General features: G+C 42.3%; 2 protein-coding genes and 1 long non-coding RNA gene across 8 annotated transcripts; 1 reads left to right on the top strand and 2 right to left on the bottom strand.

Moving 5' to 3' along the window:
• Positions 1 to 32,930: 32,930 nt before the first annotated feature.
• Positions 32,931 to 53,779, bottom strand: LHX9 (LIM homeobox 9). Of its 6 annotated transcripts, XM_084636435.1 has the most exons (7): positions 53,756 to 53,779; positions 53,408 to 53,524; positions 47,330 to 47,448; positions 45,408 to 45,610; positions 43,952 to 44,307; positions 37,949 to 38,151; positions 35,174 to 36,689 (listed from the first exon to the last, which is right to left on the bottom strand). In XM_084636435.1, the coding sequence occupies exons 3-7, from the start codon at positions 47,444 to 47,446 to the stop codon at positions 36,432 to 36,434; spliced, it is 1,137 nt and encodes a 378-aa protein (XP_084492561.1). In that variant the 5' UTR covers positions 47,447 to 47,448; positions 53,408 to 53,524; positions 53,756 to 53,779; the 3' UTR covers positions 35,174 to 36,431. The 6 variants fall into 6 exon arrangements, with proteins under 6 accessions (XP_084492562.1, XP_084492560.1, XP_084492561.1 ...); XM_084636432.1 differs by lacking the exon at positions 53,756 to 53,779 and having other exon boundaries at positions 35,175 to 36,689; positions 47,330 to 47,614; positions 53,408 to 53,538; XM_084636433.1 differs by lacking the exons at positions 53,408 to 53,524; positions 53,756 to 53,779 and adding an exon at positions 48,950 to 49,071 and having other exon boundaries at positions 35,175 to 36,689; positions 47,330 to 47,614.
• Positions 49,146 to 58,101, top strand: LOC311524861. Its single transcript, XR_014712630.1, has 3 exons — positions 49,146 to 49,366; positions 50,404 to 51,206; positions 57,322 to 58,101. It is a non-coding gene; the product is annotated as an uncharacterized lncRNA (long non-coding RNA).
• A 115-nt stretch (positions 58,102 to 58,216) lies between these two features.
• LOC311524860 (uncharacterized protein C1orf53) lies at positions 58,217 to 64,347 on the bottom strand. The gene is made up of 3 exons (XM_084636437.1): positions 63,011 to 64,347; positions 59,834 to 59,935; positions 58,217 to 58,443 (listed from the first exon to the last, which is right to left on the bottom strand). Exons 1-3 carry the CDS (start codon positions 63,287 to 63,289, stop codon positions 58,372 to 58,374), a joined length of 453 nt encoding a protein of 150 aa, XP_084492563.1. The 5' UTR covers positions 63,290 to 64,347; the 3' UTR covers positions 58,217 to 58,371.
• Positions 64,348 to 66,629: the final 2,282 nt, after the last annotated feature.

Here is a 66,629-nt window from a genome sequence, read left to right as displayed (position 1 = left end):
ATCCTCTTTGGAACCCCCCTTCAGGTAATTGAAGGCTGCTATCAAACCCCGAGGATGGGGAAAAAAGGTGACTTGAAGCCATCTTTGGCCCTCTTCTCCTGGACTGTGCCTCAGCTTGGAACAAAAAATTCTTCCAATTATGATAGTTTAGTCATGAAGTTCTCTGCAAGGTCTAGAACTCTTGTTTAGTTGCCGAGTTTCCCTTCCAAATCAGTAGTATACATGGTGGAAAGGAAGGAGAAAATAGAGTGTGAAACACCCACTAACATTGTTTATTCATTGCTGTCAAAGTATAGGGGGCTCTGTCAGGATGCCCTCAGCCAAAACTCCCACTTCTAAGCCAGTGGCATATTGTATTATAGCACTGTCATAGCAAATTGTGTTGGACCAAATTGGTAAGAGATGATCTAAAAAACAATGGGTGAACAGAACGAATGAGCCCATTAAGTTCCAGGAATTCCCAAATCACTGGGCAACACCTGAAAAGACAGTTAAGAGTTAAGGTGAAAGGCATAAGAATGCACTTCCAAATTAGTCCCTTTAACTAACCAGAATGGATAAGCTGGTACTTTGACCTTGGTTTAATTGAGATTGAAAAGTTTTAAACAAAAAACCCCAAACTTTATTCTATCTCATGGTATCCCTGTAAAGCAGTGAGCGAGTTAGACATAGATAGTATACTGACAGGTTTCAGAGTAACAGCCGTGTTAGTCTGTATTCGCAAAAAGAAAAGGAGTACTTGTGGCACCTTAGAGACTAACCAATTTATTTGAGCATGAGCTTTCGTGAGCTACAGCTCACTTCATCGGATGCATCCCCTGAAGTGAGCTGTAGCTCACGAAAGCTCATGCTCAAATAAATTGGTTAGTCTCTAAGGTGCCACAAGTACTCCTTTTCTTTTTATAGATAGTATAGTGACTGCATAGGCAAACAAGAGCCATTATACTCTCAGTAAGAATTCACACACAGTCTAAGACATTAGGGCCTATCATGCAGAGAGAAGGAATGTTAATCAGGGCATAACCTTGGTGCCCTATCCATACTGGGATCTTTAATTCACACCAAAGGCAGATAGAAAACCTAGTCTTATCTGAAGAATGGCACTTTTAATGAGGTAGCATCCCCTACCTTCCACATCAGCAATGGAAAGGTGCCTAGTAAGAGAGCTGAACCCATAACCTTTGGCCAAGAGGTGAGCATGCTACAAATAGATCCATGCTGATAACATATGGTCATGTTCTGACCCTTTGAATGCAGAACATGGTTTTACTTCTTTTAAGGCTCTCCATGACCTTGCTTCTATCTGCTTAACATCTTTCTGTAGATTCTTCTAGGCTTATTAGTCCTGTCCTCACAGCTATTATTTAGGCTTCTCTTTTGTTTGGGGTCCTTTGTGGTTTTTTTTAAACTTTCTGTTCTTTTTCTTTTAAATTTATCTACTTACAATGTTAGCCAAGTCATTTTCCTATCCTAGTCCACTTGCCTTATAGAGTTTAAGATAAAAACACCTTAGGTTTGACTACAGTTAACTGAATGCTCATTTTCTACTTTATGGCCTCCTCCATGAATGTTTTGACACTTGTATATAAATTAAATGTCTTTATGAACTTGAAAACAAAACTGAAATAGGGAAAAAATAATTATGGTGGTGGTATAAACTATGAGTAGTGAATTCCTAAAGCAGATCAAAAGGTTATGAAATCAAGCATTATAAAAAAGGCAGTGATAAGTATAGGTAACCAATGGAGAATTAGACTGAAAAGCTGATAATCCTGTTTAAGTCATTTGGAACAAAAGCTGAGAGAATTGCAATTAATGAGTAAAACAGAATTGAGATGGGAATGGCAATAAAAGTCGTGTAAAATGAGCTTGTCACTTCCTCCAGGGAATGATGGCGACCCAGACAAAAAGTAAGTTAGGTTTCATCTGTTTTGCTGAACGGTTTCGTTTGAAAACTAGAAACAGAAATCCTGCTGACAGATTCAGGACACACCTTCCAGCAGTGAAAAGTGGTGATTGCTCCCCTACTATTCTTTCGCAATTTGCTCTATGCAGTTATGATTTCCATGACCTCGCTGTCTGCACCTTCCAAAAAGATTCCAGGACACCTGGCACAGGAAAAACAGTCCAAACCAAAACACTTATTACGTCCCACTCCTAAATAACAGATCTACTAAACTTTCAGTGCCTCTCTTTTATTGCTTCTTTGTTTTTTCCCCCAACCCAAGCCTGGTTTTGCTCATTTTTCCTTCCTTTTTAGGCGAGAGAGGAGAAAAAAAAAAAACCTAAAAATAGTTGCAACATCTTTGTTGGTTCCACTATTCTCCCTACCATTTATAAATCTGTTAAATGGGGCCTGATCCAAAGGCCATTGAAGTAAAAGAGAAGATTACCATGGACTTCAGTGGGCCTTGGATTAAGCCCATTGTGTGCAATATCTTTGGCTTCTTACATTCCAAATTTTTTTTAAAAGGCAGAAAAGGTTAAGGAAAACATTGCATGCCAATTAAGATGTGGGTAACTTCATAATACCTCCACGTTTCCTAACTCTACTCAGTCCCTTACCTGTATGGCAGTCCCACAATCTTTATTTCAATATTAGTTACTATCCAAATAAGTCACTTCAATATCACTGAATTTTTTTAAAAATATCTACATTGTTAACAGTTGGGTACATATGGAGACCATTTCACGGCATCCCACAACCCTGACACAAAACTCTGATTTGACTCAAATGTTTTCATTTCTTCTTAAGCCCAGGGGATGTCCAGCTTGTAAAACAGAGGCTATTTACTAAAGTATGTAAATAAATCTATAAATGATTCATAAATCAAGCCAAGCAGACTGAGTGGTTATTTTATCCCTACTGCCTTTAGGTTTTCCCCTATGTTTTAATATTTGGGAGGGAATCAATACCTCCTCCCCACAAAACAGTTATTTAATGAACAAAACTGTCAAAAATCCATGTAGGTAACACTCCCTTCCCTTGAGTGTTATTAAAGTAGAATGCATCCCCATTCAGAGGCCAGTCCTGTAACGTGTCTTTTCCCCAGTCCAGCAAGAAGGGGATACTGTTTATACTGTCTGGGAATTGACAGTGCTCAGCACCTCCCAGAAGATGCTCATCTTCTCACAGGATCAGCCCTAGACAACTGAAGAATCAGAATACCTACCCTACTGTGAGACCATTAGTCATGTCCTCAAATGACCTACTGAGCCCCTGCAGCAAACAGAGGGAAGGGAAGACAGGATATGTTGACTATAAAAAGCAACCGATTTATTTTTTATTTCCAGTCTTTTCACAGCATAAAGCAGCAGCATGTTTTGCTCCTCATCTGCACCATTAAGTAGTTCTTACTTACTGAACAGCTGGTTATCTGCATACTAAGTTACTGTATTCTCCCTTGAGGAGGGTTGTCATAAATATAAAGGGAAGGGTAAACCCCTTTGAAATCCCTCCTGGCCAGGGGAAAGCTCCTCTCACCTGTAAAGGGTTAAGAAGCTAAAGGTAACCTCGCTGGCACCTGACCAAAATGACCAATGAGGAGACAAGATACTTTCAAAAGCTGGGAGGAGGGAGAGAAACAAAGGGTCTCTGTCTGTCTGTAGTCGTCTTGGCCGGGGACAGAACAGGAATGGAGTCTTAGAACTTTTAGTAAGTAATCTAGCTAGGTATGTGTTAGATTATGATTTCTTTAAATGGCTGAGAAAAGAATTGTGCTGAATAGAATAACTATTTCTGTCTGTGTATCTTTTTTGTAACTTAAGGTTTTGCCTAGAGGGGTTCTCTATGTTTTTGAATCTAATTACCCTGTAAGATATCTACCATCCTGATTTTACAGGGGGGATTTCTTTATTTCTATTTACTTCTATTTTTATTAAAAGTCTTCTTGTAAAACACTGAATGCTTTTTCATTGTTCTCAGATCCAAGGGTTTGGGTTTGTGGTCACCTATGCAAATTGGTGAGGCTTTTTATCCAACATTTCCCAGGAAAGGGGGGGTGCAAGTGTTGGGAGGATTGTTCATTGTTCTTAAGACCCAAGGGTCTGGGTCTGTCGTCACCTAGGCAAATTGGTGAGGCTTTTTACCAAACCTTGTCCAGGAAGTGGGGTGCAAGGTTTTGGGAAGTATTTTGGGGGGAAGGACGCGTCCAAACAGCTCTTCCCCAGTAACCAGTATTAGTTTGGTGGTGGTAGCGGCCAGTCTAAGGATAACGGGGGTAATATTTTGTACCTTGGGGAAGTTTTGACCTAAGCTGGTAAAGATAAGCTTAGGAGGTTTTTCATGCAGGTCCCCACATCTGTACCCTAGAGTTCAGAGTGGGGGAGGAACCTTTACAAGGGTGTTATTGAATTACATGAAAGAAAGGCTTCTTCTGAATGGCAGAATTCATATTCTTGTCTGAAAACATATATAAACTGGTAAGTCTTCCATGTATCTGTTTCGTGTGAAGCTGCTGGACAGAAGGCCTCTTCCTCGCTCAACCTTGGATGTTCCCCTCTCACCATAGTGGAATGTACATCTTTCCCTTACATGATTAACGCTAGTTTCAGGTTAGGGTCCCAGCAAGATTCTTTCAAAACCTGCTGCTGTTTCCCTAGCATTATACTGGCCAGAACTTCACGCATCTAGCTTCTGTTTACCTAACAGTATAATAGCCCAGACTCCTGCTACCATGTTCCTTTGCAGTATATCATGCCAGAATGTCTTAGTCTACTAAAGTTCTCACCTGTAATATTGCAGGCCTTACTAGCTTTCTTGCAGTGACTGAGGAGATGAAGCTGGCTGATTACTTGATTATGAAAAATATGGTCATATTGTCATCATATAAAAGCAAGAATTGTGTTACCTTGTCAAAATCCCCTAGGCTACTATCCAGAGACTTCTTGGTGAGACGGTCAAGTTAAAATAGTACTGCCCTGTTTTTCAAGTTGGCTATTAGCATAAACTGTTTTTTAAATGATGAATGGTATTAATTCAGAATATAAAATCCTGTTGTCAGGGGTTGTCTTCTGTGTTCTATGTAGTATGTTCACTTTATTAAAGCGAACAAAAAAACCTACAAAAATAATAATAAGAGAGCTAGAGATAGCAAACTTTATTCACATGGGTGGCCAATGGGACTACTCACATGAATGAAGACTGCAGGATCAGGGCCATAATTTTTTATACTACAGAGTTGATCAGGAATCATGGAGAGGTGGGTTTTGAAGTTTCATTTTTTCCCATTCATTAGTTAATGGCTACAGAGTACCTTGAGCATGGACAGTGGTGCCATTGCTAAGTGTTATTCTTAAGATTTTCCTCTATACAGCAAGAACCATGCAATGAAGAGTAATATTAATTTTTAATAATTGAGATTAAATCATAATGGCCACTAGAACATCCATGGTTAAATATGGGGGCTGAGGGGAAAAAAAATCATACTGAGTGTTTATAATACAAGCTTTAGAATGAGAGCGAGAAGTACTTTTGGTCTCAACCAGATGACGCTTATGTGTCCACAAAGCTGCCCCTGGTAACATTTAGATTTTTTTTTCTGGTATATGCTAACTAGTAACCATATATAGTAAAATGAAGGCATGGGAGCTAATAAGTTAAACTGTCTGTAGGAAAATTCATGCTGTTTTGCACAACTATCATGGCTTCTGCTTTCATGAATGAACATATCATTAACATTTTATAGAACTATCCCAAAATGAGGCAGTGCTAGCTTTTCTTAGATCTCTGAGGCGAGGTCCTCAATGGAGCTATATGCCACTTTACACCAGCTGAGGTTCTGGCCTTTAAACTTAGTGAGTCCTTCACACACTCACCAAAGGTATTCTGAGTGTTATATTTGCTCCTTTCTCTGTGTTCCTAATTGTATTTTCTTCCAGCTGTGTGTGTCTGCTCATCTCTATTCAGATTGAATCTGTGCATCTGTCCCAAATACAGCAACTAATTTCAGTCATGACATCCCCCTTCTTTGCATACTGCAATTTCTTTGGAGACAAAACTATCAACGTATTTATTAGACATTGCAATATTAAACCTTTAATAAATAATCTATGAGAAAGTACATTCATAAATATAGTATCTAGTTTCAACTAATCAAACTCTTATATTGCATGCTGGCCATAACTAACTATTTATATTATTACAGGTCCCTTAGTATACAGATGCCTTCCCAAAGCCATTCTACTTAGTAAACATTACCTGTACAAAACTGATATGGATTATTTTGTCACTCAGCACACAAGAACTATGCTTTCTGCTTCTACTGAAATGTCTTACAATGCTAGGGAGCAGGGTTTGGTTTGGTCTTCCTGCACCATGAAACTAACATCCTGTAGTACAGGTTCAATGCAAGTTACAATATTGAATAAATTTTTATTCACATTTAAGGGCCTGATTCTTCACCGTGTGAAACCATTTATGCCGGTGCAAAGTGGGTGTAAGACAGGAATATGCTGATGTGGTAATGTTTTAAATCCACTTCGCACAAGTACAAATGGCTACCTAAGGTGCAGGACAGTGGAGAATCAGGCCCTTGTAAGTACTACAAATGTAATTATTAAATCCTGATGTGTTTTAGCATGAGTAGCACCAGAAATATACACAAATGGATATATCTGGAGTACCATATTTGGATAGAGCTATCTCTAGAGATCTGCAACTCAAAAAAGTGGAAAATCAAAATATATGGTCTGTCCTTTGCATGAAATATGGGGTACATGTTCACATGAATTAGCAAATATACAAGAGTGCTATGGCAAAATTGACTTTGGACCAAGTTGTCCCCTCTGGACCTGGAAGAGATGAGGGTTTCTTCTTATTTCAACCACACAGTAGCTGTGCTGGGAGCTGGATCGGTGGACAGGGAAAGGAGGTGGAACATCAGCGGAAAGAAGCAGGATTGTCTGTTGGGACTTATTCTCACGCCTCACTCATGAGCCAATGGCTTCACTAGAGAGCTTACAACTGCGCAGCTACATCGATGTAGCTGTGCCACTGTAAGCTCTTTAGTGTAGCCGCCCTAAGATGATAGGAGAGAGCTCTCCCATTGACTTAATTAATCCACCCCCAACGAGCAGCAGTAGCTGTCCTTGACATAGCGCTGTCCATGCTGGCACTTAGGTCGGTGTAACTTTATGTCGCTTGTAGGGAGGTGGCTTATTCACACCCCTAAGCGACATAAAAGTTATATCAACATAAGTGGTAATGTAGACATAGCTTAAAACATATGAAGTGCTTCTAATCTGGATCTCACTTACACCACTGAAACCTTGTTGACATAACCAAGATTGTCTAGCCTAACTGAAAATACTGTTTCTGATTTAGTTGACAGAAAAAGCATGATCTGGTTGACATATCTGTATCCCAATATATCTGATAAAAATAAAAACTTTTTTGGAGTCTTGTGTCTTTCAGTTCTTTAACATTACCTTCTGCTTTCCCAGCTTTCTCTGATCGCCTCTGATTTCTTAGACATTTCTTAGCTGCTGGTTAGATGTTATTACTGTGTGACATGTTCAACCTTTAAAACAAATAATTTATTTTGAAAGTTGGGTACTATATAATGTTTCATAAGACGGATGCACTCAGGTTATTTCAAGGATTGGATCTTCATACCTGAAAATACCATATCCTCAAAACACATTTATATCTGTAATAAAATTGTTAACCTCTTTTGAAAATCTCAGATAAAAAAGGGGCGGGTTCTTTTTGGTTGCTTGCTCAGTATTATATTAGCCTGTCTGGAGATGCCACTGATATGAAAAATGCGACTTTTAGCTTTTATCTGACAGCCACATCTGAACTAGGCAAGAGATCTACCCATGCCACTGCTAGCTGCCATTCCCACTCATGTTTCTGTGGAAATGGATGTCAGATCAGCTAAAGCTGGAGGCCAAGCAGAGGGACACAAAGGAGCATGAAAAGGGTAAGATAAGTCCCAAACCCAGAACTGGGGAGCATCAGATAAGCAACAAGCTCCTTCCACTCCCAGTGAGCCCGAGGAAGAACCCTGCATGAACATTGCAGGGACACGTTGAGCTAGAAGGAGAGCAGAGCCTGGGAGCTGCTGCGCTTTGGGATGTTCCCTGGCTAGCCTGCAGAAATGCCACCAGAAAACAGAGACGCAGCTTTAACTTCTGCTATTCCCTTTGGTGGAGCTGGGAGTTAGTGTATAAGGATGGCAGGGCACCACAAAGGCTTCATGGCTCAAGAGTCATCCCACCAATAAGAATATGGCTGGTCCAGTGTTTAAAGTACAAACCTGGAACTCCAAAGATCTGGGTTCAATTCCTATCTCAGACCTTCTTCCTGCCACAGGCTTCCTATTTTTACCTTGGGACTTAATCTCTGTGCCTCAGAGTTCTCCATCAGTAAATTGGGGATAATAGTATTTCCTACCTCACAGGGGCATTGAGAGAATATGTATGCTAAAGATTGTGAAGTGCTCGTATAGCGTTATTTATATTGCTCCTGATGGAGAGGTAGCAGGAAGTCAATGGGAACTTTGCTACTGGCTTCAACAAAATCAGTTAAGCTCTGTGGTCCTGATTCTTCTCACTTGCGTCAGTTTTACCTGGTATATGGCCATAAGGCTAGAGCCTCAGCTACTGCAAATCAGCATAAAGCCTTTGAAGCTGATGGAGCTATCAATTTACGTTGTTCCTATTGGTTTCAATGAAGCTACACCTGACTTACACAAATAAGTGAGGAGACTCAGGTAATTGAATCCGAGAGCCACAGAGTTAAAAGGAACTATAAGGGTTATCTAGTCCAACCCCCCTGCCAATCTGAGGGTCCTATATGTATAAGCCACAGCATAAACTATGGTGCTGTATAAGTGATTAGTATCATTAAATTACTGGACTTCGCAGCATTTCAAAACCATATTCCCATCCTTCTCTGTGAAACCACATACCTTTTGTCCCTCAGGGAACAAGGACAGCCATGCGAAGTGTGAGCTTGTTCGGTTTGGGCTCTACAATATGGGAATATAAAGAGCAGCCTTCCCTCAGATTGGAGGGAGGCCTGTATAGTAAACGGAAACATGGAGTGGGACTCTCCATCTGGAAGGCAGATTACACGTAGTCAGAATACAGAAGGACCCCAGAGAGAATCAAAGAAAGCAGTTGTGGGCAAAAGAAACACAGTGGTTTGAGATGAGAATAGTGTTAGCTTTCTGTTCTGGGACTTATAACAGGTTTCCAGAAAAGGAGGGAGAAAACCCCATGCAACTACAGAAGGAAGATGAGGGCAGATTCCAGGAGTAAGGAATATTGAGCTGTTTAACTTGGAGAAGGCAAGCCGCTATTGGCATCACTCATTTCTGCATCAACAAGGTGAAGGCTGAGTGCCAAAGACACTAAAGATGTATTGTGTGTTTAGACCTTTGTTTACCTTAGGTTGAGAAGTTTTATAGTTTGCCTGGTGGGCTAAGTCATACAACCCCCAAAAGCAATGGGAAACTGAGGCAATTGAGTGGAAGAAAATGAGGTAGGGAAGCCTCAGGCATGGTCATGTCCTGACACCAGAAAGGCAATGCACATTACAAGCACTGCTGCTTTTTTCCTTTACCTACATCCATTTTCAGCAAGTGGACTGGTGACTTCCTTGATCTCTTCCACCACTGATCATTTTGATTCCATGAAATGCCAACAGCAAAGTTCTTAGACGCAGACATTAAAAACCACAAGTGGGGTTCTTAGGAATTTCCCCTGTAAATTCAGACCATTGCTCTTGATTAAGACTTGAAGGGGCCCCTCTTTCAAGCAGCATTTGCGGGCTCATCCAACCCCACTGAAATCAGTGGGAGTCTTTCCACTGGACATCTATGAGTTTTGGATCAGGCCCTGACATGTTAGGGATCAATAGGGAGCTAAAATCTGTAATATTTATATTTAGAAGGAAAAAGAAACAAAAATTATAGCAGGAAAACCAGATGTTATTTCCCTTTTTGTAGGCACTGTTTTACTTCCATAAGGGAAAGTTTTACTTTGCTTTAAGGCCTGATACTGGGTGCCTTACATTTCCATAGAAATCAGTGGGTGATTCAGATGCTCAGCACCTTGTAGAATCACACTCTCCATGGGTCTCACCACTGTACATGAGCACAGACAGCAGGGTACTTGGATGGGCTTACACCACTCCCCCCAAAACAATTAGAGGTTTCATTAATAAGAGAAATCCTTGAATTTGGAACAGCTCATTCATCTTACTTGACTAAATTTGTCCATTTTATTACGAGTACAAGTCTACTCAAAGCAATATTCAACATTTAAATTTTTAATTCTAGACACAAAAAAGAAGTTGTCTGTGCCCCGTGCCAATTTAAAAAGCACATTGAAATTCTTTTGTACACGTTGAGCAGTTTATGTGAGATCTGAAATGGGAAAATATTTCAGCATTGTTCAGTCTGTGTACAGCAGCTGTGATTAACAAAAGATTGAGAAAGTTATGGATGAAAGGCCTGGGTCATTTTGGGGGTGTGAGGAATGCTCCATAGGGCCCTCACATGCCTTTTAATGAAAATGGGGGTGGTAAGCATTGCCTCAAACTATAAATGCTCTATTGCTCCTTTGGTATTTAGGACACTACAGAAAAGAACCCATAGAAAGGGGCCAGAGATTTTTAGTGTCAGCACAAGGGAATGTCATTTGTTTCTTTTCAGCGGAAAGCCTCAAATGAGTAAGGGGACAAGAGAAACAAATCTAGAGTTATTTTTAGAAATGCAGAAACCATTGCTCACATGGTGTGTTTCACTGAATTTCTACAAATACTGTACTGTACTAGGAGTATAAATAAATGGATTTATAAACCAATAAGAACTGGGTGGGTTTTTATTAAGGATCAATTCTGGTTAATACGCTTAAGTCCCACTGACTTTAATGGGACTACTCATATGCATAGTCAAAACCTATTTAAGGATGGAATTCTTCAGAGGGCTTACCAATAAGAAACAAAGGAAGAAATTGCTTGATGTTACAGTACCGTTTGGGATTGGATTTGTTTTAAATCACGAAAACATAATTCCTCTAAAACCAACCTATTGTTTTCTACAACCCCTCTTTTGTAAAATCTAGCTTTTATCAATTGAAAATGTGAATAGCATTTTCTTTGTGGGTTATGGAAGTCTTGAGAAATATCTTCTAAGAGCCTCCTTAGGACATCAAAACATTACTTATTTATGAAGTGTTTAGTCAAGAAACATAAGACAAGCTGGTTTCCATGAGGATGAAGATAAGTTAATAGATATGAAAGGGTTTTCTGCTATAGCTTCAAAATCTAAAGACACAATACAACTGTTTGAATATACAGAACAGAAGTGATAAAAGGTTTGGAAAATGAGGAAAGGTGAGGAGAACTGAGCCTGTTCATCCTAGAGAAAGGCCTGAGAGACATAAGCCTCTGCAAATATGTAATGAGACTACATAAGAGAAGAAACAGCTGTTTTCATTTGTCCACAAGAGGTAATGAGTGAGCTGCAGCAGGGAAATTTTGGTTAAATAATAGGAAAATGTTATAGCTGCATGAAGAGTTATGAAGTAGAACAAGCTACCAAGGGAAGGTTGTGTGGAATCACTAGCACTGGGGATAATCATTATCCACTTATCAGGTGTTGAATAGTGCAAGGGGGGACCCTTTAACCTAGATGGTTCTGTGATTCATAAAGAATTCATTCTTATCAGGAGCAGATGATGGACATAAATTCAAGATCTGAAATCAGAATTTTGTTTTTATTGTACTTCCCACAGAGACTTTGGGGTGGCAAACTCATATCTGAAAAGGAAACTGAGTAACTGTCTACATTCCAGTACATTAAGCTGTGTTCATCTGCAGTGCATATTATTTCCTTATTCCCTTACAGCTTCCGACGTTGCAAATGCAAATTGAAGATTCTTGCAATATTTGTTAGCCCTTTGTGTTTAGGGAAGAGGGAATGGCATACAAACACCCAGGATAATGTGTGATCTTCTGACTCACTCACAAGCTAATATACAGTGGTGCAAAATATGTGTTCTCCCTGGGACTGACTCAGTAGTCTGTATGTGCTCAAGGGTTTATTGTTCTGTAGTTGTTTCACCCTCTAGTGGCAGAGAAGCCTTAACTCTCATGGATAATGAAGCGATAGAGGCCTGTGGTTTTTATAGTCAAACAGGCTGTGCTGGCATGTTTGCAGCTAGCTGCTAATGACTAATTTTGGTGTATTTATTATGTTGATTTGTGGCAATATATCTTCTAAACACATACGCATTACTTGTCATAGAGCAATGCAATGTATACTATTCTATACTAGAAGCATTAAAGTGATTAAGATGCTAATGAAGGGCAATAGTGTGCTAAGATAAGTAGTCATAACTCTGCAGATAGTGACAACCACTGTTGTAAAAAAAACTTGGTCCCCTCTTCCCCAATTCCAAGCCACCTGATTTAGTAGCAGTAGTATTGTAGTAGTGCCCAAAGATCCCAGCATTGTACAATGCTTAGCATAATGCAGCTCCAAACTCACATCCCATATTGAATTGTCATTTAAAGAACTGAAACGCAAAACAGCTGCCACCTTCTTCAAAACCTTCTCACCTTGATCTCTAAAGTAAAAGCCTTTATCAACTAAATTTCAAAGTATTATAGAAATAGGACACTTACATTTTATATATTTCCTATAATCGGGCTCAGTTCTGCAAGGTGCTGAGTATCCTTCACTGTGACCGTCCAGCACTTTGCAGGATTAGGCCCTTTATGCAGAACATGCCCAATCCGGTTTATTTAAATCAGTGACAGCTTTGCCATTGATTTAAGTGGAAACAAGGTTAGGCTCTTAAGAGTAGAAAAGGCTCATCCTCTTACCACATATGTGGTTCTGCAAGACTGTCTTGCATGTAAGTGAATGAATGCAGAGATGTGAAAGACCACAGTTTAGCAGGAAAGTAGAGTTCCAAATTCTGACAAATTTTTCTGTTAAATAGCACGGCCTTTGGACAATTTCTTAAAAGGAGAATGTGTAAAGTACTACATCCCCAGGGGAGCAATAGTGGACTCACCAACAAGCCATGTGGTTTAACACATCCAGTTATGGTACTATAAAAAAATCCATAAATATAATCACCCATTCAGTAAGTGGGGCATATGCTGTGCCTAAGTTCAGCAACTGCCTTTAGAAGAGTTCTAATATGTCATGTGAATTTGTGTATTTTAGAATGTCTCTCACAATAAAAATCTTGCAGTATAACCAATGGCTAGTATTTTATAGGTGGCACTACCTACTTATTATGAAGGCTGTACAACACTTCCCACTATAAGAGCCTATATCCATTGGGGCAAAAAAAAAAAAAAAAAAAAAGTATGCCATGTGTGTGTCTCAGGTTGAATGTTACTGGAAAATTCCAACCAAAGCTATTAGAGATTTTGAGAATGCGGCTAAGGGGGAAAAAAGACATTGTTCTGCTCATGTTAGAAATTCTAGTGACCTTTTCTTTGAAGAGTTCTAGCACCCCCATATTTTGGAACAAGGACAGGAAATGTGGGTTTAGACATTGGGCAACGGGAGGACCTAGTTGGGTCAACAGACAGATCCAATTAGAGGGTGCGGAGGGACTGGGACTGGGTGGGCAAGGAGACTGGAGGCAAGGAATTGTGGGGAGGAAGCTAGATATGGATGGACAAGATGACCAAGATGGGGCATCTTAAAAAGGTATAAGACTAGGAGACTGGGGCATGAAACCTGGGACAAGCTAGGTGAAGAGAATGTGACTGGGATGAGGAGTCAGAGGTGAAGCTGATACAGGATTGGGACAGATTATAGGGGATGGGACAGAAGGAGTCACGCTTGGAGGAACAGGCAGGTGAATCTGTGTCCACTGGATCACATTCCTCTCCTGAGTTTGGAATTAAACCCCAGATTCCTGAATCTCACCTTTCCTCTATCAGCAAATATCTGTGAAACCCAGTGTCAAAGTGTAACCCCATCCTCCTCTAGCGCTGCTCCACATAGGCAGACAATGACAACCTACCCACTGCTATCCTGGATCAGAGTTTTGAAATCTGGCAGGCAGTGGCAAGGGTTTACTCCATTAGTTCAAGTGCCAGAGGTCTATGTGGGGGAATCTAAGGATTCCAGAGTGGCTGATGAACTATGGGTATGTCAATATGATGTCACTTTTGGTTTTTTTAAGTTGACTTTGTTAAACAATGAGAAAGTTACACACTCAAAAATATCTGATGTTAAAAGAACATTAAGGTTATGAAGTCAAGCACTCAAAAGTTAGGAAATGCCAGAATTAAGGTCACATGTGCAACCTTAATTCATCCTCCTTATACATATGCATTTGGATACAGTCTTTAATTGCATGATCACATACTATTTTTCCACAGGATTCCTTATTCATTCAGTGCACAGCATGGACCTACTCTGGAAAAGAATCAAGGATGTGTAGTGAAAAAGGACCCCTGCCTCATTTATTGAGAAAGGTGGAAGATGTGTAGTGAATGAGGTAGGGGATTATAGGAAGAGAAAGGATGGTCTCATGGTTAAGGCAGTTGAATGCTGCCCTGGAGACTTGAATTGTATCCCTGCCTGGGCCAGAGTTCTTATATGATGCTGGGCAAGACATTTAAACCAAATATTTCACAGGTGGTCTCTAGAAGGATGTTCCTCATTTTCTGGGTGTCCAACTTGAGACCCTGGGGTCTGATTTGCATAAGCACACACAGCTGCAGTCAATGAGATATGGGGTTTGAACTTATAAAGTGCTATATAATGCTAAGTTCTCCAAAGTATCAAGTCCTATGCATCTCAGATTTGGCACCCAAAATTAGTGAATATTTTTTACCTTAATCTCTCTGTGCCTCAGCTCCCCATCTGTGAAATGGGGATAATACCCCCTCTTGTCCTGGGGTGGTGAAAATAAAATTATGAAGTACTCAGATGATATAGTGACGATCACCATAGTTTAATTTTGTCATGTGCTTTTCTGTCTTCAGGAGGGGGTTTAAATAGTATGCCATAAATAAGGCCTAGGGCCACAGGTTAAACTATGAGCAGAAAACAAAACATTGAATTGTTGCTCACTCTGTGTACTGTTCCCTCTGTGCACTGACCTTACTACCTGCCATAGTAAAAATGGTTCAGCATTGCCATTTTAAGATCATCCCATAAAAATACTCTAATGAATTGTTCAGGTCCTTTAGAGGACTAAATTTAGCTCAGTTTTTTAATTTCTGTGTAGAAAAGTGTTAGAACTAAGGTCTGATTTTTGAGTACTCAAAATAATAATGTTGAAGTTGCTCGAGCAAAGATAGGACTTCCCTTGTGTGTTAAAATTTCTTCTTTAATTGTATAATTACATGCAAATTCTCAAATAATCTAAAAAGTAGCTTTAGAAAATTCTTAAGTCCTTAGGGGACAGGAACTCCATCCACCTTTATGTTTGTACAGCTCCTACTACAATTGGGCTCCAGTCCTATCTGCGATCTCTGGGCATTACCAATTAGACTAAGCATTCTGTACCATTTACATTTGTTGTATATTTACACTAATTTTGTTGAGATTTACCATTTGACTTAAGGACAAATCCTGGGAAGTACTGACCATTCCTAGCTCTGACTGAAGCTGTACAGCACATTACACAACAGTGAGGGGAGAGGAAACTTGTAAGAGTAGCATTTTACAAAATGCAGTCCAGGCTCTGAATGTCAATGAAGCCAATAATGCTTCAGGTCTAAATCCTGGTCTGAAAAATCCACATGGTAAATTGCATGGAACAATGTGTCCCTGCTTTGTAGATTAAGGTCTGAGTCAGCCCTGCCTATGTTTAAAACAGCAGCTGCAGAAAAAGTAAATCTCAGATCGCATTTTTAGAGCGCTGAACCACCTCATTCAACAGAGCACGAAAGCTTCATTGCACCCATGTGGACTCTCTCTTTCAGGTCAGCTTTTCTCTGTGGAAGATGTTTGGGCCAAATATTTCCCCATTCCACTCCCTTCTCTACTTAACTATCTTGAGAAGCTCTCCCTCTCTGGACTCTGAAAGGAAGATCTAGGACAGAGGGAGGCTTGCTTGTTCTTTGCCACACAAGGTTCATTGCAATTCCAAGCAGGAGGCAAATAATTTCAAACTGTGCAAGCATTCCTTATTAATCTTTTAAGTCACCAATGAGGTAGATAAGCCTCCATATCCGCATTTTACAGATGGAAAAAACAAAAAGAGTAAATGAGTTCTCAGGTAATTCACACCAAATAAATGTCAGACTCAAGAGTGAACCCGCTTCCTTTGACTTGCAAGTTAGGCTCAATGACTAGTGGGTTAGGCTCTATCTCCATTTTTCTAGCTGGTTTTCAGAGATGCCTAATAAGAATATGTTGCAAGCACATAGTATTTGTTCATCTGTAGGTCTCAAAAAAATAGACAATGGCAAGCATTTGATAATGGTAAGTATGAGCAACCCATTTTACCGACAGTATAACAAATACAGTTTGAAGGAGCTGCTGGCAGAGACACAGCAGTCTTTTGAGTGAGACCAGGCTTTAACCAGCACAGCCATCAGTGATAAAGAAGGCTTATTGAGGGCGCAGGAACAAACCATCCCAAAGTGCAGAAAGAATAGCAAATATGGCAGGTGATCAGCTTGGCTTCACAATGAAGTCTTCAATGAGCTTAAACTCAAAAAGAAAGCTTAAAAGAAGAAATTTGGACAGATGACTATGAGGAGTATACAAATATTGCTAGAATAGAGCATGCAGGGGTGTAATCATGAAGGCCAAGGCACAGTTGGAGTTGCAGCTAGCAAGGGATGTGAAGGGTAACAAGAAGGGTGTCTACAGGTACATTAGCAACACAAGAAGGTCAGGGAAATTGTGGGACCCTTACTGAATGGGGGAGGCAACATAGTGACAGATTATGTGGAAAAAGCTGAAGTACTCGATATGAAGACCAAGGCAAAAAAAGCAGACAAGGTCAGCTCTCAGACTGCTGCACTGGGCAACACAGTATGGGGAGGAGGTGAGCAGCCCTCAGTTGTGAAGGAACAGGTTACGGACTATTTAGAAGAGCTGGATGTGCACAAATCCATGGGTTCAGATATAATGCATCCAAGGGTGCTGAGGGAGCTGGGTGATGTGATTGCAGAGCCATTTGCCATTATCTTTTGAAAATTTGTGGTGATCAGGGGAGGTCCCGGACAACTGGAAAAACACAAATATAGTGCCCATATTTAAAAAAGGGAAGAAAGAGAGCCCGGAGAACTACAGCCCGGTCAGCCTCACTTCAGTCCCCAGCAAAATCATGGAGCAGGTCCTCAAGAAATCCATTTTGAAGCAGTTGGAGGAGAGGAAGGTGCTCAGGAACAGTCAACACGGATTCACCAAGGGCAAGTCATGCCTGACCAACCTGATTGCCTTCTATGATGAGATAACTGGCTCTGTGGCTATTGGGAAAGTGGTGGATGTGATATATCTTGACTTTAGCAAAGCTTTTGATACGGTCTCCAACAGTATTCTTGCCAGCAAGTTAAAAAAGTATGGATTAGATGAATGGACTATAAGGTGGAAAGAAAGCTGGCTAGATCGTCAGGCTCAATGGGTAGCGATCAACGGCTCAACGTCTAGTTGGTAGCCGGTATCAAGCGGAGTGCCCCAGGGGTTGGTCCTGGGGCTGGTTTTGTTCAACATCTTTATCAATTATCTGGACGATGGGATTAATTGCACCCTTAGCAAGTTCACAGATGACACTAAACTGTGCGTAGAGGTAGATACGCTGGAGGGTAGGGATAGGGTCCAGAGTGACCTAGACAAATTGGAGGATTGGGCCAAAAGAAATCTGATGAGGTTCAACCAGGACAAGTGCAGAGTTCTGCACTTAGGAAGAAAGAATCCTATGCACCACTATAGGCTGGGGACCGACTGGCTAGGCAGCAGTTCTGCAGAAAAGGACCTGGGGATTACAGTGGACAAGAAGCTGGATATAAGTCAGCAGTGTGCCCTCGTTGCCAAGGCCAACGGCCTTAGTAGGAGCATTGACCAGCAGATCGAGGGAAGTGATTATTCCCCTCTATTTGGTACTGGAATATTGCGTCCAGTTTTGGCCCCCCCACTACAAAAGGGATGTGGACAAATTGGAGAGAGTCCAGCGGAGGGCAATGAAAATGATTTAGGGGGCTGGGGCACATGACTTACGAGGAGAGGCTGAGGGAACAGGGGTTATTTAGTCTGCAGAAGAAAAGAGTGAGGGGAATTTGATAGCAGCCTTCAACTACTGTATCTGAAGGGGGGGTTCCAAAGTGGATGGAGCTCGGCTGTTCTCAGTGGTGGCAGATGACAGAACAAGGAGCAGTGGTCTCAAGTTGCAGTGGGGGAGGTCTGGGTTGGATATTAGGAAACACTATTTCAGTAGGAGGGTGGTGAAGCACTGGAATGGGTTACCTAGGGAGGTGGTGGAATCTCCATCCTTAGAGGTTTTTAAGGTCTGGCTTGACAAAGCCTTGGCTGGGACAATTTAGGTGGTGTTGGTCCCACTTTGAGCAGGGGATTGGAGTAGATGACCTCCTGAGATGTCTTTCAACCCGAATATTCTATGATAAGATGTACAGACAAGGGAGTTTCAGAGTGGTAGCCATGTTAGTCTGGATCAGCAAAAAAAATGAGGAGTTGTGACAATGGAGTTGGGAGAGGACAGGAATCAAAGACTGTTGCAAATATCATAGCCTTGGTAGGCAAGTTAGTCTGAATTAAGGCCAGCACTAATAGACACCGTGGCAGGCTGAAGTTCCATGTATGTCAGCCTGCCAACCTTTTTCCATAGATAAGCCACATTCATCGTGAATATTCCAGTCAGGTAACTAGATTACAATACAGCCATACAAATGCCAGCACTAGGAACAGTAAGCCCTATAGTATTCTACTTCTGTTTTTACTGATGGTTGTGTTAAGGAATCATGAAACAAAAATTCAGAAGCTTCCTCCCCTAAAAAATATAAAAATGAAGATTCCCTCTGTCCCAGTGCCAATATACCAGCATTTCACCCTTACAGATGCCATACTAATGCTTAATATATGTTATAACTAAAGCTAAACTAATAGCCACATGGAGGGAAGAGTCCTGAAAGGCTTCTTGGCAACACATGGACACTGTCTGCTTTTAAAGGGCCATGCATAGGTGTTGTGTTAGCACCCACTGTAACCCTTTTAACAGGCTGTGGATCATGAGGGCTGCTACAAGCTATATCGATTTAATTCCATTCATTCCCTGAATGTGGCCAAGAGTATACAGATTTCTCTCTCCTGTGATCCTATTCTTTCCTCCCCCCAAATAAGCCACACGCAATCAGGGGTCAAACAAAAGGAAGGACTGTAGGAAGAAAGATCTCAGTTTTGAGTCTGCAAGCCTGATTTTCTTGAAACTCACATAAATGTAATGGAGACACTTGATTGAAGCCAAATGAAGTAATATCGGTGTGAATGAGATCACAAGCTGGAATCAGTTGACAGTTTCCATAATAGGAGACTTACACACTCTGCTCTAAGAGCTGTGCACATGGGCTCTCGTCACCCTGGGTTATGCCCCAGGGTATAGGTGTCTCTACAGTGCTTCTGCATATGGAATTTCCTTTTTCGGAACACGTGGAGGTTTTTATTTCCTTGTTTGTGGCTGTCACAGGGTAACTGATCCCTTCAAGAAAGAGAGCAGGATCCAGTGCACCTTGTGACATACTTTCCCACCCCTCTTGAGCCTTCCTATGCCCAAATGTATGCTCGGTGGCCATCTTTTGTTCAAGCTCTCCAGTCATATAGGCACTCCTGCTTTCTCTGACACCAAAAGGGCTAGCGATTCTTTGTCGATAGCCTTTGTTTTGCCACTCAGAAACTGTGCGATAAAAGCCAGGCCAGCACTATGTCCAATGAACTTTATATAACTCATGTAATCCCCCAGAGTTCTTGGCATGCCATAATTTATAACAGAGTCCTTGGGCTATCTTCCAAGCCATCTACAAGATCAAGCTGTGATCCTGGTTAAGTTTGTATAAAGCTAGGGTTGTCCTGGAGTCTCCAAGAATTAAGTATGATTTTTTAATTAAAGATGCCATGTGATGAAACCTTCAGGAATATGTCCAACCAAAATTGGCAACCCTAAAGCTGTTTCACAATTCTGAGGAAGTGCCTTCTCAGTGCACCCACTTTAGCACTGAGAATGTCAGTGACAATATCCATCTTCTTCTTAGGGTTTCCAATGACTCTGGCCTGCATACCCTTATCTGGCTTTCCTTTAACTGAACCCACTTCTGTTCTTCTTCCACCCACATTGTTATGGGAGTAATATCTCCCTCCATAGACCTGCTGTGTCCTTTCATACTTTTCTCCACAGCCAGAACATACTACCCGGGGGCATTTGTTTTTCTCCATCCAAACTGGGTCCCCACCATAGGAGCTGGAACTAGGTGCTGGCAGTGTGGCAGCACCCCCTGACTGGAAGTGGTTTCCATTATATAAAAGGTTTGCAATTTGGTTCAATGGCTCTCTGCACCCCCACTATACAAATTGTTCCAGCACCCTAGTCCCCACAGTCCTTCATTTCAATCCCATAATAGTCAAGGCCCCCCATCACCCTGTAACACAGTGTCTTTAACAGTCTGGGCCTCCCCAAGTTTTCATAGGGTCTTGTGCAATGGGCCAAACCTCATAATGTGGATTAGGTAGTAGAAAAAAAACCCCACCACACAAACCTTTCATGTCCTTATTGCCCACAATCCATCCATACTGTTGGGTGGGGCCATATCTCTTTCCCTTTCTGCCTTTGGGGCAGCTAATCTCTTCCTGCCAGTGGATCCCCTCAAAATGTTGCCATGGAAGCCTGGAACTCCTATGGTCATTGGTTCTGCTCTACCTGCTAACCTTGGAGGGTGGCTAATGCACCCACCCAGGAAAGACAATGTCAACAGCTTTCTCTTCTCCTTTCCCTCCTTGATTTAATGGTGGGGAGGGAGGGTGTCCATCTCACAATCTTGCAAACACCACCATATGTTAAAGGCATACCTGCCTGGTAGCACCTCAGTGTCTCCTTAACTCAGGCTCCCTTAAAAAAGGGGCAAACATTCCCTCTTCTGGAGTCCAATTTATTACATTCAACAAGAAGTCTTTGAAAAGTAAACTTCAAATCTTTGAAGTCTTCATCCCACTTTCAGCTGGGCCCAGCCCCTCCTCCCACACATCCTATCTTCCCTTCAGCGTTCAAATACCCTTCTGCTTCAGTCCCAAGAGGGGCACGGCTCCCTCCCTGAAGGGCTGTTTTCTTGCTCTCCTAATACCTCTTGCCTGGAGTTCAGGCTTCTCCAATGGATTGCTGGAAATGATTGGGATATATCTGCAAACACTGCAGGGAGTATGGTGGTTCCTGTAGGTCTCTGAGCTGGCAGAGGAAGCTGTCATTTAAAAAAAAAAAAAAAGAAGAAGAAAGAAAGAAAGAAAGAAAGAAAGAAAGAAAGAAAGAAAGAAAGAAAGAAAGAAAGAAAGAAAGGAAGGCCTAGGTGCCTTTCCTTAGGCCCAGTTGGGCAGAAGCTAATCAGTCCAGGTGCAGTGGACACTGCTCCCTTCCTTTCAGGGCCAGTCACTCTGTGACAGGAGCCCTGTTGCTCTTATCTGCTGTGACACTTAATCACAAAGGGTTGAATTCACCTGTGCAGAAAGCCATTCTAGTCTTTATACACCACTTACCAAGGGCTTAAGTGGAGTTTAAGTTGGTGCATAAGCCTTGTGCTGTTTCTCCCCACAGAAGTGAATATCACCCATATAGACCACAGTCAACACAGAATAATATCAAGAAACAACACTTGTAACACCGGAAATGGTCAGCAATCCACAGGTGGCTTTACTCTGTAATCAATGGGGGAAAGTGACAGAACCTTCAGAGGATCTGAAGAAGCTCTCTCTGAACAGGACTGTCATTAGCACTACAGGTGAAAAACCACCCCAGGACACACTCTCCTATTAGCCAGAGAGGAAATGGTAGCCTGCATTCTGACACATGTCGGCATCAAGGTTGAGCAGAAAAGCAGTGATGCACATACCAGCATGTGTACTAGCGGTGTGATTATCCTCACTGCATTTTATATTTGGAATCAATTGACAATCACCACAACAGGGGATTTATGCACTGGGCAAATGGTTATCCTGCTGAGGTGACGTGTAAAAGGGTGGAATTGTTTGTTTTGAATGTTACTGTCACGCTTGTGAGTGGATTATGAGATTCTGCTCCCCTTTAGAAACATTGGCTTGCCTGTGTGTCGCTACGTAAATGGAAGGGGCACGAAGCCGCTTTCACCTTTTGCTACCAAGAAATGTATGTATCTAAAAAAAAAAAGAAGATATTTAGATAGGCTTTTCCACCCGTCCCTCTTCCCTAGTCTGAAAATCATCTAGATTGCCTCTCTCCCACCCACTCAGAAATTGTAACCCTTCTTCGAGGCTCAGACCTTAAAATCCAAAACCCTCCACCCTCTGTGGATAAAGATATTAATGACTAGCAAATTCATCTTCACTTACTGTATAGCTACATATCTGTAGCTCTCTCATATATGGAGGAGTAGAGGAATCACCATGTCAGTAATAACCTGAAATGCCAGAAGTATGTATTTCCATGCTGTGCCAGCTTCCCAAAGAACAGAGTATATACAAAGAATGTTTCCACATATGGTGGAGACATCCATATAATAAATACCATTTATCTTTGCACTTCTTGACCATTTTCACTCTACTCGCCCACTAATCCATCTGCCCCCCAAACTTCTGAGCATCGTCAAACAGCTGCCATTTAAAAAACAAAAAACAAATGAAGACATTTCTCTGGCAGGTTGTGTTATGTTTCACCAGTGCTGTACTAATGATGTGTGAAGTGCTTTTGGATCCTTTAGAATGAAAGAGCTATTAATGAGCTAAGAAATTAGGCCCCAATTCTGCAAGGGCTTACACACATGCTTACCTTCACCACTGATGGTAGAAAACTAACTGAAATGGTCTGTAGGAGACTACCATAATAGTGAAGCTAAGCATGTGAATAAGTGTTTGCAGGATCAGGGCCTTAGTGATCTTGTGTGTGAGAAAGAGAGCTGGTATTTGAGCTGACTTCTTTTCTCATATTTCACCCTACTGTATTATAGGCTATGTTATGAAACTGTCTATAAGAGGCAAGCACTTTTCTGAGACTCCTGCATTATTCAATCACAACAGGAGAAATTAAGGATAAAAAGATAAGCTTCACTTCAGAATTTTCTTGCTTTTGTCAGTTAAGGTTATGGCCTTAATAGTATTTCAAACTTTTTTTTAACATATTCTGGGCTTGGGCTATCTTACGCCTGACTGACATTTAGAAAACAACATGTCAGTCGTCTTTTAGAGAGAACATGCTTGCAGCATGCAGCGCAGAAAATGTTAGCATAGCAAAGAATGCTGTGAGCAACAGAACATGTCAAGGTCCTTCCTAAATCAGTTGAAAATATTTTCCTGTGAGGAGGAGGATCGGATAACTCTAAAGCAGGAGTAAAGCTAGTTAAACTATTTATTGCAAATAATCTTAATTGCTGATTATTCTGCTTGCAAATTATTTAATTTTACAAATTATTTGTTGTTTTTAAATATTCATCAGATTTTATTTGGCTGCATTTCAGTTGCTGGTTTGTTCACTTCAATTATAGAGTTAACCATTCACAGTGTGTGATTTGTCACCTGAGTCACATGGTGTTGTTACTGCTCCCTGACTGGATGGCTGAAACTTTTTAAAATAAGATAATGAACGTGGCAGATGGTGGTCACCACAAGTTTTGGACAAAAAATAATTTGAAGAGGTTTTGCATTGGCAAACATTTGTAAATACCCTGTATACTCATAATAATTAATATGATACTGTGAATAACAAACTGAACTCATCACCTGTCTGAATTTACTTCATATGATACCTGACCAGCTCTAGCCAGAACTGATGGTCAGTAAGATAACAAGAAACTTCAATTAATGTCATAACCATTACAGATAGGCCCAACATGCAAAGTTCAAGTCTGGAGATAAACTTTCACAAAGATCAGAGAGATGATCCGTTCAGATCCAAACTCTTAAAGATCAGGGTGTTCAGAACTGGCATTTTGGTGTAGCTCACGAAAGCTCATGCTCAAATAAATTGGTTAGTCTCTAAGGTGCCACAAGTACTCCTTTTCTTTTTGTGAATACAGACTAACACGGCTGTTACTCTGAAACCTGGTGTAGGTATGTCACTATTGTTTATTTCCCCCCTTTGCAATTAACTCACCTTTCTTTTTGACTGCCTGGTGTCTACTAAACCTTCCCGCTGCAGGTTTGCCCTCATATAGGAACTTTTCCCTACCATGCTTTTCTAGGGGCTGGCTGGCCCTTTGACTACTGAAGAGAAACACTCCTGCAGCCTTAAAGTGGCCATTTTGCCACAGCTTGCTCTTTGTTGCTATTCCTGCTTCCTGAGCTGGTAAGAATTCTTACTTTTCCATAGTTTTTCCTTTCTTCCTCCTCACAAGGAGACACATTCTCATAGCTCCAATGACCATTCTGGTAACTGATCCCTAAAAGTAGTTCATCCTTCTCTTTGAAGGAGTTACTGAGGAATTATGTATACATTGTAGCTATACAAACATACTTATTGGGGAAGAAACCTGAATTTGTGGGTCATTTTCATCTCTATGGTGCTTCTGAGCACGGTATTTCCTCATGGGGTGAACATGTGGACATTCTTATTTACCTGTTTGTTGCCCAGTTGCTCTTGTCTGCTAAGAAACTTAATCATGTAGGGTCAAATTCACCTGTGCAGAGAACCAGCATAAGAATGATTTAAAAAAAAATCATTTTTGTCATCTCCTTTACAAGTGTATGAAGGTGAAGGAAATCTTACTCATGAGGGAAGTGTGACATGTACTATGGAGCAACATGATGAAAACCTTCAGGGTCTGGTTTACAAGTCACCTGTATTTTCCTGTTCTATTGCTGGTGAATCCTGAACATACCTGCTCCTTTTAAGAGCCCATAAGGATAATTTGCAGGCAGATCACAGCTCTACATTGGGAAAATCAAAGATGGAAAAGAAGCCAGCAGGTCTCCATCTCCAACTGTGGAAAGGGGAAGTGCCAATAAACAAGCATGGATCCTAAGATGGAGCGGGGCGATATGACAGGTTCCTGGCTGAAGCCTGTAGCATTTCCCATGGCCCTCTGAAGAGGGGAGCAAGGAACTAGAGGGCAGTGTCCTTTGTGGCATAGTATGAGGTAATCACCACCTTCCTGATCTCAGTGAGCTAGGTCTTCACAGAGCTGGCTAGAAAATAATCCCACAATAATGGATGAGCTTCTTCTAAATTCCCAAAACAAAACAAAAAAGTAATAGAAAAAAACTAGGTAAAGGTTTCTTATGGTGGTAATAATACTTAGCATTTATGTAGCTCTTCTCACATTCAACTCATTTTATAAACATTGTGGAGAATCCTGCCTGCCTTATCACCTTTGTACAGTACTTAGAACTCTGGTTAAGCAGTTTTTAAAAGATATGTTGAATGCTATTTATACATAAGGCATCCAGAATTACACCTATTATTTAATGACTCCTTTCAGCAATCCTTTGAGCTAGGTACAGTTAGTATTATTTCCATTTCACAGAAGGGAAAAATTGAGACAGAAGGGATAAATAACTTGTTCAAGGCCACAGAGGGAGTCAATGTCATAGCTAGAACTTGAACTCAGCAGTTCTTAGTTCTTCGGAATATATTCACAACAGTATACCTCTTTCCTTTTCTTAGAAGGGAGGATTAAGGGAGAAATGAGGACTAACAAACTGAACACAAGTTCACCAAACAAAGCAGCTGAGAAGAAAGTCTGTTCAGTTCTGGGAGGTGTTCTTGCTGAGGGATCGTTCTTACCAATGCAATATAGCTTCGCTTGTAAGACTACACCTGAGATACTATGCACAGCTTGGGTCTCCACATTTTAAAAAGATGTGGAGAAAACAAAAAATGTTCAAAGAAACTGAAATAAGCAATAAAAGGGAATCAGATAATTTGATTTAGCTGCAGTGAAAAGTAAAGGGAAATGAATTCATTTAGCCTTATGGCACAATGCTTAGGGGGATAGATGTGAACTTTGTGTAAATTAGCTATCAGCGAACCTGTTTTTAAAAAAGAAAAGAAAAAGAAAGATAGGCTGTCCCAGCCCATCCTACTATCATCTCAAACCTTTGCCCCTTTCTAGCACTGACCTGAACTTACCCTATTTGAAGGATCTGAAACATTTGATTCGCTATTTATCACATAGCCCCTCACTTCTGGGTTTTGTTCAGGACCAGAAAGGCCAAAATACCATAAAAAGGCAGTTCTTGTGTTTCAGGCCAGACCCCAGGACTTTGTAATGGGACTGTAGTTGCAACCTGAAATCCCAGAAATCAGGGTCAGGGAGCTCCTGCTCTCATCAAGTTTCCCAAGTACAGTCTGTAGATATACTAAGGTCAGACAGTTTGGATAAATTCAGACAAACAGTTCTTCTCCAGATGAACCTTTTTGAGATTTTCCCATTGCTATTATAAATACTCAATGCAATGGAGCAAAAAGAACTATTGATCTGATCGTCAGCTGTAAGGGCCTGCTCCTTCGAGTCCGCTAGTCTCTGAACTCCCATTGACTTTAGTGGCAGTACCTCAAACAATGAGCTTGTAGGTTTAGGTCCAAAATGAGAAGCAGTGGTTTTAAAGTAATTAATGTTTGTGAGGTACTCAGCTATCCTAGTGATGCTTGCCACATAATTACCTCGATAAAGATTAAATTGCAGAAGAGATTAGTTTATTTGATGTGGAGAATGTGGGAATGTTTGTAATATTTTTGTGAAGAATAAGTGTGACTCAGTTTACCCACTCATTTTGTATTGCTAAGCACTGGACATGAAGGAGTTAATTTCCTCCTCTGAGACAGGGGAAGAAAAACTGGTGGATGTCATATACACCAGACTCAGCTGGGCCTATCAAGAACCAAATGGAATGCACATGTGAGTGGAGGGTCCTGCACAAATAATGGAAACCTCAGTGCCTGACAACCAAGGAAGAAGAACAGGTGGCCACAGAGTGGTTGCTTCTGAAGACAAAAGGAACCAGTTTTGAGGAGAGTTTGCTGCTATGCTCAGACAGGGACACAGATCCAAAGAGAGACTAAGCTGGATACCAGCCAGCGAACCATGGACAAACAGGGCAGTTGCTTCTGCCAATATAGACTTAATGTTAAGCTGGGCTTTTCCCATGCTGACCTAAGAACTCTCAAAGACGGTATACCAGTTGACTAATAATTGCTAGTTTGTTTCAAAAAGGCTTCCCTGTCATTGCAGCTACTCACTGGTTGCATTGCTCCCTGAAATGATTAAAGTCTATAAAGAGGGATCTGAACTCGTTGGGACTTGCTTCTTCTTAGCATATGCGCAACATGCCTCAGGTGCCACGTGACCAGGATTCATCAACAAATTTGGTCCACTGGTTGGATCATTAGCTTCCCCAGGTTGGGCCAAGTACTGACGGGGAGCGACGTGAATGCTGATCCATGCCCTCCTTTGGGACTTGCTGTAGAGCCAGCTGTAGTGAAAAACAGGGTACTGGTATCTGAAGGCATAGTCTGAGTTTTAGACCTTTAGGCTCATCCTTGTGAAAAACTGAGCTTCGAGATTGGTAAATAATTGGGGTACTTCCAGAAGAGAGTGTAAAGGCTCAGGCATCAAACCCCTGACACTTCACTATTGGAAAAAACTTGGACTAATGGGACAAAGAAAGAGTGGAACAATTTGTCTAGCTGAGGCAGTTAAGGTTGATTCAATATAGATACATAAGTCAAGACTAAATATGTGAAAAGAACAGAATAACTAGTTTGCTTGATGCAGTAGACCCTAACCCAGATAATCTGATTCTTCATTGCAGAGCATGAAAATAGCATCATTAAGGTTAAGATTTTGTCACAGTTCTTTTCAGTAAAAGTCACAGACAGGTCGCAGTCAATAAACAAAAATTCACAGAAGCCCATGACCTGTCTGTGACTTTTACTAAATGTAATGGTGGGGGGCTGATGTGGGGATGACTGAAACCTTAGCAGGGTGGGATGAGAGCCTGAGCCCCACTGCAGGGGAAGGGGGCCCAGCACCCACCACCTAAAACAAATAACAGCTCTAGCACTTTGGGGCAGCGGGGCCCCTGCCAGCTGATAGCTCCAGGCCTGCAACCCTGGGGCTGATGTGGAAAATGTCACGGAGGTCTCCGAAAGTCACAGGATCCATGACCTTTGTGACATAATCATATTCTTAAGTGTTATTTAAGTATGTAATGGTCCTCACTCAGGGTCTGGTTGGGGAGTGTGGCCTAGTGGTCATAGCTGCAACCCCTGATTGCCAAGGGGCGTGTGGGGAGGGGAGCCCGGGACCTCCCACTCCATCAGGCTCTGACCCAGGGCCCTTTGGCTACCAGTAGTCTGGCAACCAAGGCTGCTTAAGGCTGTCCTCCCGAGGCCTCTTCCTCTCATCCCTGCCCTCCCCGCACCCGGTCATGTTAGCCCAGGACTTTCTCCTGTTGGGAAAATCCAAACCAAAATAAGTAAAAGAGGGTTAACATTGTCCAAGGTCCATAGGCAGGAGAAAGGGGAATACTTCCGTCTCTGATTGTCTTGTGGGATGGGTTCTCCCTTCCCTTAGGGAGGGCCCCTTTGGGCAGCTGTGATAGAGCCTTTAGACTAGGCTCGCAAGTTTGCTCACCTCCAGTTCTGCCCCACAAATGAGCTAATTCCCTGTTTTTTAATTCCTCCAGCAGATGGAGCATTTGCTGCAGGTGTGGCGGGGCCAGGCTGGCTGAGCCCAAAATAATCCCATAACCCCTTGTTGCCCAGTGTGGGGTGTGTACACCCCATCACAAAGTACCAGACATAAGAGATTTATACACAGTAAGTCTTCAGCCATATATCCCAAAGTAACAAGAGGGGGCTTATAGGAGAAACAAGATGCCTTCCAAATAAAAGTAGAAAGAAAGTCAAGTGTTAAGAACGACACCACAACTTCACCATTTTAAGAGCCACATTCTGTAACACCTGCTCATTAGGCCCCATGTGCCACAAAATGGGCATCCAGTATCGGTCATGGACTGTATAGCACCCACTCAGCTTTTCTTATGTAGCATATGTTTTCTCAAAGTGTTAAAATTTCATGTTGTGTTTATTAAATGTGCCAGACAGTCAGACCTACATAATGAGGGCTATTTTCAACCAGCTGAAGAAGTACAGTACAAGCAATGGCAGCAAAGGCCTTAGTCTAAAAAAAAGAGAGTTTGCCTGTTAATTGCAAAATCAGTTAAGTCTCCAAACTTATTCCTGTCCTTTCCGCTGAGACTGCCCCCAAAGGATGTCTGCCGTGCTAGGGGGTGTAAGAGTTTGGTGAGGTTAGTTACCTGCTATGAACTGGACTGAGCTCACCAACACTTATGTGGTATTTTTTAAATGTACAGTAGTATTTTGTACTTGTATTTTGACCTTTTTTAATTTAACTTTTTTATTGGTTTCGGATATTTGAAAGCATTCCTTTTCTCTCTTTAGGACAATTATTCATCTCACGTTTTGTCCAGAGATTGTTCGCTGTGGCTTCTTTGCCCCAGGATCAGATTGCAGGGGGCCATAGCAGGCTACCAACTCCTAGGCTCTTGGCAAATCCACATTCCTGAAGGAACAGTTAAGCAGACCAGCTGCTGCAGAGCTCCAACTTCAAGTCTATGAACATTCTTCTTTCTCCACTCCCTCAGGCACCACAGAGCCTTAATCTGTCCATATTTGGTATGCTGTCTCCACAGTAATAATATAAGGGCTAATCATGTAAGCAATGAGTGGAAGAGTCCCTGTGGTGGGCATATGTGAATTCTGTAGCCCTGTTCTTATGCTGTTCCTTCTCCATTATTTGTTTGGTTTAAGACAGCTGAGGGATATATGCAGTAGCCTTGAAGACTCAAAATGTTGTGCATGTTTCCAGACAGAGATCCCTACTGAACTGTGTAGTTGAAGTGCAAGATAGACACAGCCAACCTTCAGTCACTAGAAATACATTTTAAAAATGAATAATTATTGAAAATATTTTCTCCCGTATTATAGTCCAGTTTAAAAAGAGCACAAAACAGAGATGGACATAGGATTTGCTGTACTGAACCAGACCCATTGGTCTATCAAATCTGGTACACTACTCCTGGAAGTGGCTAACGTCAGCTACTACAAAGGATGCTTTACTAGCAGTCTCAAGGCCATAAACAAAAGAAGCCCATTTGGCCCAAAACCACAACTGAATTCGCCAGGAAATGCCAATGATTTCTAATACTAATTGCCTTAATACAAGTTAGAATTGAGTTTTCTTTTAAATTGTTTAATGGTAATTCACTAGTGGAGTAGAATACTCCTTTTTAGTAGCAAACAAACTACTTCAATGACTGCAATAAGTCGCTGTTCTAGACATTACAAAGAACATTTGTCAAAGCAGTCTAGATTCACATACTTTTCAGGGCATTACATATTTTAATGTTTTGGTCAAATACTATAAAGAGAAAAGCCATACAGCAGTGGCCCCTCCTGTCCTATATGTCGCAAGCTTGTTCTGGAGGGAACGTTTTTTAGGAGCAAGAGAGTAATTCAATTTCATTCAGAGCCTGATACAAAAGCCCACTCAAGTCAGAGGGAGACTGCATAACTTCAGTGAGCTATGGATCTGACTTTCAGTCATTTGATCTGCTCCTGCAAACCATTTCTCTGGCAACCAATTCAGAGTAAGATTTTGAAGGCGTGGGCCCACTGGCCTCTCTGTTGAGAGCAAGAGCATCATGTAGTGCTGAATGTGGTGAGATGGTGGTGCTTGTCCACTACAAACTGGATTAAGCCTCCCCAACTCATTTTCTACACCCCACGTTTTTGAAAACACTGATCTGTTTTGTGTTCTATTTTTTTGTTAGTTTGTTTCCAGTGGTTCTTTCTCTTCTGTTGCAGTCCCTACCATTTTAACTTGCTCATCTTTTCCTGTACTAAACAAGTATTGTCTTGTTCGGAACAAATCGAAGTGGGCTAATGTAAAACTCCAGATGAGCCATAGCACCATGTGTACAAAACTCACTGAAGTCAATAGTAGTTCTGAGTATGGATCGATGAGCAGAATCTGCCCCTAATAGCACTAGTTAGATGGGGCAGGTGAAATCTTGGCCCTACTGAAGTCAACGTTTTGCCATTGACTTCAATGGAGCCAGGGTTTCACCTAGAGCTTTTAGCTAATGCAGTTTTCTCTCCACGCCCACTTTTAAGTCAGATGAAAACTGGAACCACACAGGATATGAGTTTTAATGAAAGTATGGCTCTAAGAATCAATAGGGGAAAGGAGTTAATCCATTTATTGGAGATAATGAACATATTGATGTGCACAAGATTTTCCAGGGAATAGATAGATTCCCCACCCCCGACCCCACTCAGAAGTCTCTTACTGGTTAGATCAATTTCTTAAGGTTTGTAATTGCGTTATTTGTCTAAGCACAGCAGAAGGAACCAATAGTATGATGTGATATGACTCGTTGCTTTCTTACCTTTAGTTGCTCCATACAGCAATGCAGTTTAAGGATTTCACAATAGAGTTTAAATTCTCAGGTTGATTTGAACTAAGTCCTCTGAAGTAAATTTTTCAACAGTATTTTACCACATACTGTAAAAATGTTATTTAAACAATATTCACCATAATTGCCACTAGTAAACGATAACTAACTGTTGCTTGCACATTCTAGATACTGGTTTTCAGATGATTATTGAAGTAATCTGTGTGAAATTTTGTGTTATGTTGTTGTTGTTAATAGTGTGTACTGGGCTTGTTTGGGTTTTCTCTTTAGTCTTCAGAAACTGAGAGTTTAAGAAAACATTCAAAATGCTGAGGATACACGTAAGTGAAATATTTAATGTCTGTCAGTATTCATAAAAGTTACATTGTTTACATAGGGTTCATTTCTATATAATAAAAATTTCATCTTAATGAAAAGGTTTTCTGGCAAGTCTCGTATATCTTAATTTGTTTAACATATGCTTTGGATATACAGCTAAATAGCAATATAGTTTTTAAAAAAAAACCTTTCTGCAAATAGTCCTTTGAACAATTACAAAACCTCATTACTAAAGAATTGGTTATCTTTACACTTGCTTGTTGGCTTGTTAAACTCAGCTGTGATTTGGAATGGGCAAAGATCAGTTCTTTCTTAACAGTTCAACAAATTTGTTCATTGCATAGTCAAGATGTAAACATCTCAGGGTTCCATAAATTATACTTCTGTATTCTAAAAAGTCATAGATGGTTTTGCATACTATGCTGCATATGCTTTCCTATGCTGATTATACTTTGTTAGTTTTGTTGTTGAAGCTGGTGGAATTATTATTAATCTTGTTTTAGATATGTCAATTGTACACAACAAAGGAAGAGAAGAAAATGAAAAATTTAAACACCAAAGGAAATTATTTTACACTTTGCAACAATATTGCCACCTCATTCTTTTGGTTTTCTATATATAACATGAGGGAAATGTACTGTACTGCTTCTTCTCAAAAAATGAGTTTAAATTAATTTCAACAGTTATCTATGAGTTTACATAAAGTTAACTATGTTTGCATCAAATAAAATGTTTATTAATGAAAGCTATTTATTGTACAAGAAACATCAAAGAGAAAATGCATCATACAGAAATGTACACTATTGGTGACAGATGGAAAAGTGCATGCAGATTTCTTTGTGTTATTAAAAAAAGAAGCCAGAAACAATCGTACTAAAATTACTTGGTTTTGATCCCTATGACCTTAAATGAGTGAAAAGTTTTTTCTCTGAATTTACAATATGCCATTTAACAGACATGACTAATACACATTAGCAAGCAGGTGGAATGAATGCATTCGGATTTTATTTTACAAGTACTTGTGCTTGACAAATGTGATTTTTAATTTGTTTTTAGGAAGAATTGTCTTCAAATATGGGCTGGGTAGATTGCTGCCAGGTTGCTCTGGTTTTATACACAGTTTCTCTGAATTTGTTTTTAATACCACACAAATTGTTTAAGCCTTTTGTTCTGATAATTAAACACCATAAAATAACATATGTTTTGTTAACATTCAGGAAATGACATTTGAGTCTTTTATTTTATTTTTTAATTTTTTTTGGCTCAATAAATTTTTAAATATATGATTATCATAACCTAATATTGTCTTTGTCTTCACTGCAGTGGATTTCCGATCAAACTTTTCCCCTTCTTTTAATACTTTAGGGAATTTTCAAACGTCGGGATGTTTGGCTGTAATGCCCCAAGATTTGTTCTCCCTGAAAGAAATCATAGTGACAATTTATTAAACTACAGAGCAACCTGGCTTTTAGGGGTCTGCAATTCTAGTTTGTGTTCAATATACCTAGCATTAAATCTTGATTCATTTCATAATTATTTGTTATATTTTTCATGCAATTACTGTAGCTGCTAGTTATCTGATTTTTAAAATCCTAAGATAAGGTTGCAATATCAAATCAGTGGGGCATTACTTTTCATGTGCAAAAAAAAAAAAGGGTGGGGTTTAAAAATTAAAACCTAAGTTGCGCCATCAATGGTAAGTACATTTACTATGAAGAAAGTGAAAACCTAAAAAGAAATCACATTTATAAGCTTGCATTCCCATGTTTAACACCATTCATTCATTCATTCATTCATAATAAAAATGCAGACACATAGATACAGGTAGACTTTAAATTAAAAAAAAAAACTGATGGGAAATAAAACTCCTTGGATCCAAAATGATTTATTCACACAAATTTAATAGGATATATCACAATTGTTTGGTCCATAAATATTTAGGGGAAATAGTTTCTATACAATGCATTTATCAATAAACAAAGAAACATGGACAATTTTGCTAGACCACTTACTGTACTATAAACACGAAGCTCAATATATAAGATTATTGAATTTATCAACTATATCTGAAAGAGTGCACAACTGCTTTCTATGACATGTTTGTCCCCTCTAACAGGATACACCATAAAAAGAGTTTCAGAAATAAGAGGTAAAACAGTACAAAACTAGTGAGGTGTCAAAAGGGCTTAAAACAGTTAATTTAACAAACAACACATATATCCTGATTTTTCACAAACTTACTCCCAAGTTATATCATAAGGCACATAGTAGAACTGAGTTATAATTAGTCTACTTAATAAAGTAGATCTATAGTACCATATATTGTTCTGTCAAAGAACAAAATTTATAAGTATCAATATTTTTACCTGTAAAAGTGTATTAATAAAGATATCAGCCTTACCAAGGTTGTTTGGTCTGGTTAGTGGTAAATGCCCATAAGATTATAGAAATAGGAAAAGTCAAGATTTAAGCTCCATAGAAGATGATAACCATACTTGCTAAATATATAATGGCAAACACACCTTTCTTCTATTACAGTGTTAACATTTCTTCCATCATCTTTTTTTTAAAAAATAAGCTACTTTTCTGTGCTAATTTTCTAAAAACCCTGAGCAAAAGTTACAATAATGCACTTTAATGTGGGCAGTGAACTGTCAATATGTAACCACACATTTATACAGCCAAAAAGGACACCTTTAAAATATATTAAATAGCCACTTTCACCACCAAAAGAGAGATTTGATGGGGTCTAAAAAGTGGATTCTATGTGCAAAGTTATTCTTAACAATCCACTAAAAGCAAGATGTAGATCTTGACTGGTTTTTTTTGTTTTTGTGTCTCAGACTTTCCACAATCTAATTATTTTTAACTACAATAAATGGGAACAAATGAACATTCACCACTGCCCAGACCATTCAGACTTTTAGTTTTATTAAAATTAAAAAAAAAAAGAAAAAAGAATGCTATTGTAAACTAGGAAATGTATTTAGATCAGCATCCACAAGGTGTTCTGAGTTTATCTGCCTCAAAGCTATCCACTGCCAATTCCAAATTTCATAGGAATTCTTCTAATGCTTTTTTCTTTTATACAAAAGTTAAAAAATTAAAGTATATATTAGAAATATTAATGTACTAAAGATTTAAGTTCATGTATTAAACAAAGTGTCTGATACAATCTCATGAAACATCTAAAATAAATTCAAAATAGCATGAATAAAATGTCCTAAAATCAGTTTCCTTAAACATCTTAATAAATTATATTTTGCTTATTTCCATCTTCCCTGAAAAAGTTTAATTCATCGAGAATTGCCTTAGTAATAAACATATGTATACTTTTAGAACTTCATCCTACACTCACTAAAGTTAATGACAAATCTCCCATTGGCTTTAATAGTGCAGGATCAGGGCCATATAAAGTTAATTGTTTTCATTTATTTATTTTTTAAATTAAAATCAGTGGCATTTATGGCAGAGGGAAAAAATGAAATTTTGCCTCGGCAATACTAAAACTTATATTGAATTATTCAGCCTTGTGGCCCAATCCCACAAACAGTCATGCAACAGAGTAACCTTACTCATATGAGAAAACTCATTTAAATCAATGGGACTCCTCATTTGAATTGTTCCTCTGGTGTATACCTTAGTGAGCCTCCTTACATAAGAAAAGTTACTCTGGAGCATAAGCGTTTGTAGGATTAGGGCCTTTGGTGTGCATAATGCAGGATTCACAGACCAAGGGCCCGATCTTGCAGTCCTTACCTACACACCACTCCCATTAAGCCTAATCCTGCAAATCCTCCATCCGTGCCCTGCTCCCATTGGTGTCAATGGACATTCCACATGGATGAATGTCTTGCAGGGTTGAGATTATTGACCTGCATGGGAATTTTGGGTGCTCAATGAATACAGGGTCAAGCTCATAACTAATATTTATACAAGAAGAAGAAGAAGAAGCATTGACACTTGGAATGCCTCTGTCTATTCCAATTCCTAATTTGATTTGTTTTGTAGGTGTGAAAAATACATAGTATGAAACTTGAACATGTATTATAAAAATAAAGTTAGACTTAGGACTCTGAAACTCCATAAATGCACATACAATCCTAGAGTAGCAAACTATTGGCTTTAAATGAACTGTCAGAGGCTTTCTCCAATTATCAGAGTGGGAATATAATTTCCTTCTCCCTCTCCTCCCCCCAAGATTCTGGAAATAAGTAACATACAATTTTAAGAGGCACTTATTAGAATGCTTCATAACTTTCCTTTCAATTGTCTGATGAATTAAAAAAAATCCAAATACAATTTATAGACAAAATATGTTCATTTGTAATGGAGACATATTACTGCAAACTCATTTGCCAAGTGGCTGCAGATGCTACACACCAAGCTGTTTGTTTTCCCAAATATTTTGTGGGTTTGTTTAAAAAAAAATAAAGAGTCTTGTAAATAATAATAAAGAAGAATAAGAATAAAAAAAATATTCAAATGTTAGAAAAGGTTCGTTAAGGTAGTTTGTGAGGGGCTCCCGGATTCGTGGCTGTCCAAGTTAGAGGTCACTGATGTCACTACAGTGATAGTGGGATTGGTCAGGTCTGTTAAAGTGGTCGCAGTGCCGGGTGGAGTGAGAGCGCCGCTGTCTGCTGAGGGCGGTGCCGGAAGTGACGTGCCATCAGCTTTATCGACACCCCCATTCTCCTGCCGCAAAAGGTTCCTTCTGAATTTGGCTCTTGCGTTTTGGAACCAAACCTGCAAACCAATCCCAATTGATTTCTTTACCGATGTTTGCTTTTTGTTTTTGTTTTTGCTTTTATGTATTTTTTATGTTTGTTTTTTGTTTGGCAAATCATCTAAGTAACTCTACATCTTTGTTTACTACCAGTTTGCTTCATTTCCGTCATACAAAGGCATCTGTACATTAGGTCCAACACTGTGGGTGCTGATTAATGGAACATTGAAGCCCATGATGAGGATCTCTTAGAGCAGCCTTGCAGAAGTCTACTCACCCACTCATCCAAGGAAAGTAACTTTTCTGATGGGCAAGTAACATATCCTTGGGGTGGGGGGTGTTGTTCCATTACCTAGGTCATCATGGTAAAGGATGCGTAAAGTAAAGATTTTGTGCTTGGGCTGGTAAACTTTTGTGACCATTTTTAAAGACTGAAAACTTAAAAAGGGAAACTGATACCATCCCCTCTAGCACTGGTTATTAATAAGGGGTTCCTAGTCCTCTTCCCTATAAAGCTGTGGGTTCATTTTAAATGTTTTAGGTGACACGTAACATGGACAAGCAATTAATGCTAATAGATTCTCTTTTTGCCTTGATCGCTGCCTTCTCTCTGCACACTGCACACAGCACTACATACCTCACTTTAATTTCACTGAGCTAGCACACAATGAGAGGGGATTTACAGTTATTTATTTTTTCAAACTGTGATTTTTTGTGGGGCGTATCTTAGGTAGGGGAGTGACTAACTGTTGACTTTACTATGGAGGCCCTTAAGGATAGACATGGAGAAAGGGAGCAATCTGGTCCTGGAGGATCATATCAGCTAAAGCTTGTTTGCCATATCCCAGGGAAACCAGACTTTGCCCAACCAAGGGCCACAACGACAACTTAAAGGGAGCCCAAAGGCTGTACCTCATTTATGTAAAATGGAGCAGATTGCTTCTATCCCCTTAATATAGAGGTTACCACCTAGAGACTACAAGTCCCAGGGTGCATTGCTTCCCTTGCAATGTCTGGAGATAGTTCCTGCGTATGAAGAATGAAGGTGATCACAGACCACATTTCAGAATTCTGTGGGCTGAATTTGGGTGGTGAGCTATACACTGGGCACTCCTGCCATTTAGTACTTTACCCATTAAGTTCTCTGCACACTTTCTAGGGACATAGCAATGTTATACTAAGAAGAAGAGATATACATATAACAGTCTAAATAAGGGAGATACTATTGTATTGGCAGGGGGAGGGGAGTTTTGTCAAGCCTGTGATGGTGGCTTCTTACCTGCAGAACTCTCTTGGTCAGGCCCGTTTTCTGGGCAAGCTGCTTGAGGTCCTTGGCATCTGGGTTGTGGTTGATAGCAAAGTAGGACTTCATGGTGCGGAGCTGGTGGTGTTTGAAGGAAGTGCGCATGCGCTTAGTCTTCTGGGAGGGGGGGTAAGGCTGCTGGTCTCTGTCCAGGTGATCTGCCTCATTCTCATTACAACCTGATCAGTAAATAACATGACACAACAAGGAGTTGGCTGTGATCATGCATCATACTGTAGTAAATAAAACTAAGGCAAGTTTCCAGAATCATACGCTCTTTTTGGAGAAGAAAGAGGGGACTGAACTAATATGGTGTCGGGATGGGCATGAAGTGGTATTTAGATTTACAAATAAAGGTCAGGAGGATGGCCTTTTCCTGTTCTTAACATTTATTATATCCCTCAGGCTCACACCTGCTAAGGAAACAGTATATTGAGGGCAGACCTGCCAAGTTTCACTCCTTTGGCATTAATTTTCAGGTCCCTCTGGTGATGAAGGGTTTTGTTATGTTTCCAAAGAATCATTTAAAATTTCACTCATTGAAACCGCCCTCGCTTGAGAGAAGAGTAAAGATCAAACCAACATTTTGAATCTTCCCAAATCACCAGCAGGCAAAAAAAAGCAGCATTAGGTGGGAAGGCTTGTTTTGACAAGTATAAATACCGAACCATTTGCGGATAAAACGCAAAATAAATGCATTTGGATTCTGCCTAGAATTTTATATGAAAAACGTTGGGGGTTGGTGCCTGCAGTGTTACCACAGCTATATTGGCACCTACATAGACCATTCTGCAGAATGGCCAACTTACCAGACCACAGAGCTGAAGATGTGCCTTGATTTGATGACGTTTAAAGTTGTTAATGTCACTTTGCATGACAAATATATTGCAGATTACTGCCTCACGGGTGTGAGTTGCACACCAGGCCAGTGGTAGGGCTAGGTATCTGGTGTCACTGCCTATGCTTGGGACAGGAATGAGACAAATACCAAGAAAAATAACAAAGTCATCCATGTTTTACTTTTAGGCCTGAAAAATAATCTGATCATTTTCAGGATTATATTTTACAAAGCTAGCTCAATCACACAGAGGGCAAATCTGATTGCCACAGAACAAAGAACATGAATTTTAAAAAATCTAATTTAAAAATTGTAAAGAATGTACCATGTAAATTAGCCCTGGCTTCATTAATTCTTCATTTGAATTTATTTTAGTCTACTTCCCTACAGTTGGATTTATTAACTAGTCTTAGCCAACTCTCAGTGTGTCCCCCCCACACACACACATATATATGAAAAGCACACAGTTAGCACTTTGCATTGCATCAGTCAGTAGAACCTCTGAGACTTGCAGTGCTAAAAAGAGGCAAAACAGCTTTCAACTGCCCCAAAAATAAGAAGCTCAAGTCTTCTCAGAGCTCTGCTCCCTACTGAATTAGGAGACACGTTTACAGTTACATCTGGTAGCTGCGAAACACATAAACAAAGGATCAGGTGAATGTTCACCCAGGATGGAAGCGATTCTAGCTACAATTATAGTAATATCTGTACTTTCAAATAAAATAAACTGACAGCTCTGAAACCATCTGGACGTGGAAATTACCTTGGAAGTAACTTAGGACCAGGTTTCCAATATTTTTACTCTTGCTGAATAACACTTTATTCCACATGCCGTCCTACTGCCTTCAATGGGACTGTTTGAGTGGTAAAATACTGTTCATGGTGAACAAGGATATCAAAATTTGGCTCTAAGAAGTTATTTTAGCTAATCGCAGGCCATTTTTTATTAAAGCATTCAAGTTATGCGGCAACAATGCCTATTTATCTGACTGTCTAGCCAAGTCTCTTATAGCACATGGTTTCTGAGCAGTTATTTATTTATTATGGCTTGGCTTTTCCAAAGGTGCCTAAGTCAATGGTACATGGGCTCATAACTACCTCAGGTGCCTTTGAAAATCCCAATTTATATAATAATTACACCAGTCTGTTCTCTAAATGGCTGAAATAGCATTGTGTGGCTTAAACTCTTACATTATTGCCTGAAAAACTAGTCTATAGCTAAAATTCAGGCAATACATTCCTGCATGTTTCTTTGCACCATCCTTTTTTTTTAGTGGCCAGCACAATACACTTCCCATTGCCAAGATCTCACCAAATACACTTTGCAAAGTGATTACATTTACACACCATAAGGGATTGAGTTCTTGAGCAATAGCTGTGCAAAACATTGCCCTAGGGAAAGAAAACTTGCCTTTATTTTGAGATAATTTACATTCTTCAGATATGATGACCTTTCTGTCCCTTGGACAATTGTTCAACACAATTGCTCTCAAAATAGAAATTATTTCTAACATATGGTAGCTAATATGGATCAAGTAAATTATTTATAGGACACTTATCACTGTAGTATCTGAGCCCCTCACAAATATTAATGGTGTTAGCTTCATAACCCTCTGAAGTATTGTTAGGTCTCCAGTTTATAGTTGAGAAACAAAGAGATTAAGTGATTCATCCAAGGTCACAAAAGAGGGCTGTGTCAGAGCCAAGAACAAAACCCAGTTCTCCTAGAGCCTACTCCAGTGCCTAGCCACAACACTCTCCTGCCTCTTTATGTGTGCGCGAATATATAAACTATATACACATACATACACACATAATCTAAGCAATATTCATATAATCTTGTTTGAGAATAAACTTTTTCTCCATCATATGGTCAAATTGTTTGCTGAAACAGGGGTAGCAACACATTTAATTCAATTTTTTAGAAGTTTGGGTTGTTTCCATAATGTCCTACACCTTGCAGTATGAATAGGATGATATATGTGTTTTGATTAAGAAAGCATCTTGATTTATTGGAAAGGTAAGTTTTTGCCCCTCTTCCGAGACTCTTTCATCGTCAGTTACCACTCTAGCTTTTAACACAACAAATGGATTCCTTTGCCTACCTGCAGAGTGCAGTCCGAAACTTGATAAGTTTTAGCACAAATACGTTATGGAAATGTTTAAGTTATGTTCTAGTGTTCAGAGATGTTTTCACAGTGAATTACAGCTAAGAGACAAAACAATCACTGAGCACTAGTGTCCACGTTTAGGAACCCATCAGGGTCTAAAATTGCAGTTAAACAGGTCTAAAGACATATATTTTGACTTTAGTAATGATCAGGCTTCTGATAAACAGTTCTTAAACGAGTTTTCAGCCTTTACCTGAGAAATACGCCTGCCTACAGATGCCACTAGGGGTCACTAACACATTCATCTAGCTATTTGAACACTTTGGAGTTTGAAAAGTAGGAACAGACTTGGAATTGCAATATTTTAGAGGTGGAAAAAACTACTGGCTTTCTTTCGTACAGAATTTAATGAAATACCACCAAGGGGAAAACACCTTTTTGTTCCCTGCCACATACAATTGAAAGTGATATTTAGTGAGGTCTTTTAAAACCAAATCCATCCTGCCTGACAAAATACTTTCACTTCATCCTTTCTATCCTGTTGTGTTGAATTAGATTAGAGAATCAGTACCCAGGTTTCCAGCTAAACCGTTAATTACACATGCAAAAGGCCAGCACATGTTGTGGCTAATATCTGAGAGAAAGATACCCTAGAAGACTGCCTTTTAGACTCTTTCCTGCTTCTGGAAAGTGTAAGTGTCCCACTTTTTCGATTGCTCTAAATTCACGCTTTGAATCCTCTATGTCTATTTCTATTTAGATTCGTTACCCTTTGGAGACAATTACATAAAAGAATAGTTCTCAATCGTGAAGCCAAAGGCGAACGAGGAAAAATGTATTTTTTTTAAATGGCTGCCTACTGCAGGGGTGTTTTTTTTTCCTTTCAAATAACAATTATATCTATTTCATGTTATTCTATAAGCATCAGAGATTCTGTGGCTTTCTTGAGTGTTAAATTGGTCAATGGTTGGAATTATCAGCGCTAGACCGTCTTTAGTTTAGTTGTAAAATGTACTTTCTCAAGACCACGTGCCAACACTGGCTTTTCCTAGTCTTCCCCCACAAAAAATGACATGTTAAAGCTACAGAAATTATGGTGGCTGATCTCGACTGACTCGAAAGAAGCCGGTCCGAAGTAGCTTCGCTTTACTCAGACATTCCCCCGTGTAAACTCTGCGTTCCCATTTGGGTGAGCTACATTTTGTCTCCTAGTCCTAGATGCGGCTTCTTAAGCTCCTTTGCAGAGAGTGGCCCCGCTAACTATCTGGGGACGAGGCGGAGAAAGAAAGAAAAGACTTTTTAACTTAACATACAAACGCAAACACCACATTGCCTTTATAAAGGCGTTTCACTCCCCCCCCCCATTAGTATTCAAAGGGGTTTTGCTGTAGCCTATTTTTTTCGCCTTTCCCCAGGCTTGTGAGCATAATTATCACAGGGAATGGCTTCTAAATGTTTGGTTTCGAGAGGTCTGGGCGAGCTCGGATGATTGTATGCGAATAAGGAATAACATGGAACCCAAACTGAATTCCTGGCTCGCAATCCCGAAGCGGGTGACCGGGCTACAGGTTCCCCTTCCGTCAGAGCCGTTCGGGACTTGATTAGGAACTGCTCAGTGCCCAGGGATTCCCATGTCATCTTCAATTAACAAAGAACAATTAATGCACTGATTGCCCTGGCTCCAAGGGCCACGCATCAGAGGAGCTGAAATAGCCTCGCACAGCGCTAAGCAGTTCCACACTGAAGCCCTCTTCACAAAACCGCCCCAAAGAGAAGTGGCCGCCCGGGGAGGACTGGGTTGTGCGGGCTGGGGGAAGGGAGAGGGAGGACTCTTTGCGTCTCCGTGGCAATGGGGTGAACTCGGGGGAGGAATTGCAGGCCGGAGTTGGTGCGTTGTTATAGCGCGCAGAGCAGTTTCTTCCAACTGAAATAGCCGGGTCCCCTTTTCTGTGCACCCCTCCGCGGTGACCGCTTTGCTTCATTGAGCCCAGTTGCGAGTCCTCGAGCACCCCCAGCTACAGGACGCGGACACACCAGCCCTAGCCTTCCCCAGGCACACTGCAGGTCACCGCCCAGAATTCCGTCCCCCAGCTCAACTGGGAGTGAAACGTCTTGCTGCCTACCCAGGAAAACACAACGCTGCTCACTCTAACAGCCCCCCCCCCCCCACACACACACCTTTCTTTCCCTGTTACAGGGCAATTTCAGGAATAAATGGAGACTCACTACAAACATTCTTTGGGGATCGGTCATTTTCAAATTCGGTTTAAATTCGGGCAATTCTTTCGTCTGCAGGTTAGTGGAACTCCGTGTGACTTGCCTGAAACGATTTAATTCGGGCCCGTGGCGCTTTCTGGCGCAGAAATAGTTCTGATATTTGGGTGACAAAGGTACTAAAGTTAAAAGCGTTTCAGATAATAACGCTGTTCCAGCTCAGCTGTTGTCCCTTCCTTTCATTGTGAACGGAACAGACACGCCGTTTGTTAATCTGCTTCTTATTGCCCCGCTCTAGGGAGCTTTTGGCGGAGGAGGGGGTAGGGAAAAAAAACTGCCAGCAAAACGGGAAAATATTCAGCCTGAGGAATGAGTTACAATAACTGAGTATCTGCAGATTCACGTGGAGGCCTACGGAAATCAGACATGTTTCCTCCAGAGTTATATTCTGTTGATCAGTTTAGGTGACCCTGAATTGGGGTCTGAGTGGTGGAGGGTTTGATTTTGAGACAATCAAAGCAAGCACATCTCCCGCATTCCTACAGAGAGGTAGGGCTGGGTTTGGGGGCGGGGGCGTTGTCTTCACCCTGGGAAGTGACTGTGTGGGTATTTGACATTAATAGAGGAAGACAGCTTTTTAGAAGGGCTTCTGTTCGCTTTCCTGCAAATGCTCCAACCCTCAGAAGACTGTGTGTTTGATTTTCCAATGGTTAAGCAAGATTTGGCCTGGATGAGTTACAGATACTGCCTGGCTGGGGAGGGGAGCCTGAGAAGGCCCCTTTCTGTGGAGCGGAAGGTTCAGGGCCCTGTTCTCACCTGAGTTGTAACTGACGATGTCCACTCCTAGAGCTGGGCTTTTTCTCTTCCTGGGCCTCCCTTTCTGGACTGTACCAGTGCCATTGAAGTAAGGCAGTGCCAGCCCTCCGCTCTTGGCAGCCAGCTCAGTATAGCTCAACTGAGGCGGGTATTCGCCTTGCAAAAGGGTCTCGAAATGGGCCCTGCAGTAAACCAGGTTGTCCTTCATGCCAAAGTGATCGCCTGTGGTCAGAGTCTTGTTGCAGGTGGTGCACGTGAAGCAGCTCAAGTGATAAACCGACTCCCTGGCTCTCATGACCATTTCAGAGGCTGAGATCCCAAGGTGGCAGCGGGCACATCTCTGCACGGAGAACCTTCTGAAGGAAACAGAAAAGTGGGCATCAACCAGAAAGGTGATAAGTCCTGCCCAGCCCCCGGGTGCTGCCCAGCTCCCCTGACTTGAATCACGCCCCCTCTCCCTCCCCCCCCCCAGTTCTGCTCCTGAACTGAGAGCCTAACAATATTTGCTCCCCAAATCTTGCAGCTGGACCCCTTTCTACCCAACCCTCAGAGAACGGCCTTCAACGTAGGCCTCTCCTGAAGCCCCAGTTCTGGCCAATTTAAACTCTTTGGGCTCGTTAGAAACTCTGTGTATGAGAAAAGGAGAATGGGCCAGAAATAGTCCACTTTAATTTTCTTCAGGAAACTGATCTTTCTGCCTGGATTTTTTTTATTTGACAACTAGATAAAATTTGACAATCTCGACTAGCGTTAATAAAGATAAACAAGCAGCAATGGGAGAAAACTTGTTCTCACTTCCCCTTCGTTCCTTAAACCCTAAACCGGACTGAGAGGCTGGGAGGGAGAGAGAACTGGGCACGGTGGGGAAAAAACAGAAAATCAAAACAAATCAAGCAAGCCACGAAACTGCGCTCTGCTGGAATTCTGCCTGCCTAGAGCCGCTGGCCGATGAGAATTCAACATCTAGCCGTGAGCTGCAAGGAGTTGATTTGATTTAGCAGAAAGGATGGTTTGTTGTACCAATAAGAGCTGCCTCTGCTATTCTTTACAGCGTCTCTCCGGAGCTTTACCGTTAGCTTAGATACCTGGCCAGTTCAGGAGGGTGACCCCTGCTCTTGGGAAACGGGAAAGAAATATACACGCTACAGCGAGAGCGAAACTTTTGTTTGAAACTTTGGCAGCGATCCCACAGCACCTAGACTATGTGGGACTCTGTCTCCTGTTGTTGTTTATACCTTACCATGCTTGAACATCGTGTCTCTTGAAAATGTCGATCCGTATTTTACACGTGCGAGATTTACAAAGGAGGCACATTTGATGTACTTGCCCTAAAGCCACGTGTATAAAATGAGGAGTCTGCCTCTAAGAAGCTATCCCGAGCTGGACATGAGTGGTTTGGCTGCTGCTATTCTGGGGAGGACTGGGCATTTGAACCGGTAGGGACTGAGTGCTGTACCTGTAATAATCCTCCTTGCAGTAAATACTGCCGTCCTTGGCAAAGCAGGTGAGTTCTGACTCCAAAGCCAGTTTACATTCACAGCATTTAAGACACCTGAGGTGCCATTGTTTGTCAACAGCCAGCAGGTAATATCTGTCTGAGATCTTCCCTCCACAACCAGCACACAAAGCAGGCTTCTCGGGGCTCATTGGGGGCATGTTCTGCAAAACAACCACACAAAAGTGGATGAGAAAGCAAATCAAGACATGCGGGCGGTGTGATGCTTGGACTGGGACTGCCGCAAGAACCAAAGCCTGGGCTCACAGAAAGAACCCCCAGCTGTTTGGAACCGAACTGGCTGCATTTGCTCTGGCCTTTCAGCTGGCCAGGCTACCTCCCCTAGGGGACACGACTTGGGTGTTTAGCCCATCAAACCTTCTCTAATGATATAACTTATTTTCAGTACCTATAGCCCGGTGATTAGGCCTCACTAGGACACGAGAACTGATTGTTTTCTAGTCCTGGGGAAGTTACAGAGTTGGCCCTGGCTTCCCCGTTAGTTTTAAAATTGCACCCTTTGGTGGTAGGAAATCCAGACTAGCGAGTATTTTATAAATAGGAAAATATCGCCTTGCTGCCCTAGAAATTTGCATCAGTGGAGACATTCCCAATTCGAATTCCTGTTTAAATTTGAATACCACTTAAACTATTTAAAATCCCTCCTCTAAATGCAAATAGCCCTCTTAGAGCAGAAATGAAGGGAAAATAGTCAATGAAGAATTAATTGAGAACAATCAAAATGTTGGAGAGTGATCCTAATGAAAAGAATGCACAGGGAGGGTTTTTTCCCCTTAAATTATTGCCTTTTCCTTTCATTAATAAACGTTTTCAAGTGTCTGTTGGCCTGTTTTCCATAAGAAATCCCACTAATAAGAAACGGAGATGGAGGAATAGTGTACATACCAGAATAACCCCCCAAACACGAACTTAACATAGTTGTTTTTTTGTTTTGTTTTAGGAAAAGAAAAAAAATCCATCTGTTCTTATCACCGAATTCTTTTTAGCTGAAAATGCAAACGCAGTTCAGTGTCTTTCCTTTTTGTAACAACTGGGGGGATGAGTTGAATTCACATTGCAAAACCCTCAGGAGTTTATTTAATAGGAGAAGGGAGGGAAACCCAATAGCTCAAAGCAGTAGAGCAGTTCCCCAGGCGGTTACTTTGTGTTCCAGTGCTCAACGGAAGTCCTACAAGTAGGAGAAATGCAGGAGCTCGCTTTGCAGAAGATATTGCATGAAGCTAGGGGACCGTTTCTCCAGACGTGGGGTGTTATCATTGCTAAGGTTACAACTCGTTTGCTAAGAAAAGAGATTATTTCCAGACAATGTGGCCGAAGAAATAACATTCAGCAGGGCTGCTCCCTTTTCAAACATTAAAGCTACATTTTTACTTTAAACACCGCCCCTCGCCCCGAAGAAAACAAACAATTTTGCAGCGAAGATTTCTACAGTCCAGTTTGGAAAGTGCCAGGGCTGCTAAGGGTAAAATGCACCTTTTCAAAACCCGGCCTGTAGCCCCTTGATAAATGAGAAAGCCAGGCTCCCACTGAAAACTATTCAGGAGTCAGAGGTCTGCTTCGCTATAATGAGTTAAAAAGTGTTCCTCTTATGAAACTTTAAATATTTTCGCTCTTATGACTCAGATGAGCACACACACACAAATTTTAGACGAATGCATGTCTCAGCCTCCCAGCATAACAGACTCCATTAGAGAGCCATTGGTGTTTAACGTGAGCCTCAGAAATGTTTCTAAACGTAAGGGGTGTAAGGGAACGGGGGAGGGAGGGAAGCAGAGTCTCTCTTCCCCCAGACTGTGTCTATGAGGATGCAGGCTCGTATCTTGCAGTGATTCCCTTTAAAGGGGTGCTAGCTTGTTTCTTACCGTTTCCCGGCCGTTCATTTGTCCGCCTTTGGCCAGGCGGGACTCGGTCTTGGATCTCCTCTCCATCTCCTCCATGATTCCTTGGATGTGGCCTCCGGAGATCCCGTGGAAAAGCATGGCTGGGGGACGGAAAGGACAAGTATTTTCTTCTGCTCTGCACCCCACTATTTCCATATACAGACCCCAGAGTCTTTAGATCATCCAAAATGTCTACACCAAGGCGCACGGCGCAGGCAGGGGGAGATTGCAATAGTGGCTTCTCTTTGCACAAGCACCGAGGGCTTCCTGAAGATGTGCAGAAAACAAACAAGGGGGAGAGGAAAAATAATATAATAAGAATAACAAAACAAACAAACAAAAAACCAAGCAGGAGAATCTGTTACTGCGGTGGAGAGAGGGGGCTCCTGACTGAAGAGACTTGGAACTAGGGGCAGCCAAATCGGTCGGGAAAGGAAATAGTTTTGAACACAAAGAAAGCAAAAAGAAGTGCTATTTTCAGCAGTCCCTGGTTGCTTTAAAGTTCCCAGTGCCTGTAGGTTGGATTGGGGACTGCTGCTTTCCGGAGCTCTGTCCAATTTGTTAAGAGACTAAAGCCAGCCCATTTTTGATAATTTAGTAGGAGGAGTTCTCTCCCTAGAGCTACCACTGATTTTTATTCAGACAACAAAGACCTGTCATCCTCCTCTCAACCCCCGGTGATAGGCAAGCAGTGACAAACATGCTAGTTGGGGATGGTGGGATCTATACCCCCACCCCACCCCAAAAACACACACACATACAGAGAGAGAGGAGTCCCAGCTAACGCGTGTTACAGGGACAAGGGAAATTCAGAGCACCCTGTGCAGGGTTGCTGAGCTGAGAATTGCGGCTGGATTGTTTTGGTGGGTCTCTCCCCCTGGCCCCCCCTACTCCCAGTTTACCCATAGAAGTGCAGGATCTTGCAGTGTTTATTGTCTCCCCTGGCGGTGCTGAATGGCCAGGGCCGCCTACAGACCCCAGATTCACCCCCCTTTGGGCCCTTTGGTGGCGGCAGGAAAATGAGAACACCTTTGTAGGCGTAGGGTGGAGGTTACTATCCTGGGGAGCGGCTGGACCTTGCTAGCAGTGTAATTAACCAAAGAGCATTAAGCAACTCCCCCCCCCCAGTTATTGTGTCCACAGAAAGGATGCTGGAGAATTAGCCCCCCTCGTCTCGGGTGGACCCCGGCTCCCATGTGGAAGACTTAGCCGCAGACCGGGCAGAGATCACGAGCTGGGGATAGCGCCAGTCACCTTGCTCCTGCCCAGCCGCCGGGGGATCAGTAACTCCCCTGCACCCGCTGGTGAAGTTTAAACTTCCAGCCGTGTTAACGTCCCGCCGGGCAGACCCCCGTCCTTAGCCCTCAGCCTCGCAGTGCAAGCAGAGCCCAGCCGGAGCCCCAGATTGCCCCGTGAGCTGGGGGGTATGGGGCAGGGAGGAAGCCGCGCTGGAACCATTGCCCGGAGCAGCGCTGCAGCCGGGGACCACAGCCCCCGGGAGAAGCGGGGATTTCAGCTGACTGCCCCGGTGTCTGCGAGCGCTGCGTGCGGGGGCTGGGTGGGACAGCCGGTCTGGGCCAGCTCTCGCTTCTCCCCACTTACTTTTCACACCATTCTCCGCCTTGCCTTTCTCTGCAACAGCTGCAGGCTGTTTCCTGACACCTCAATCCCTGCTGCAGGATCTTCCTGGCGGCGGTTCTGCTCCCCTGGCTCCCTTAGGGGCCTTCCGCCCTAAACTCCAGCATGACTCGTGAAAACACCCCCTTCAGCCCCCATTTCCTTTCGAACAGGGATTCCCCACCCCCGCCCATGTAACCCCCAAATCCTCCCTTCTCTTTCGCCCCAAGCCGCTGAAATGAATGTTATTTGCAGATTGAGTGTTGCAACATTCCTACCAGTGCCAGAATACAGCTCATAAAACACAATTTCACACAAAGATGGAGCCAATCAAGTGAAATAAGCCGGTATTTTTTTCTCTGTTGGCACACTAGATCCTGGACAGCAGGGCTGCTATTTACTGTAAGTAATGTAATTAGCCCTTTTGGATGGAAATCAATTTTTTTTGTTGTTTTTGGTTTTGTTTTGTGTTTTTTTTTAAATAGGAAAGTAATTGCTATAAAACGATACGGCAGACACAAAAGGGTCAGGGATTCTCCCTTAAAAATGGGTAGGTCCTCTCACAAATCGCAGTTTCCTGAAAAGCAGTCAACGCCTGGAAAAAAACGGGGGTGGGGATGTTTAGAGGGGTAGGTGTTCCTTGGAGAAAACAAGTCAATTAGCACAACAAGCCACAAGAAAGAGGTAAACAAGGCGATTCAGTCTGGGGCTGCGGGTGTTGTTTGCAGTGGAATTTCGAAACTTTAAAAGTATTTATTTATGTATTGCCGTGCTGCCCAAACCAGGCCAGAAAATGAAAAAGTTGCAGCCCCCCAAAAAAAAACAGTTGGGGAGAAAAAAAAATACACAATCCAGGATTGCACAGCAAGTGTGGATAGATGAAGCTTTAGGAAAGGAATTCAGAAGCAACGGCTTTGGTGCCTAATTATAAAGATTGTAATGGAAGAGAAAAGGGCTAATTGCTGAAAGGAAAAGGACGAACTCCACTCTCCACAGAGAAGAGATTTAAACCGTTTGCAGAAAGTGTGTGTGGATACGTGCACACACCGATTCGAGAGATTACGTGTGTGCGCGCCTATGTATACAGTGTGTGTCGTATTGTAGATTACAGAGCTATTTTGGAAATGATTAAAAATCTATTCTAAACAGATGGATGATACAAATATCCCCGTTATCGTTGTAAATCTAGTGAATTCGTCTTTGCCTAACTTGTTCCTTTATCCCCTTCCAAATATTCCCGTAGCAGTGGTAACAAGCCATGACCTAACTCACTGGCTTCCCCGTGTCTTCGGGTTTATGAGAACGATCAAGATTGCCCCTCAAGGCCCTATTTTCCAGAGCGGAAGTTGCTTGCGTTTGGAATAGATATGTGCTCAAAATGTGCCCGGACTCAGCGTGGAGGGGACCCTACTCCGGTGTGTGTTTGTTTCTCTCCTCAGCCGGGACCGCTCGACCCCTGTCCTATGTGTGGCTGTTTCCTGCCCGACTGACTGAAGCTGAGACCGAGCAAACTCATCGCCTGTGCCCGGAGCCTAGAGAGGAGTGATTTGGCGCCAGCGCACCTCTGGGACCGCACTGAAAATAAAGGCTAGTCTCCATGCCCAGAAACAAGTACAATGAGCTGCAGGTTTCCCTCCACCAGGTCACTCATCCGAAAGTGGCTTCTTCTTGCCCTCTCTCCTTGCCAGCCAGCCCCAGCGGAAGCGGGGTTTAAAATACCAGCTCCCGGGCGCTTTCAGGCAAAGTGCTCTTGAAAAGTTGAAGCGCTCTCTCCCCTTTTCTTCCCCATTTTGTCTGCTAATGGCTTTTTGCTGGGTTCAATGGAAAACGTGCAGGTGCAGGGGGAAAGCTTCCGAGCCAGCCAGGTCGTTTGAGAGAGAGAGAGACCAAGCGAAAAAAATATATATATATTTCATTTGTTACATTTCTATCACTATGTTAGCTCAATGGCGCTATTAGGAATAATTGGGCAGATCCCATAACAAAACTCAGAAGTGACTAAACCCCTTACAATTGGGCGCACTTAATTAATTAGAGCCCTTTCTTTCTGCTCCATCAGCTAGGGTGAAGGATACACTGGCTGCTGCGGCTGCTCCAGCAAAGAAGGCCAGGGATTTCTTAAGCCTTTTCTCTTTAACATCCTAATGTTGGCAGACCACTCCTGACCTAGAGCGATACTAAAAGTTTGTTGCTAGCATCAAACGTGATTTCTTCATTTCCAAAAGGCCCGTAGTAGACCAAGGTAAATCTGTTTCAATATTCTTAAGATTTCATTTCTCTTTGTACATTGTAACTCTGCCGCTCTCAGGCAGGTTGGTGGGCGACGGACAGCTGGCTCCCGGTGGAGTTTTACTGATTTGGTTGGGTGGGAGAGAGAATTCATCATTTAAAACCAATCCGATAGGAAATTTCACATCCAATCGAAGATTCTCCTCTGGGAATCGATTTATCCCAGTGCCCCACTGATTCTGAATTTGGTTTCTCATTTCACACGGCCTTTCTCCCCCTCCCCCTTCTCTCTGTCAATGACATTTTAGGAAGAATAAAATGGTGCTGAGTAATATCCAGGCTATGTTCATATCGTGCTATGCGATTTTAGATTTTCCCTTACAAAGACAGAGACAGGGTGCGGCTTGGACTCCCTGATTAAAGGGGTGAGATGGATTCTCTTGTTTTTGAGATCATCCCAGCAGGTACAATGTTCCCTGTCTCTGTATCGCGACACTGAACGCTTTGCAGTGGTCACAAAACGCGCCTCCGCTTCAGCGCTTCCATGGACCCTTCCCTGCGACAGTTAACGCCACTTCCAGCTTTGCAATTAGCATGCGCCCGGGGCAGATTTCGTGCATGCGAATGCGATCATTTGGATCCGTTTTGCTATCGAGACCGTATTCTTTTTGCCACGGGCTACTGCCTCAAGCCTGTTAAAGCGTGAACGGATCTTGTGTCTAGTTCTGAGGATTTAGGACAAGGTCTACATACAAATTAATAACTGACAAATAATAATTAGAAGAAGGGGGAGGGTATTCAAGCAGGCGGGCTCTTTAAGCAGAGGAGGTTTTGCCTTAGTCTACCTGAAATCAAGCGTTTGCTTGTTTGGGGAGAATGGCACCCTGGCAATGCCAGAGGGTGTGTCGGGCTCGCTGCTTAATGCTACTCTGGCGAGCCGGATCAAGGGTCGGACAGCTGACCACAGACAGAAAACCGAGCAAGCTGCGCCCCGCCTCTTTCACGTGCCCGAACTTTTCCTGCAATTTCCAATGTAATTAACTCCGGAAAATTAAATAAATTAACAAACAAGCAACCCCCCGAAGCAGCAGCACCATTGATCCTGGTGCCTTCGAGTGCGGTGGCTCCAATGAAATCTATTTTCCTGCCCTGGAAGGTAGTGATGGGATAAATGCTTTTAACGATCAATTTAATCACCCCACAAAAGCCGCGGCTAATACAAGCACAAAGGAGGAAAACCTGAACGTAGTTACATCCCTTCTGCAGTGGCCTCAGACGTCGCGGCTTTCAGCAGTTAAATGCATTGCATTTTGAGGAAACGATATTGTCGTGTAAATATCCGCTTCGATGTCAGAAATAGCCTCTCTGCCAGCATTGCCTTTTTTCTATCGGGTGAAGTCTGCTCGGATTCCCATAAATATTCTGCGGGCAACTTTCGAATGATCCAGAAATGGAGAAAGCTGGTGCATTACAATCTCAGAGAGCCACAAAATCAGCTTCTCTTCCCCAGGCTGGCGGTACGGTGCTCTTGGTCTTTGAGTAACACAAACACGGATTATCTTTATCTATAGAACAATTGGAGGAAAAAACCCGGCCAGAGCAAAGTGCTTGTATCTCCCGGTAACCTGGAAATGTGCATGTATTAATGGGCTTGAGGAGAGGGTATTTTAATTACAAACAATGCGGCACCGTCATGCCAAACACATAGCCAAATGGGGAGTAACCACGAACACATAATCACACATCCAAAAGAAAGAGGCAGAGCAAGATTATAGTCTAGCACCGAACTGTGTTGAGCAGCTCAGAACTGTTAGCTTGTTAATTGTTTTCTATGAACCTTGTATTTGCACCCTGGTTGTAATCAGAACAAGGACGCAAGAAGCTTCCCAGGGAGCTGGTCATATTTTAGTGTATTTGGTAAAGAAGCTTTCCAAAAAAACAAAAACTAACCAACCAACCAAACAAAAAAACAACCAAAACCACTTCCCCCCTCCCAGCCTCTCTTTTATTAAGAAGAATGGCTCAATCTTCGAAGGCTGCTATTTCTAGATTAAAACACACTCACATGCACCAAATGTCGCTTGCGAATACACCTGGGGAAAAGACCATTCGGTGGGGCTCACAAAAAAAAAAAAAAAAAAAAAAAGGCAAGCAAATGACATCGGTGAGGTCTAAACAGCTGTATTCTTAGCAAAGACTCAGGCAGGATCTTACCTTAAGACCTTAGCAGCTTCCCCCAAAACTGGTCCCTTCCTAATGACTGAGGAATGGGGTTTTGGAAGGAGAGGAGACGTAGTGATCTAGCCAGTAGATGGAGGTTGTTCCTTGTTCCTAGCAGAGAATCCCTGTGTTAATTAAAATCAACAAGCTGCTTGGTGGAAAGATATTTTTCCTCTCCCTGCCCCACGCCACAGCTTCCACCACAGAATTGACGTGAATTTCTAACCTCTGACCTCTTACCAACAGACACTTTATACCTGCCCTTTACTTTTGTGTTTACTCTTCAAAATATTTTTAAACAAAATAAATAAACAAAAAAGCGTGAGAAAAAAGAAAACCCACCTCCCCAAGGTAGCTGGTTTGCGGGGTTTTCCTGGCACAGCTTTCTCAGTCATCTCTCCTGATATAGCGCTCCCTCCTCAGTAATCAGGGGAGGTGCTAATGGGGAACGGGTTGTAAATAAAACTAGTAAAGCAAATAACATATTAGGGTTTGTTTTTTAAAAAGCAGCAAGGACTGGAGGGCTGTTCAAATATTGCACTATTTCCCCATCATGTCATCATTTCGCTCTTTGCCTAGTCACAGCTGAGCAGCAGCTCCTCTGTGCTGGGGCCACCTCTGTACTTTTTTAAAAAACCATCCCGAACCAGTCCCGGAATGTATCAACCCTTCCCACTTTCATAAATAGAACCCCTCTCAAATGGAGTCTCTAAACAGCAGACTTCAGCCTGATGTGATGTGATATGATGTACGGATGTATGGAATAACCTCGCATTGCCAAACCTGATGAAATTGGGAGTTGTCATACAATACAATGCAGCCAAGCCTCGGATAATTGTAAAACTGAATCTAATTTAACCCATTAGAATAAAATCAGATGCCAAGAAGAATTGGAATCATTGCTTCTTAGGTGAGGGCCTGGATGACAACTGATCCACTGACTCAAAACAATAGAAAAATATGGATCTGAGAGTCATTTTTAAGAGTCATTCTCCTTACAGGGCCATGCAAAAACCCAGCACCGCCAGGAGCCCAAGGCTTTCAACCATGCACTTAGGGGAGAGCAGTACACCCGTCTTTCTCACCAATTGTTTACAGAATGGTTTTCCTGGAGATGGGTTTCCTGTAAGAATCCTAACGGCGGGGGCAGTTGGTTCTGGGTCAGGAATACTAGATAATTCCCCCCACCCTTCCGCCTGTGACAAGTTTCAATTCATCTCTCCTAAGCAACGTGGTCATTTAGTGTTTGTAGCCAGCGTGATTCTTTATTCCAAACAGCAAAGAATGCTAATGATCTTACAAAGTCAAAAATAACGCTTTTGTGGTACAATCATCGACAAAAATCTGTAAGTGTCTGAAAGCAATTAATCCATCACGTGCAAGGAAGGTGCAGCGCCAGGAATGGGCTAGGGCTGATCATGCACTCTTTGGCAGTTCAGCAAGTTTCCCCTAGTTTGCCTAGACTCTGGCAGTTGTGGTAGTTGTCAACAAACAGCTGCTGGTGTGAACCGAGTTCATGCTGCAGACAAAATAATAGCATCGTGTCACTGAAGTGTTCCTCTCCACGGCACGACTTTCAGCATGTTCTTTAAAGGGGGATCTCGTCAGTAATCCCACGGTTGGTGAAGGCTCCGCTCCTGGTGTATTTAATATCTCTCTCTCCGGTCCTTACAAATAGCTAGATGGCTTATATAATAATGCAGGAAAATGCCATGCTGAACGCTTGAAATCAGAGTTTCAGGGGTCTCATTCGGGGAAGGCTTGTTAATTTCAGTTCCCATAGTATTTTAACTTGGACCTGCAGTAAATACCGCGATCTCGTGTTACAGCAACTCATCTGAAGTGACTGATTGAGCAGGTGTCAAGGAGGGAAAGTAATTAAAGTGCTATAATACTAAAAGCGTCGCAATCTTTTTGTAGGATGGGTATTTTGTGGGTGGGTGATAAAAAAATAAATACAGGAAGTTTGACTTATTGACATTAAGGAGCTGCAGGTCTATTTTATTTTCATAATATGCATGGAGGTGACACGTTTTTAAAAAGTTGTTAATCGAATCCACTTACAACCAGGGAGCTTAAAGCCAGCGCTGCGAACTGCAAGAACAATCCTTAATAGTGAAGAGCTTTAATCACAGCATCGGCATCTCTGTATCTGCTTTGAAATTGGCCATGTGCACGAATAAATAGATAAAGGTATATTTAAGTGGGCTTGTTCTATTTTGAAGCTTCTTGGGACACTGCACCTTCTGTATCTTTTCTTTTCTGTTTACTTTGAAGGAGCCTTTTTCTTGCCCCATGACAATACATATTAATGCATTGCTGTTATTGCCAGGCTGTGTCTGCATTCGCTACTTTGGCAGAAGCATTATTCCTCTCACAAAATAGAAAGGGGGCAAAGAGAGATTCCATTCTAAAGTGAGCTCCAGCAGTTTATATGGCCAGATGTATTGTCCTTTCCATACGCAAAACGCACCCAAAGGAGCCTTCGATGCATTTTCCCTATCTAACAATTTCGTTTAGAAAATATCATATATATATATATATATCTTCTTCCAATTACCGACGCCCTAATGGGAGCAGGAGGCCGAGGAATATGCAAGGCTTATAATAAGCTACCTGCTGCGTCATGCCTAAATAATGTCATGCTTTATTTCATTGATATTATTGCGGAGATGACATAACTAGACCTTACATTGGAAATTCTCCTGCTGATAAGATAACGAAAGCCGATGGATCCCCCTATGTTGACACAAGGGGAACCAGTTGCTTATGGGTCCTTAAATTATAGTAACTAGCATTTGATTCCCCGAGACACAAAAGTGATGAGATTCTACCTTTGGATACTTTCAAATGCAGCAGATCAGTTCATTTGGGATTTTTACGCCTCCATTTCCCTGCAATAAAAATCTCCCTCTATGTATTTGCATGCATATATGGGGCTATCTAAACACCCCTAATAATCCTAAACGTTAAGTTACTATTTGCTAGAACGGTGATTCCAAGGACTTTCAGCTATTTGCACACATTCTGTTTAATGTGGCTTCGGTCTATTTACTTGCCAGACATGAATGTTCATTTAGATCCAATTACCAAAACTAGGCAAATGGAATTTAGCTCCGAACTGCTGCTCTCCCATCTTAATGCATAAGGAATGATATTAATACGCAAACGAAGTCCATTTGGATGTTTAATGTTACCAGAAGGCTGCGCTGACGTTCAAACGATCTAACTCTTAGCATCTGGGAGGCTGCACAGGGAGCTTTCTAGGATGGGTTTCAAGACATTTTCTTCAACCAAAGCTGAAGTGGACCAAACTGGGACACCAAACAACTGATAATAGTTTCCAGTCTAAGTAGACTCGGGTGCTCCACAATCCACAACTGGGGAGTGGAAGGGAAATCTTTCGGTTTATTACAACAGCTAAGGGTAACCATATCTTCTCCCCCTCCTGTCCTTTTTCTAAGATGGAAGGTCCATCTTGGAGTTCTCAGGTGACATCATGATAGCTAAATGCCCAATCACTGCCTACAAATAACCCAGCTCGCACATCATATCTGAGGGGAGGTAGGTAGGAAGGGAGCCACCTCGACCTTAAAGATATTTGTCAGGTACCTAGTGGGGGTTTGTTTGTTGGAAACATACAGTGATCAATGGAAACCTTAATCAGGCATATCTGGGGGCTATTTACTTCTAATGAGAAAGAGACAAAAAAAATTGCAACAGTCAAGATACCAACAACGTTCATGGGAAATAGAACAGGACTTTAAAATAAAATAAAGCTGAGATGTCTTAGTGAGGTGTCTTCTATCATACAACAGTTAAGTACCTCCTGGGTGCTCATGAATATTTGTAGGATATTTTACATTTCATTTTATGTTTGCAAACATAATTCTCTCCTCTTTTCAAAGGCACTTGCTAATTTGGACACCAAACAGACTGATGTTCAATCAAACACTCAGAAGTTAAATTATTCAGAAACTCAAACGCATCTGTGGGACCCTCACTGCCCCTCCTTTCAATTCCAGAGACTTTACCTTGGAATGAGTCTGTCAGGAAGCCTTCTTTGATTTTTACCTCAAGGTGATGGCAACAACCACCCCTTTCCACAGGGGTGGAAAGATCGATGTTTGGTTCTGTGTGTGCTTTGCCACCCTTAACGATGCTACCGTGTTTCATTGAATGGCAGATGGACTTGGTAATGACACATTTGTCTTCGTTCTCCTTGGACCAGAGTGGCGGAGGAATTGATGGAGGTGAAACCTTGATGCTGTGGTTCGATCTAGGTTGAATGCCACTCTCGGTGTCAGTGGTACTTCAGTTCAGACTAATTTTTTTAATGGCCTATCTAATGATCTTCCAATGTCAGCACGATGTGATAAAATAGCACAGGCCGTGCTCCAAACAGACTTCTCTAAAGACTGGTTTCGATTCACACAATATAACGCAATACAAATATATGGTCTTTTAAATTCTTACTGCTAGAATAAAACCGTTTTGCAATGGGATTACACTTCTTGGGCATTCTTGTAGGTTACACATAGCATCCAGTGATGTAAATAATAAAAAAAAACATTGAAACTCCTCGATTTATTACCAAAATCAACAACATCTCTTGAAGTGATTTACGGTGTATACAGTAGCAGTGTTAAGTAAAGCGATGGTAATCTGAGTACTACCTGCACCCCTATTCTTGATTTTACTGCGAAATTAACTGTGGTCTCAGTTTGTAACGTGTGATTTATAACGCTAAGGAAAGGGAAAGGAGTATCACTAACAACGTAGCATCTGAAACACCCAGGCACACACGGTTTAGCTTGTTTTTTATTACAATTGAAATGTATTCAAATAACCCAGCATCAATAACAGGAATGCCAATATTCATGCAGTCGAAGCCACAAAGACTTGATCCTGGCTTAGGTTTCTGCAGTCTTCATCGTAGATGGCATATGCACTGATTGTCAAGTAAAAAAAAATGAATTGAACCGCTTCTTTTTGGATGGGTCTTTTACGTTAGCTTGATCATATGGACACTGCAGAAGAAATCAAACAAGTCATTACTGCATTACTTAGCAATCAGTAAGAAAAAGCTCAACCCTGCTACGGTTAAAGAAGAATTGTTAATTATATTATATAAATCATTTGATCTATTGTGCCCTCTAAACTAACAGGAAAATAATGGCAACCCCAAGCAAATGGTCCTAATTAGTGCCCAAGAACCATTTCCTAAATATGTCCTTCCAACTCGAAGAATTTGACTGACCAAAGCAATCTCTTCCCCCCACCCTTAAATTTCTTTAGTTCGTGCATTATTGCAAAACGTTCTGCATAACAGAGCTCCTAGCAAAGCAAAGGGGCAGACAGGACAATAACATTCTAGCCTTTCAGTGTTGTCTGTAGTAAGTGTAAACATTTCCTGATCAATTTACACTTGTTTTCAAACGTCTTACCAATTGACTCTCTCTTTATAAATGTACTTAATGAGTTTTAATCAAAGAGTGAGTCTTTCGCATCATTACTCATGTATTTCACACGGCAATAGTGGTATAAGAAAACTTTTTCAACTAAGAAGCCAAAAAGGAACTAGAAGTGAGCAGTGCACATTTGAACTGTAAATTACCCCGTTGTTTCCCCCCTTTCCCCTTTTTTCGTGCGCTGTTCTTTAAACCATGTTCTAATAACTAAATTTACAAAGGGGAAATATACGTTACCCACCTGGGGCGTCAAACACTACTCGCCTGAGTAAAGTGAAATTGATCAACATATTATTAAGGGCCTGATCTTGTCAGCCATTGAAAGCTACGGGATTTTTGCTATTTATGTCAATGGAAGCGGGATTGTGCGGTGTGTGCAAAATACAAAACATCGCCTTCTCACACTGCACAACTTCGATTTCTAAATGGTATTCGGAAAATACCAACACTAAGTCCTATTATTTTAAAAATCACACAATATTCCACCATAGCCTACATCTTTTGATACTTTCTCAGTCAGACTGGAAAACAGACCCTTCAACATAATTCTAGAAAACTAAACTACACTTGTGGCAAAATGTCTCGGTTATGTTATCTCATTTCTTTAAGAGGAGAAAGTTTGCTCGGAATAGACTTTCTGATATGCTGGTTCTTTTCACAGGCATCTTGCACTTGACAACGAGAACATAACTTATATAAAACAACAGTCTATTAAATAACTCCCGTGAAATTCTCCTAGCACTTCAAGGAGATAATGTTAACTTGAAATGTTGCAACATTCTATTTTAACGTTAAGAAAATCCCTCAGTGACCTTTCCTGGACTTATTGTCCTTGGCTAGTCTAAATTTCACAGTGAAACATGCCAGATAGCTTGCTATTCCTAATGCCAGCATTTAAAATATTTTTCAAAGTTATTTTAATGCTGCAAAGCAAGGATTTCATACTCACATGTCTGCATGCAGAACCACAGCATTTACCTCTCTGCAAGTGGGCAATTTTGGTGAACACTAAATAGCCAGTAACTGGATCCACATAGTTTTGCAGGCCAGCCTTAAAAAGAACCACCCAAAACAGAGTCAACCTCAATTCTATATATTCTTCATCTCTTTGTGATTTCAAACTGGAAGTGCTTTGACATTATCTCCCTAAAATCCAACTGCTTAACTGAAACCAGTTCATGATTAAATGCATTAATACCACTGTTATAATCTGACCCTTATATTCTGTAACTCAGACAGAACTGACAAATAAAGAGATTTGAGGAAGTAATAGAACATCAACAGTGCATATTTTAACATAGCCACAGATCAGCCTTTGCCATTCATTTCCTTAGAGATATCTTATATATTCTCTACATTATTCTAAGCTTTTTAGGAGAAAATGGACTTTCACTCCCAGGTTGCAGATCCATTTACACTTCGAATTATGAGAAAGTGTAAATGTATGATGCTGTATTTATGCTTCCAGAAAAGGGTCTAATCAAAGAAGCAGCTGCTCCTGGAGACAGAATGTGACATTTACGCTCTTCCTGTTCACTTTGGACATTATACACTTTTGGACTTTTTATGCCACATTCTTTCCCCTTTCTAAATGCTCTTGAGTTTTGATTACATTGTAAATGATTTTTAAAAATGGTTATAGAATGTTGACACCTTCTGCTGCTTTCAAGTGCTGCTTGATCAAAAGCAACTTTCATCACGCCAGCTTTGACGCTAAAAAGTATAACTGCAATTTGCAAACACCGGTGCAGTATTTTATACTGGAGGGAATGTAAATACTTGTCTGGCATCCGCCTCTGCTGCTGGACAAGGCTGTGTGGTAGCAAGATATCACCTTTTAATATTTAGGTCACTTTTTGATTGTCATTTCCAGCAAGTGACCTTTGCAACAATGCTTATAGCGAGTGGAAATGTTAAGATGCCAGGGTTTTGGATCGTGTCTTTGCCGGTATGGACATAGCTTTAAAATGTTCGACACCAAATACGTCACGCCTACGTTTCGGAGAGCAAAGATAACGCTCCCCGAGTTAAGCTGGAGCTGCACATTTCAAAAGTGGTACGCGAACCAACTCCTTTGCTTCCCTGTTCTGTTGCGCCTGTGCATCCGTAAAGGGACACGTTCCCTGGTGTTTGCCTGCAGCCCCTGAAATAGCGGACGGACTAAGACAAAGAAGCCCAAAGGTATTTTTAAAATTGGGCCAGAAAGCCTGCTAAACATCAGCCATCACTAATGGCGGCAAAGGCAGAGAACCAGCCGCCTGCGACAGGGAAGGCAGGTGGGAGATCTAGCCGGGGGACAGTTCCATGCCCACGTTGAGGTCATTTACTGTAACCATGCTGACTGCCTACAACTGCCATTTGACCCTCCGGCGGGCAGCTGCCTAGGAATGGGGGAATTCCTCAGTCCACTCCGGGGCTGGTTGGGAACCTCCCGCGGGGACCGATCTCGCTGGAGCCAACGGCAAAACTCCGCAACCGGAACAGAATCGGTCGGCCCAATGGCTGTCCAGGCCAACTCAGCGACTTCTCGCGGCGGAAGAGGGGCGCGCAGCACGAGGTGCTCGGAGATGCACATCCGTGTGAGGAGGGGGAAAGGGCCAAGCGTCGCCTTGCGGTGCGATCAGGGTGCGGTGTCTAGAGCAGGGGGAGAGGAGGTGGACGCCACTTACTGCTACAGACAGTATTTACTACAGGTTCTCATGGGCCTTCCATGGTCTCATGTATGCTGTTCCTACCGCTAGTGATGAGCTCCGTGCACAATGACAGCAGGTTGCTTCCATCTCTCCAGAAAACAAAACAAAACAAGGCTGCCCCGCTTTCCTCCGCCCTCCGGTATGGGAGCTGAGGTACCAGCTCTGCAGCTCTCCGCGTGCAAAGGGGAGCGGAGCGGTTATTAATCATGTCAATGCCGGAGTTGGAGATGGAAGGAGAGAGTCACTTAACATGTCGGCACCCTCTCTGCCTGGAGGCTGTTATCGGGACATAGTTCCCTTCCTGCAAAACACACGTGCATTCCATAAAAACGAGAAATACAAGCGAGTTTGTCAGGCCCGAAGTTTGGGTAAATTACTGTAAATACATTTGGTGTTCAGGCTACCAGCACTGGGCAGTTTGCCGGGCGTCCAAGAGTTGCATTTACCAGCACGTTGTTACTTTTGGACATATTTCTCCCTGACCTAATCAATAACTCAGGTCTAGTGCTGTAAGTCCCCAGTGTGCACGCAGCATGGCTCACTGAGGCTCTGCATGAGCTTTCAGGCTGGGGACTGCTGCCCCTCCCCGGAAAAAAGATTTCGCTTTTGCTGTCTTATTTGTTCTCTTGGTCCCAGGCCTTCCGTGACTTGCCCCAACCTTACAGAATGCTGGGACCGGGAGCGCGCTCGGAAGGCTTCTCTGGTTTCCTGTGGGGTTTTGTGACTTTATTCTCTCTACAGTTCCCGTTGCACCAGGCAGCGTCTTGTGAGCAAATGTCCATCTCTGCTCGCGCAGAGGCACGTGTCAATACTTCTGGACAGAGAAGTTCGGGCTAGAAAGGCCATCGCTATGAAATACCCCAAATGGACCCCCCCCCAGGCCACAGCAAGCCCCTGCCCCGGGGAAGTTGAAAGGGCAAGACGATCAGTGATCGCTAATGTGGCACAAGTATTGCTGGGACACGGAGCTCCTGTCACTCTCTCGGTGGTGCAGGTCCACTCCTTCCTTGTGACCGCAGCCAGCCCCGAGAGCAGCTCCCTGCGCTCATCCAACCGCCCCCCCTTTCCCCAGCACCCCCAGGCCACGCGCCAGTGCTCCGGCCGCGGTGTTGGGCCGACCCCGGCATGCCCCCAGCTCAGGCTGAGGGAGAGGCCCGGGGCAGCCAACCTGTTGCCAGCCTTTCCCTGCGCTTCCGTGGGGCTGGCTGCAGAGGCCCAGGCAAGGCGGCCAGTGGGCGCGGCACGGAGCAGCCCCGGGCCGCCCATTAGCCGCTGCAGCAGGGGAGCGGGTCCGCAGGGAGCCCTCGCCTGCAGCACGCCGCCTGTGTGGGGCGCCTCCAGCCCCGCGGGCCCGCCTGGGAGCAGCCCGGAGCGGTGAGGCGGCTGCACAAGCAGCGCCCCGCGGGCCCGAGCGGGAAGCGCTGGGGACTCACCGCGCAGGCCTCCCGGTGCAGCGCCACGATTCGCTTCTCCGCCGCCGTCAGCAGCTCCTCGCTGCCCGGCCGGCTCGGCTGCTGAGAGCGCTCCCCGCCGGCGCCGCCCGTGGCCCAGCGCACCCAGGGGCCGCGGCCGCTCCGGCTGCAAAGAAGGGCCCAGGGTGGGGAGCCGCTTGCAACGGGGCGCCATGGGCCCAGGGGCGGGACGCGGCTGCGGCCGGGAGCCCCGGCTCTGCTGCAGCCGCAGGAGAGCCCCAGCCAGCTGGAGGGCCCCATTCCTGGCGCTTCTCGCCGGGGCGCCACCCACTCCCGCCAGCAAGTCTGGGTCACAAGCCCTGAACAGCCCCAGGCTGGTCTCCCGTTGGGGCTCGTCCGCTTGGGGAGGCCGACAAGAAAAGAACCGAGGTCTGCTCCTGGTGCTGTCACCTGTCGCCCACCTCGGCTCTCCCCCTGTTTGTTCTTCAAAGAACACCCAAGGCAATGGCAGGACCGAGCGAGCTTTGGATCGGGCCTTTAGACTGTCTTAGCTGCTTGTACAGCCCCTAGCCCAGCCATGCCTCCAGCGCAAGGAAGGCCTGTGGAATTAGTGTCATATGCCTCAGGGAAGCACCTTTGTTCAGGACCTCATCATTAATTATGTCTTTGCCCCTGCAATTGTGTTAGAAATGACCCATTCTACGTGGACAAGGGGTTTACAGAAAATATTTAATTTTTGCATATTTCTGCTATGTAGACCAATAGTTTCCAGTACATCCCAGCCAAATCCTGCTGGTACGTGTATATGTGTTTGCAGGATCAGGCCTTAAAAGGAAAATACTAAATATGTCTGTTTTTTATTCTATATTCATTCACTTTTTAATAGCTGGGTTTCCTGCCTGGGCAAGGAAGTGAATATCCAGATCAAGACGCAGTAAGTAGGCAGGCAAATAGCCCACCTTAATCGATTGGTCTCGTTAAGAGTTGATATGGTAACCCCCCATTTTTTCATGTTCTCTGTATATAGATTTATATATATATCTTCCTACTGTATTTTCCACTGCATGCATCTGATGAAGTGGGCTTTAGCCCAAGAAAGCGTACGCCCAAATAAATTTATTAGTCTCTCAGGTGCCACAAGGCCTCCTCGTTCTTCCAGCATGTGTCCAAAGCTGCATGTACATGTAACCAAACACTGTGCTCTGCACAGGATGGACCACTTTCAAATGGTCCCAACATTGTTAAATCATAACTAACTTATTTTCAACCCCAGTAAAGACCCTACTCTGCACTGAGGACTATTCATCAGCTGAGTGTCCCCGTCCGTATTTCAGTCAATTTTGTATTCTCGGTTGTATTCAGGTTGAATTTAATTGTATTTTTCTATTTTATTTGAAAATAAAAAGTATGGCATAGAAACTTCTGAAGATCTTATTGTTTTATTTCACAGCATAGGAAGATGTTCATTGTTGGTATTGTCATCTCAGAACATTGCTAAAAGTGCCCCAAATTGTGTCATTATATTTTAAAACTTTTTTTATATTATTCAGATAGCACTGTATGTGAAGCTTTAAAGTAGCAAGAATACACATAAAATATTGCACCTATCCTGAAAAACTTAGTTTACCTTCTTTCCTATAGCGTTCTTTAATTTCATCAGTAAGATGAGTGCAACACTCTGTATTGGTTATATAATAGTTATAGCCCCCACAAAAAAACTTACTTATAGTTAGTGGAGTTCATTTCCTATCAAGGTGATCAATAAAAAACAAGGAATTCGCTAGTTAGATAATACACGTTCAATTCACAGGCTTTCTCACCCACACATCATGATAGACAAACCCACTGGGCTTGATTCTCCTCTCACTAACACCAGTTTTGCACCTGTGTAACTCCATGGGCTTCAGTAGCATATTCTTGATTTACGCCAGTCCAAGTGAGAGGGGATTCAGCCCGACAGACATAGCTCCAAAGCAAAGTCCTTTTCAATTGCAGCATACAACCCCACTGCACATATGCGATCCCTCGCAATTACACACACGCGCACGCACACACACAGCTTGAGCTCTGACCTCAGCTAAATTAAGATATATTCTCTATACACAGTGATGAAGTCTATAGTGTGTTATTTGTATGTGGAAAAGTGTGACCTTGGAGTTAAGGCTGTGCAGTTGAGTGTGGACGAGGGAAGGAGGTAGTGAAAGTTGAGATAGGGAACTGGTAAGTGGAGTGTTGAATGACTTAACTACTTACTTGCTTGTTACAGTTTGGGTAGGTGGTTTATGCAGTTTAGCAGTATGATCTCTTAACAATTTTTTGTGTAGGGGAATATCTATATATACTACAATATTCAACAGCTTCACAAAATGAAGATCCCTGCTGAATATCCTATTTCAAAAGTTTCTTTGTTGTAAATATCAGTAAAGCATGCTCATATTTGCAGATCTTGGCTCCTGTCCTGCAGTTCTTGTCGGATTTAATGTGTCTTTCAAATTTTGACAGATAAATTCCTCATTAACTTCTGCTATGAAATCCTGGGCACAGCCGGAACCAGCCAGCACATGTCTCTCTAACTTTTTCAGTGAGGATTTTGCAGACCATGTTGTGTAACACCTTCCTTCGTTTGTCACCTGAAAATATTGCCTGTGCAATGAGAGACCCTGTCACAGGCACACATTTTTGTGGACTATAGGCATAACCTTGTACCTGCTGATTTCAGTGACTTCACAGCAGGGTGAATTTTGCTGATTAAAGGTCAAGGTGTATTAGAAGCACAGAGAGCTGAAGTCCATGGGAGCTGGTTAAGGTCTGGAGTGTGTGATTCTGCTCTGTTATCACTGTGAAAAATAGCAGTTTTGCCTGTTGTTTGGTCCTATAGAACAACCAGTTCTGACATCTAGGCTAGCACCTGCCTGTGGAGGATTGTCATAGCCAGTATATTCAACCTTTTTTCCAGTTTTAAATTACTCAAGAAGTGGGACTTCTGCTGCTTCCCATAGGATATTCTTCCACAGCCAGCTGGAGAAGGTTTGCCTGTTCTCATCATACAGGAGAGGTAAGATGGCTGCTGCTTTTCAGGGAGCCTGTGTGGTGGAAGTCATAGAAGCATCTGAGAGCAGAACAGTAACTGGAGTTTCCAGCAGTAAGGGGACAATCTGGAGAAGGGATTGTCAGAACCTTGGCAGAGCTGCTGTGGCCAGGGAAACAGGATGTTGGTAGAGTGCTATGAACCGCTCCGCCTGGGACAAAGCCTGAAGGTCTCAGATTGTAGCTACCTGGAGAGTTTACTCCCAGGCTTCAGATAAGCAGTTGGTCATAACAGGAGTGACAATGAAGGATTGTTTGTAGGAACTAGAGGGGACTCAGTAGTAGAGATCCTGAATCAAAGTGTGCTGGGGCCTGGGTGCCATGTGGTTGCTGGTGGAGATAGGTGGGGGTGTTGGGGTATGGAGAGCAGCAGGAAAGGGGAACTGTGGAAAAGGACCAGGAGGTTGATCTCTACCAGCAGCTGGGCTTTCTTCCTGGAAGGGAAAAGCTGATTGTTAGGGGGATTTTTCTGTTCATTTTTTATGGGGGGTATTTGTTCTGAGATGGGAGGAGTGTGATTGTTCAAAACCCTTTGAGTTTGCAAGTGGACTGG

The sequence above is a fragment of the Lepidochelys olivacea genome (genome assembly GCF_965140295.1).
Source record: "Lepidochelys olivacea isolate rLepOli2 genome assembly, chromosome: 8".
NCBI classification, from domain to species: domain Eukaryota; kingdom Metazoa; phylum Chordata; order Testudines; family Cheloniidae; genus Lepidochelys; species Lepidochelys olivacea.
Note: the sequence above shows the minus strand (reverse complement) of the source record. Positions and strands in the feature narration are given on the sequence as shown.

Bases quoted from the DNA above. Each gene is read 5' to 3' on its own strand.
- LHX9 (XM_084636432.1), bottom strand. From the start codon at position 47,503: ATGGAAATAGTGGGGTGCAGAGCAGAAGAAAATACTTGTCCTTTCCGT. The intron at 38,152-43,951 runs GTGAGAACAGGG...TTTACTGATCAG, and splicing joins CATCGTCAGTTACAACTCAG to GTTGTAATGAGAATGAGGCA. The intron at 36,690-37,948 runs GTAAGAAGCCAC...ATTGGTTTGCAG, and splicing joins TGACCAAGAGAGTTCTGCAG to GTTTGGTTCCAAAACGCAAG.
- LOC311524860 (XM_084636437.1), bottom strand. From the start codon at position 63,289: ATGGGGCCCTCCAGCTGGCTGGGGCTCTCCTGCGGCTGCAGCAGAGCC. The intron at 59,936-63,010 runs GTGAGTCCCCAG...GTTCTTTTTAAG, and splicing joins TGCACCGGGAGGCCTGCGCG to GCTGGCCTGCAAAACTATGT. The intron at 58,444-59,833 runs GTGAGTATGAAA...TTTCTTCTGCAG, and splicing joins GTGGTTCTGCATGCAGACAT to TGTCCATATGATCAAGCTAA.